Source organism: Chlamydotis macqueenii, chromosome 3 (assembly GCF_036417535.1).
Source record: "Chlamydotis macqueenii isolate bChlMac1 chromosome 3, bChlMac1.mat, whole genome shotgun sequence".
NCBI lineage: Eukaryota > Metazoa > Chordata > Aves > Otidiformes > Otididae > Chlamydotis > Chlamydotis macqueenii.
Genome location: NC_141558.1, coordinates 25,615,131 through 25,678,001, shown reverse-complemented (window position 1 = coordinate 25,678,001; position 62,871 = coordinate 25,615,131). Strand labels below are relative to the sequence as shown.

General features: G+C 48.0%; 2 protein-coding genes across 2 annotated transcripts; both read left to right on the top strand.

Moving 5' to 3' along the window:
* The first annotated feature begins 12,447 nt into the window (after window positions 1–12,447).
* On the top strand, window positions 12,448–22,368 carry LOC104474196 (glutathione S-transferase 3). The gene is made up of 7 exons (XM_086743565.1): window positions 12,448–12,495; window positions 14,173–14,279; window positions 17,390–17,441; window positions 18,193–18,325; window positions 19,609–19,750; window positions 20,895–21,026; window positions 21,586–22,368. The coding sequence occupies exons 2-7, from the start codon at window positions 14,193–14,195 to the stop codon at window positions 21,727–21,729; spliced, it is 690 nt and encodes a 229-aa protein (XP_086599691.1). The 5' UTR covers window positions 12,448–12,495; window positions 14,173–14,192; the 3' UTR covers window positions 21,730–22,368.
* A 7,797-nt stretch (window positions 22,369–30,165) lies between these two features.
* LOC104475587 (centrosomal protein of 164 kDa) lies at window positions 30,166–62,358 on the top strand. Its single transcript, XM_086743361.1, has 28 exons — window positions 30,166–30,257; window positions 30,643–30,754; window positions 30,941–31,154; window positions 36,500–36,655; window positions 39,220–39,642; window positions 41,239–41,316; window positions 42,645–42,734; window positions 45,425–45,504; window positions 47,143–47,292; window positions 48,703–48,915; window positions 50,165–50,296; window positions 51,012–51,228; window positions 51,817–51,894; window positions 52,158–52,289; window positions 52,574–52,696; window positions 53,267–53,410; window positions 53,665–53,748; window positions 54,638–54,706; window positions 55,060–55,238; window positions 55,786–55,912; window positions 56,345–56,412; window positions 56,593–56,800; window positions 57,575–57,682; window positions 58,079–58,190; window positions 59,505–59,852; window positions 60,325–60,391; window positions 60,959–61,081; window positions 62,013–62,358. The coding sequence occupies exons 1-28, from the start codon at window positions 30,188–30,190 to the stop codon at window positions 62,110–62,112; spliced, it is 4,005 nt and encodes a 1,334-aa protein (XP_086599487.1). The 5' UTR covers window positions 30,166–30,187; the 3' UTR covers window positions 62,113–62,358.
* Window positions 62,359–62,871: the final 513 nt, after the last annotated feature.

Below are 62,871 nucleotides of genomic sequence, written 5' to 3'. Positions count from 1 at the left end.
AAATTGCTGAGTAGAAGTATAACAGCAGCAGTCTTACAGCCTTTCCTGGAGCAAATTCCTACTGAAGTTAGAAAAAGTTATTTTTTATTAAGGACAGAGTTGACCGAGCGATGTATTTTACTGAGCTGTCTCATTGTGCAGTACAGTGATGGAAAAGACGTAGGTCTGTCTTAGAGTGAAATCTGGACAAGCAGCATATCTGAGAATTTATCACATGTAATCTATTACTTGGTGTTTCAATATTTAGCAGTAACTTTATGCCAAATGTTTTTAGTATTCTACAGTTTACATTTTCTCAGGCTTATGCATAACCTGTAATAATGACTGTTGGAAATAAAGGAGCCTGAGGGTGGACCCATTCACCTCTGTAATCCAGATTTTCCTAAAAGTCTTGTCTAAGTGCCATGATGTTACTCTGAAAAAAAAACCCAACCCAGAAACTCCCTTCCATGGTATTTCTGTTCTAATGAGGCTGTTGATGTAGACATTCCATAGTGAGGAGGAAAACATGGAAAGAACATTTTTGAACTTGTGTGGAAGGAGAGGGTGGAATTGTCAAAACCAGTAAGATGTTAAAGAAATAATGCTTCTTGTTTTTTTCAGTGCTTTTGTTCAAAAACGTTATCAATGTTTGCTTCCTTCCTTCCGTGTCAAATCTCCTGCGCAGAATAAAGTTACTCTTGGAGAAATATGGGCTCACTAGAGTCTTGATCTTTTATTTGGTTTTTAATAAAAACTCTTTAGTATCGCGTTTGTTTGTTTGTTTGTTTGTTTGTTTAGTTGTGTGGGTTTGGGTTAGTTTTCTTTTATTGTTGTTTCCTTTGAAATAAGCCATAGGTTTGGTGCCTTCTCGGAGTGGTGCCGTCTCCTGGCAGCTGTGTTCTTTGTGCACGTTCACTGGCCGCGTAATTTGAGTCTCAAGGAAAAGGGAAGATGCCCAACACCTCGGGAGAAGGGCAGGCGGTTGGAGCGGGCGGTTGGTCCGTTCTAAGGGAAATGTTCCGCAGGGATAGGCGCGGGAGGGGTTCTGCGGGGGGTGTTTGTGTAAAAGAATGGCAGACTGCCCCGTGCAGCGCCTCACTTGGATGTGTCTGCAGTGTTGGAAGCTTGCCTACCCTACGTCTCCTACCGGTGGCCCTTGCGCTGGGGTGGAGGTTGTGGCAGGGGAGCGCAGCTAGCGTATACCCTTGACCGCTGAACGGCACGGCACTATCGGGGAAGGTCGTCCTCTTCGACCGAGCGCGCAGCTTCGGGAGGGACGCACACGGAGCGGTGAGGGAGGAAGGGGACACCCGCCTAGCCAACCAGATCGGCCGAATCAACCCTGGCGATCGATGGGGTGACAGATGTCGCAGCCAGATCGCCCTCACATCCCGAGCCCCACGCGGGCCGCGCGGCCTTATAACGCTCCCGAACGCGGCCGCCTCGAGCTCGCGGCGACCCGGCGCGCACGCCGCCCCCGCCCGCGCCCGCCCGGCGAGCACGCGCCCCGCCGCCCCGTCTCCGGCCGGCCGCGGAGCGCGCCGGCACAAACCCTGCCCGACCTGCGCGCGCCTGGCCCGCCGCCTCTGCTGTCCCACAAGCCTCCGCGAAATATGCAAACTTACGCCTTTCTATTGGTGTCCGGCCCGCCTCGCACCGCCCACACCGCTCTTCGCTCCGCCCCCGACCGCCGCTCCTCCGCCTTCGCCTGCGGCTGCTGGCGGGACAGGTAGGCTCGGCTCGGCTCGGCTCGGCTCGGCTCGGCTCGGCTCGGCTCGCTCCGCTCTGTCTAGCTCGGCTCGGCTCGGCTCCTCATGGACTCGCCGATGGGCCCTGGCCTGCCGGGCTCTCTGCCCCGCTGCTAAAGCCGTCCTCGCCTCTTCTCTTGTCGTTCGCTGCGGGAATCACGTGCGTTGCTGTCACTTCTCACGGGCTGCTCGCCCCGCACTTCGTGACTCTTTCCACCACACACGTGCACTCCAGCACCTCTCACCTCTTGCTCCGTGCTCTTCTTTGCCCCCAAGCCCTCTCCTCACCTCCAGCTCTCAGCATCACGGCTCCCCATTTCATCACGGGAACCCCTCTCCATCTCGTGTCTCTGAAGAACTTGTCCCCACTGGAAGGGTTTGGTGTCCGTGGCCAGGGAGGCTGCTAGCTGTCACACGTGGAGCAGGGGACGTTCCCCTTGCGTTGGCGTTACACGATTGAGCGGCCGATGTTGGGCTGAGGGCCGCTGAATGCAGGCAGTGAAAACCGGGCCCTGGAGTCGTGGATCTGCAGGATGTGCCCGGCACAGCTGCTCTGCCGGCCCTCCTCACCAGTGTTCTTCTGGTCTGTGTGGCTAGCATGGGAGCGACGACTTTTTGCACAGATATCTACGTTCCCCCTTTTCCCCCGTTAGCCCAGGTGGCCTTCATAAATCACAAGAAGGGAGGAAATTCTGACCCTTTTTTCCCAAAGTCCCATTTGCTGTTGAGAAACCAGGCTGAGGGGAATGGCCAGCAACCTCCCTGCGAGTGCGGCTCCTGGCTGTAAGTTGCCACTTTCCTGCCTTTACTTCTGGTGAGAAATGCAGACTACTGAGGAGTGCCACTCTTCACCAGTCTCCACTTGAACATCAAGCCATTGACCACAGCTCTTTCAGTAAGACCATCCAGCCAATTCCTTATCCACTGACTGGTCCATCCACCAAATCCATGTCTCTCCAGTTCAGAGACAAGGATGTAATGCGGTACAGCGACAAATGCCTTGCACAAGTCCAGGTAGGTGCTGGATGTCTGTTGCTTTTGCAGTAGCCACCAGCACTGTAAGCCCATCATAGAAGGCCGATAAATTGGTCAGGCACCATGTGTCCTTAGTGAAGGTGAAGCCATATTGGCTGTCACCAATCACCGCCTTATTTTCCATATGCCTTAGCACAGTTTCCAGGAGAATCTGCTCAATGATCTTGACAGGCACAGAGGTGACACTGACTGGCCTGTAGTTCCCCATGTCTTCCTTGTTCCCCTTTTTAAAAATGGAGCTTATGTTTCCCCTTTTCCAATCAGTGGGAACCTCACCAGACTGCCACGACTTCTAAAATATGATGGACAGTGTCTTGGCAACTTCATCCGCCAGTTCCCTCAGGACCCACAGATGCATCTCATCAGGTCCCAAGGACTTGTGCATCTTCAAGTTCTTTAAAATGGTCTCGAACCTGCTCTTCTGCTACAGTGGGTGGTTGTTCTTTCTACCATTTCCTGCTTTTGCCTTCAGTGACTTGAATGGTGTGGTTGGGCTCATTTTTAACCCATTGTGGCATATACCTGTGCAAGCCATGAGCCGCCAGCTTCTCTAGGAGAAGGCTGTGGGACACAGTGTCAAAGGCTTTGCTAAAGTCCAGGTAGATAACATGCACAGCCTTCCTGTCATCCACTAGGTGGGTCACCTGGTCATAGAAGGAGATCGGGTTGGTCAAGCAGGACCTGCCCTTCCTGAACTCACGCTGGCTGGGCCTGATCCCCTGGCTGTCCTGCACATGGCTGGTGAGTGTACTCTAACATGAAACACTCCATAATCTTCCCCGGCACTGAGGTCAGGCTGACAGGCCTTTAGTTCCCCAGATCCTCCTTCCAGCCCTTCTTGTAGATGGGGATCACACTGTCAAGCTTCCAGTCATCTGGGACCTCCCCTGTTAACCAGGACTGCTGATAGATAATGGAGAGTGGCTTGGCAAACTCCTCCACCAGTTCCCTCAGTACCCTTGGGTGGTTCCCATCTGGCCCCATAGACTTGTGTGTGTCCAGGTGGCGTAGCAGGTTGTTAACTGCTTCCTCCTGGATTGTGGGGGGGTTCATTCTGCTCTCTGTCCCCATCTTCCAGCTCAGGGGCCTGAACATTCTGGAGAAAACTGGTCTTACTGTTAAAGACTGAGACAAGGAAGGCATTAAGTACCTCAGCCTTTTCCTCATCCCTGGTGATAACGTTCCCCCTGTGCGTCCAATAAAGGATGGAGATTCTCTTTGGCTCTCTTTTTGTTGTTAATGTATTTGTAAAAACATTTCTTATTATCCTTAATAACAATGACAAGATTGAGTTCTAGGTGGTAGGTCCCTTCCAATGGAAATATTCCATTCTAATCTCATCTCTTCTCATCTAATTGTCCTGTGCCTTCTGTCTCCTCTCCCCAGGCTTCCGCCCCTGCTTTCAACGCAGTGGAAGCTGAAGAGAGCTGCTGACTTAGAGACCCAGGCCCTTCCTCACTGTCCAAGCAACCCGCAGGAGAAGGAGTCGCAGAGGGGAGGAAGTGGGTGAACAAGAGATGGGGAAGGTGCAGGCTGTCAGCTTGTAAGCGTGGTGTGGGTGAGGTGAGGAGCTGCAGGGCTGGTGAGTGAGTGGGGTAGATGTCAGAGTGAGCAAGGGCTGGAGGGATGTAAACAAGGGTGCGTGAGCGTTGTGGGCAGCAGCAGGCATGGGGAAGGTGCATGAGGGGTTTTGTTGTGGGGTGGTGTTACAGAGGGGATGGAAAATCAGATATCCAGACAGCACTGCCATCTGCTTTACATGTACCAGACAGTGGTGGCTCCACTCGTTCCCTGAGTATCTTGACAGTTTCAAGGAATTTATAACAAGATAAGTAGCAATAGACACATCGTCTTAGGAAATGCTTAGTTGTGGAATAGTTGTGTCTTGTTAAGCTCTCAACCCAAGCGCACTAATCAGGAGTTGAAGCAAGTGAGAGGTCAGCTAATGAACACAGTGAGGAAGAATATTCACTTCGTCCCTCCAGAGGGCCCTCGGAGACCACCGGCTCTAAAGACTGAGCATGTGCAGTGGGGTGGAGAGTAGGGAAATAAGTTACAGGAAATTGTATGAATATGTGCAGTTACATCCTATAAACATCTAGTGACACCTTGACTAGTGAAGAAGAGATTTAGAAGAATAAAGGACTAATCAGAATAAAATTATTAAATAACAGAAATCAAGTAGCTTTATAATAGAGTAGTAATTTTTATGTAGCCTGGCAGAAACCCTGCATAACAATGTAGTTCTCATGTGAAAATATGAACTACTGACCTTGAGAGAAAGAACAGCAGAGTCACCAATTTAACATAACGAGGTGCTTTCAGAGTGCCCCAGCATGTGCTGAGAGAAGCCAGATGGGCACATCCTGAGGGAGTACAGCCACACCAGCTGAAACCAAGATAAGGGGTCTTAAGGAATTTGGAAGCAAAGCAATGAGCTAAGACAAAACTGATAAAGCAGAATAACCAAGGACATTAGGACCAAGACAAGTGAACAAGAAGCCACCTTGGCGTCAAGAATAAAGTAAGACAAAGGTTTGAGTTCACGCAGTGGACACAGGGATGAAGAGGTGGAAACGACTACTGGATGAAGTAAACGAGCACCAGAGGGACTGCAACTCCTGAGCACAGACACTGGATGGCAGCAAGGACCGGGGAATGACCTGCCACATGTGGGGGGGAAAGTTATTAGACTAATTTCTCAAAGAACTAATGAATATGTAACCAAGTCCTCAGGAATTCTATGATATATGTATGTCTGTGATGCATAAATATCGCACCTGTTTCTTAACTCAGGATGCACACCTGGAGGAGAAATCCCCCATGCATCCAGCGCTGCAATAAAGAATGCCTGCTTCTCAACACTACATTGGTGTTAGGGAGTTTTGATTCCCGATTTCGGTGACAGTTTCTGGAGACCCAGATGGGACTCGGCTTTTGAATCTCGATGGATCTGCAGGATCACAGGACCTCCAGCCGGCACTGAGGATTCTTGGGGAGAACCTATGATCTGCAGACCGAAGAATTCTAAGCAGAGTCCCCTGGAGAGGTGAGTAAAGGCATTCTTTATAAGGGATAATTGGTATAAGGATAACTGGTAACCGGGGAGAGGGGTTAAAGTCCCCTCCGGAGCATGGGTTCAGGTCCCATAGTCTGCCCATAAGACACGGTGAAAGCCACGCAGGGTTGGGCTAGGGAAAGGTACCTAAGGGAGCCAAATCTCTGCTTGCTGAAAGCCTGTGGAGCTTTGGCTAAGGGGTTAGCATGTAAACGTCCCCTGTAAGGTTGTGGGTTTCAGTACTTGACACAATTAATTGGTTTCACTGGGTTTTGAATCTGGTTTAAGTATTGAAACTATGAGTTTGCTGTATGTCCAAATATGGTATTTCAGGCTTTGTATTTGTGATTCTGTATTGCATTTTGTGTTTGCGGCTTTGCATTTGTAATTCTTGTATTACATTTGATAATGGGAAATCAGCAGTCGGCAGCAGGGGGGATACCGAAATCATCCTCTCTAGATTGTATATTAAGACATTAGAAAGAACTGGGAGGTGATCCATTAACTCAGAAACAATTGATTGAATATTGCAGTCATTGGTGGCCATTGTACAGTCTGGATGATGGAGAAAAATGGCCAAGGAATGGTGCATTGGGGTACAATACCATTTTGCAGTTAATGCGGTTTTGTCGGTGGGAAGGAAAATGGGATGAAGTGTCCTATGTTGATTTGTTCTTTACACTGCAAAATCATCTTGACTGGCAAAAGCAATGCAGCCTGATTCTGCAGGATCCTATGGTATTAGCTCTGGAAAAGAAAAAGGGGGAGAAAAAGTTAAACTGGTGCTGTTCAGCTTGCAGTATCGGGCAAAGGTGTTTGAAATGCGGAAACAAGAAGGATTTGAAATGCAGAAATGAAGAGGATTTGAAATGCGGAAACAAGGAGGATGGTGTAGAAATGATTGTAGCTCCTCGGCGGAGGCTTGGGGACCATCAAGGAATAGCCCAAGATACAGGGAGAAATAATGATGAGGAACAAGTTGCGGAGAGGGAACCAGAGGGAGGACAATTGGAGGGGAACAATTTAGCCATGCTGCGGGATGGACTAGGGTGTGTCAGGTGGGTGCCGGGGACATTCTCCAAGTGCCTCTCCAACAAGCAGTAGGAAATAACGGTCCAGTAACAGTAAAGGTTCCCTTTTCTATAAGTGATTTAAGATCTTGGAAAGAGACAGCTGGTATCTACCGGGAAGATGCAGACAGAGTTGCTAAAGTGTTTGAAATTATCATCGGAACTCAGGATTCTGACTGGAATGATTTGCAGGTCATAATGGTTATGTTACTGGACAGTACAGAGAAAAGGATGGTGCTTAGTGCTGCTTGGAGACAGGTAGAAGGGGCACATGCAAATGGGGATTTGCAGGGGACAGTAGATCAAAACTTCCCTGCTGTGGACCTGAAGTGGGATCCTAATCAGCCAGGATCCCGAGGGCTGTTGACAAGATATCAAAGATGGATTTTATTTGGCATTAGACACGCCATGCCAAAAGCAATTAATTGGCCTAAGTTATATGACATTGAGCCAGAACCTCATGAATCCCCATCTGCATTTGTGGAGAGATTAAAAATAACTGCTAGAAAATATACTAATTTGGACCCAGAGAGACCTGAGGAAGCGGTACAATTTGCAGGCGTCTTTATGGCACAATCAGCCCCAGACATTAGAAAGAAACTGCAAGAACTATAAAATTCTACTTCATCATTCCACAGCTTCAATGTAACCAGGGATTCTGCTGGGGCTGATTCCCCCAGCCCCCTTCAGTCATCATCATTTAAAGTCATCAATTTAATTGCCTGTAGTGAAGGATCCAATTCTCCCAGTTTGGGGCATTCCCTTTTCCAATGCCCCTTCTCTTTACAGATAGTGCGTTGATCTTCTGCTAATCGGGGACTTCTAAATGGACGTGCTACCCTTCCTGGCAGCACCCTTCCCCTTCCCCTTCTTCTGCCTGTTCTGACTCTCCCTACTCTTCCTCTCCCAGCAACTCCCGTTAAAGCTGCAATCAATGAAGAAACTCAGTTGTTAATACCTGAGTCAAAAGCAGTAGAGGTGAAGTTTTTTATGTTACAGGACATACCTGCGACAAAGGAAATTCCTACAGAAGTGGAAAATGCAATAATACCTTTGGTATGGGCCAGCGGAATCCCAGGCTGATCTAAATTAGCGGAACCGGTAAAAGTTGCCTTAAAGCCTGGAAGCAAGCTGGTAAGACAAAACCAATATCCTATTAAGTGGGAAGTGGAAGGGGTTGGAAGAATTAATAACAAAGTTTTTAAAGTATGGATTATTAATAGAATGTGAATCAGAATATAATACTCCAATATTACCAGTGAAAAAGCCAAACGGGGAAGATAGGTTAGTCCAAGATTTGAAAGCGGTGAATCAAATTGAACAAGACATTCACCCAGTAGTGGCTAACTCCTATACCTTGCTAACATCCTTAAAGGAAAAACATAAATGGTTTACTGTGCTAGACCTCAAGGACGCTTTCTTCTGCATACCTCTAGATAAAAATAGCCAGGCAATATTTGCCTTTGAATGGGAAGACCCCACCACCAGACGAAGGACTCAACTAACCTGGATGGTGTTAAGGATTTAAAAACAGCCCACCAATATTTGGCAACCAATTGGCAAAAGAATTAGAGCTGTAGAAGAGGAAAAATTTAGAAGGAATCATATTACAGTATGTATTTGATAGCCTAATTGTGACAGAATCTTGGGAGGATTGCCTGCAGGTAACAATCAACTTGCTGACCTTTTTGGGACAAGCAGGATACCAAGTATTGAGAGGTAAGGCCCAGACTGGAAAAAAGACTGTGATATATTTGGTCTTTGAAATTTCCCAAGGACAGAGAAAACTGGGGGCAGATAGGAAAGAGGCAATCTGTCAAATCCCAGAGGCAGGAATGACACGGGAGCTGCGAACATTTTTGGGCATGGTTGGGTGGTGTCGGTTGTGGATCCTCAATTATGGATTATTAGTAAAGCCTCTCTATGAAGTTTTAAAAGGATCTCAGGAGAATCACCTCTTATGGACACCTGGATGCCAGACAGCCTTTAAGGATTTAAAGAAAGCTTTAATGTCTGTACCTCCGTTGGGTCTCCCAGATTTATCAAAACCTTTTGAACTGTTTGTATGTGAGAGACAACACCTTGCCTTAGGTGTGCTCACCCAAAAGTTGGGAACTTGGAAATGGGCAGTTGGGTATTTCTCTAAACACTGGACATGTTAGTAAAAGATGGCCTGAATGTTTATGAGCTGTGGCTGCAGCTGTACTTTGCATTCAAGAAGCCAGAAAATTGACCATGGGGCAGAAGGTTTATATCTCATATATGGTAATTTCTGTCCTGGAACAAAAAGGAGGGCATTGGTTGTCCCCGAGCCACATGCTCAAATACCAAGTCATCCTCTTGGAACAAGATGGTGTGGAACTTGAAACTACTACAGCAGTAAATTCAGCAACGTTTTTGAGTTCTGAAATAAAAAGCTCTGAGCCTCTAAATAATGATTGTCTGCAAACTATTGAACAAGCATATTCTAGCCGACAGGACCTAAAGGATGAGCCACTGACCAAACCTGATTTGGAGCTGTTCACAGATGAAAGCAGTTTTGTCCACAATGGAAAATGAAAGGCAGGAGATGCTGTGGTCACCACCACCCAGGTAATAAAAGCTGAAGCCCTACCTGCACACTCATCAGTGCAGAAAGCAGAGTTAGTGGCTTTGGAACAGGCCTTGAAGGTTTCTAAAGATAAGCAGGCAAATATTTGGAGTGATTCAAAATATGCATTCGGTGTAATCCACGCACATGGAGCAATCTGGAAGGAAAGGGGATTATTATCAGCTCAAGGACTGCGCGTCAAATATAAGGAAGAAATCCTTCAACTCCTTGAGGATGTCCAGCAGCCTAAGGGAGAGGCAGTGATGCACTGCAAGGCACGTAAATTTGGACAAACAGTGGTAAATGCAGGCAATCAATTGGCTGATAAAACTGCAAAGGAGGTGGTGGAGAAAGGCATTCTTACCCTAGTACCAGTAAAACCGGTAAAACTTCCAACCTCATAACCAAATTATGGTAAGTTAGATAAATTATTGGCACAGCAGCTAAAGGCAACAGAAAATGAGAATGGATGGTGGGTAACCCCCACTCGACAGGCCATTGTTACTCCACAGATAATGATAAAAAATAGCTGAAGAAAAACACAGAGAGACACAGTGGGGAACTGAACCAATGATAGCAGATTTACAAAAACTGATGATTTGCGTGGGAATGACTGGAATAATAAAATCAGTAACAGCAAAATGCCAAACATGCTTGAAAAATAATCCTTTAAATCAAAGGAGGGCCCCTTCTGGTACTCTTAAACAAGGAAACTCCCCTGGGGACCACTGGGAAATCCATTTTTCTGAATTACCTAGACAAAGCGGTTACAGATATTTATTGGTACTAATTGATGCTTTTTCAGGCTGGCCAGAAGACTTCCCATGCTGCACAAACAAGGCCAGAGAAGTGGTCAAGATATTGTTGAAATAAATAATTCCAAGGTTTGGGGTGCGGATAGGGATGTCCTCAGATAGGGGACCACATTTTGTAGCAGATGATATACAACAGTTAAGTAAAATTTGGGGTATTAAATGGGACTTACACACTCCATGGAGACGGCAATCTAGCAGAAAAGTAGAAAGAATGAATCAGACACTGAAAAGGCAAATTAGTAAAATATCATAGAATCGTTAGAGTTGGAAGGGACTTTCAAAGGTCATCTAGTCCAACGCACCTGCAAGGAGCAGGGACATCCCCGACTAGATCAGGTTGCTCAGAGCCTCATCCAGCCTGGCCTTGAACGTTTCCAGGGGTGGGGCATCTACCACCTCTCTGGGCAACCTGTTCCAGTGTTCTACAACTCGCATTCTAAAAAATTTTTTCCTATTATCCAATCTAAATCTACCCCCCTCTATTCTGAAACCATTACCCCTCGTCCTATCACAACACGCCCTGCTGAACAGCCTCTCCCCATCTTTCTTGTAGGCCCCCTTGAGGTACTGAAAGATCACTATCAGGTCTCCCTGGAGCCTCCTCTTCTCCAGGCTGAACAGCCCCAACTCTCTCAGCCTGTCCTCATAGGAAAGGTGCTCCAGCCCTCTGATCATTTTTGTGGCCCTCCTCTGGACCTTCTCCAACTGGTCCATGTCCTTCTTGTGCTGGGGGCTCCAGAACTGGACACAGTACTCCAGGTGGGGTCTCACCAGGGCAGAGTAGAGGGCGAGAATCACCTCCCTCAACCTGCTGGCCATGCTCCATGCCAAGAAACCTCTTTAAAGTGGCCTCGAGCATTATGTTTCACCCTCTTGAGAATTAGAATACAGTCAAGGTCGGGGGATGGGGTAAGCCCTCATGAGGTACTATATGGAAAGCCATATCAATTGCCATTGATTCCAGGAGATACAAAAATCAAAGGGGAAACAGATTTGAAAACGTATTTGGTCTCTTTAGAAAAAACTTTGACAGCTCTTTGACAGCATATAGTACTGATGGGACCACTTGCCCTGGACACTCCTGTGCATCAGTATCAACCAGGAGACTTTCTGTATGTGAAAATCTGGAACTCTGAGCCACTACAGGAAAAGTGGAAAGGACCTCACCCAGTGCTGTTGACAACATACACTGCATTGAAGGTGGAAGGGATTGAGCCTTGGATTCGCTACGCTCAGTGAAGAAGGCACCAACACCAGACCAATGGACTGTACAGTCCACCTGCCTCATGTGGGTGGAAACTTGTTGTAATGATTTCTCGAAGAACTAATGACTATGTAACCAAGTCTCCGGGAATTCTATGAATATGTATATGTACAATGCATAAATCTGGTACCTGTTGCTTAAGTGGGGATGCGAGTTCGGAGGAGCAATCCCCCGTGCATCCAGCGCTGTAATAAAGAATGCCTGCTTCTTAACACTGCTATTAGGTGTTAGGGGGTTTGGATTCCCGATTTCTGGCGACCGTGGGTGTAAAAGAATGGCAGACTGCCCCGTGCAGCGCCTCACTTGGATGTGTCTGCAGTGTTGGAAGCTTGCCTACCCTACGTCTCCTACCGGTGGCCCTTGCGCTGGGGTGGAGGTTGTGGCAGGGGAGCGCAGCTAGCGTATACCCTTGACCGCTGAACGGCACGGCACTATCGGGGAAGGTCGTCCTCTTCGACCGAGCGCGCAGCTTCGGGAGGGACGCACACGGAGCGGTGAGGGAGGAAGGGGACACCCGCCTAGCCAACCAGATCGGCCGAATCAACCCTGGCGATCGATGGGGTGACAGATGTCGCAGCCAGATCGCCCTCACATCCCGAGCCCCACGCGGGCCGCGCGGCCTTATAACGCTCCCGAACGCGGCCGCCTCGAGCTCGCGGCGACCCGGCGCGCACGCCGCCCCCGCCCGCGCCCGCCCGGCGAGCACGCGCCCCGCCGCCCCGTCTCCGGCCGGCCGCGGAGCGCGCCGGCACAAACCCTGCCCGACCTGCGCGCGCCTGGCCCGCCGCCTCTGCTGTCCCACAAGCCTCCGCGAAATATGCAAACTTACGCCTTTCTATTGGTGTCCGGCCCGCCTCGCACCGCCCACACCGCTCTTCGCTCCGCCCCCGAACACCGCCCCTCCGCCTTCGCCTGCGGCTGCTGGCGGGACAGGTAGGCTCGGCTCGGCTCGCTCCGCTCTATCTAGCTCGGGTCGGCTCGGCTCGGCTCGCTCCGCTCTGCTCCGCTCCGCTCTGTCTAGCTCGGCTCCGCTCTGTCTAGCTCAGTTCCGCTCTGTATATCTCCGCTCTGTCTAGTTCGGCTCCACTCATCTCTGTTCGGGCCAGCTCGCTTCGGTCCCTCCCTGCCTGGCTCTGCTTGGCCCAGTTCGGCTCAGTGGAGCAGGGGACTGTGCTCCAGGGTTGGCGTTACACCATGCAGGGCAGTCAGGAGTGGCCGCTCTCCTGCCCTCTCCTGTTTCTTGGCCGTCCAGACACTCCTCAGCAGGGTTTGCGCTCCCAGCGACTCTCCGGAGGAGAAATGGAGGCCCCCCAGCAGGCGTGAAGGGCCAACGAGCCCTTTAGATGATTTTTTTTTTTTTAATTTGAATTCATTTGAGTTCCCGTGGCCAGAAACACTCCTGTGTCCGTGCTTCTTGCAGGGGGGGTTGGACTAGATGACCTTTGAAGGTCCCTTCCAACCCAAACCGTTCTATGATTCTCTGATTCTGTGATTCTGTGTTCTGTTTCCGTGCCTGCTGGCTGACAGGCGGATCACTGCCTCCTGTGCACTCGAGAACTTTCCATGGCTGCTTTTCTGCTCCATTTAGGAGGGAGGTTTTGCCACACTAGGAACTGGAGGTTATTGTTTGCGTGCCAACAGGCTCTTTTCCAGGATTCCTTGGGCTGTGGATTGGAGTGATGAGAAATCTCCCTGCAGAGGGAAAACGGCTCTCGGTTGCAGCAGGGAGTTGCTGTGACGGGGTTCTGCATGCGACATGCCAGTAGGATGACATTTGATGGTTCTTTGGCTTATGGCTCCAGAGTGGAATTCCAGTTCCTGCTGACACCTAAACGCTGGTCTATTTAAAAAAATAGAGATTAACAGCCTCGTTTATGAAGCCATTCTAGAAATAAGTGCTGCTTGCAAAGCATGGTGTATTTCATCAGCTGAAAAGTCTATAAAGTTTTACTTTCCAACAGGGTTTATTAATAGAGTGAAAGGCAACCAGTAGAAGATAAGTAGTGCAACAGTTTGACTCTTTGTATTTTAGCCTGGATTATTACGAGAAGGAACTGGCCATTCCTTCAAAGTTTCTGCTGATTCTGGATCACATACTTAGCCTGGATCACCACAGCTAGAAAGAAGAGTATCAGGCTTTGAAAATATGTTCCCGTTCTTCACCTGAGTATGCCCAGAGTTAATGTTTAGATACTTTTGGCAGTTTTTCATAATAGGACTGCCAGATGTTAAAAAACTGTCTGCTGCCTCTTCTCCCCTTTGATCAAAACTTTGTTTACAGTGGTGATTGATTAACTCTAGTGCTAAAACTTACTTTTTCTAAAAGTTTTAAGGATTTTCTTAGTGGTAACTTTATTTTTTCCTGTTATCTCCTACTTAGCAGCTTGCTGCTTACTTTTCCTGAATTTCAGGGGAATGAAAAGACTGTTAAATACTGTTGCTTGACTGTGCAGCTTTAAAACCAAATCAGTTTAGACTGAAACTTTCCTGAAATATTTTGTCAAAAAGTAACTTAAATTTTTGTCGTGTGAGTGACCTGTAAACCATTATTCCAGCTGCCATTAGATTTTTGTATCATTATTAACTTATTATCTTTTATAACTGTTTTAGGTAACGGGAAGTTTGAAGTCATGGCTGGAAAACCAAAACTTTACTACTTTGATGGAAGAGGCAAAATGGAGTCAATTCGCTGGTTGTTAGCTGCAGCTGGGGTCGAGGTTTGTTTTAGTGTTTTTAACTTTAAGCTGCACTTTGATAACCTTGTCTTTGAGGCAGATCAAGGGTTATTAACCAAAAAAAAAGAAAAGGCACCCAAAGACGCAATTGTAAGTGAGCATTGGCTATTTTGTATAATTAAACACTTACTTTAGGCACACAAAAGTATAGCTTCAAGTTGCATGTCTTCTCAACAGTGACACTGTAAACTGGTTTCTTGCTTAATGCAAGAATGTGCAATGCTTAATTAAGCATTCAATTACTGACCCAGAGCTGTTGAGCTGAATGATAGATGCATTCCTAGCATAACAAGTGTGATCTGTGCTAAGCAAAACAGCAACAAATTTGCTTTCTCTAGTTTTTCTGTTTTCAGCTGGATGCCCAAACACAGGTTTTTATTTTATTTTTCACTCCACTGTCTGCGTCGTCCACAATAGGCTATAGCACAAAATATATTTTGTCTTACTTCCTTCATTTAGATGAGGCTTAACGGGGTGAAGTGAGCAAACTGACCTACATGTATACGGAAGTTAGAAATCTCAGAGCAGGAAGAAAAATATTTGGGTAAACTACAGAAGCAAGACACCACTTAAAAAAAAATATTTTAATGGGATATAATTTACTTGTTGTCTATCTTGATGATAACCTGATAATTCAACTTGAAGACAGGAAGGACTAGTAGTTGCTCTGAGTGTCCTCTTTTGCGTAGTAGACTGTTGCACTTCATACGGTTACCCCTGTACTGAGACAAGGAACCCAAGTTTTTAAAAAGACCACCAGTCTTTATCTGAAAGCCCTGCAGAAGACAAAACTGGCTGCTTCCCTGCATCAGCTGTTCCTGTGTTTTAAATAACTCTGTCTTTAAAAAAAAAAAAATTAAAAAGAGTGAGTGAGTTAAATTTTTAAGTTAAAAAAAATAATTTAAAAAAAAACCTGTTTACACGTACCATTTATCACATTTTTCCCTGGGATATTCTTTTCCCAGCTTTTATTAACAGAAACTTGCATTCTGAATTTTAGACTCTGTGATCGCACTTACTATGGTTGAACATTGGCACTGTATTAGTCTGCCGAATCTTCTGGGGTTTCCATACTGTAGTAAGTCTTAATTGTTAACATAAATTGCACAGAAGTTGAGAGAGGTTGTCTGAGGATGGATCCTTGGGAGTTAAAAAAAGGAAGCCGACAGAGGGCGGAAGCAAGGACAGGTAGCCTGGGAGGAATATACAGAAATTGTTTGAGCAGCCAGGGATCAGGTAAGGAAGGCTAAAGCCCTGATAGAATTAAATCTGGTCAGGGACATCAAGGACAAAAATAAAAGCTTCTATAGGTACGTTGGGGATAAAAGGAAGACCAGAGAGAATGTGGGCCCTCTCCGTAAGGAAATGGGAGACCTGGTTACCCAGGACATGGAGAAGGCTGACGTACTCAACCACTTTTTTGCCTCAGTCTTCACCAGCGAGGGCTCTGCCCACATTGCCAAAATCGCAGAAGGCAAAGACAAGGACTGGGAGAATGAAGAAACTCTCACTGTAGGAGAAGATCAGGTTCGAGACCATCTAAGGAACCTGAAGGTGCACAAGTCCATAGGACCTGATGAGATGCATCTGTGTTTTGTGGGGCGGTCAACACGCTGGAAGGGAGGGATGCTGTTCAGAGGGACCTTGACAGGCTGGAGAGTTGGGCCCATGCAAACATCATGAAGTTCAACCAGGCCAAGTGCAAGGTCCTGCACATGGGTCGGGGCAATCCCAAGCACAGATACAGACTGGCAGAGAATGGATTGACAGCAGCCTTGAGGAGAAGGACTTGGGTGTGTTGATTGGTGAGAAGCTCAACATGAGCCGGCAATATTCACTTGCAGCCCAGAAAACCAACTGCATCCAGGGCTGCATCAAAAGAAGCGTGGCCAGCAGGTCAAGGGAGGTGATTCTGCCCCTCTACTCTGCCCTAGTGAGACCCCACCTGGAGTACTGTGTCCAGCTCTGGAGTCTCCAGCACAAAAAAGGCACGGACCTGTCAGAGCAGGGCCACAAAGATGATCAGAGGGCTGGAGCACCTCTCATATGAGGACAGGCTGAGAAAGTTGGGGCTGTTCAGCCTGGAGAAGAGAAGGCTCTGGGGAGACCTCATAGCAGCCTTCCAGCTTCCCCCCACCACCAACCCACTCTTTAAGCCCCCCCCCCGCCCCCTTAAGGGGGCTTGTAAGACAGATGGGGACAGTTTTTTTACCAAGGCCTGTTACGATAGGACAAGAGGTAATGCTTTTAAAGTAGAAGGAGGTAGATTTAGATTAGACATCAGGAATAAACTTTTTCCAATGAGGGTGGTGGAACACTGGAACAGGTTGCCCAGGGAGGTGGTGGATGCCCCGTCCCTGGAAACGTTCAAGGCCAGGCTGGATGAGGCTCTGAGCAACCTGATCTAGTCGGGTCGGGGATGTCCCTGCTCCTTGCAGGGGGATTGGACTAGATGACCTTTAAAGGTCCGTTTCAACCCAAACCATTCTATGATTCTATGATTGTAACTCTGGTATCTTGAACTGAATTCCTCCAAAAGTAGTACCAATTGGACCAGCCATCCTCAACCATATTGAATGGTCCATCATTCTGATCACAGGTAATTCTGTGTATTTTTGTTTCTCATCCAGTGAACAATTAATCTTTAAGTGTCCTAAACTTTCTTCTGTAGTAGACTTCCAGCAGGGCAAAATATTTTTACATTATTTTGTAAAAGCTTTGTTTTAATTTTCTAAGAATTTATTCCTGTCTAGCTCCCAAATTAAAATATCCCACATACCAGAAAACATTTTAAGGTCAACCTAATCTGTGTTATTGACTGTCTCACATTAAATTGCCTGTTCAATACCCAACAAACCATCCTCACTCCTGTTTTTCTGCTAGAGTTGCCTTTAGCAGCATTTGTCAAGTATGACAGTCCAAGAGGCTTTGTCAGTGCTTCTGCCCTTGGAATTTTCCCCCTTAGAGCCATATCTGGACTGGAAGAAACCATGATGTATATTTTCTTAGTTCTATGATGCTGAAAAAGTTTACCTGTTCCTGAAATGTCAGAAGATGCTAATTTCCTCTTCTTCCTCATTCTCTTTTGTCAGTTTGAAGAAGAGTTTTTGGAAACTCGAGAGCAGTATGAGAAGCTCCTGCAAGGTGAGTCCGTGTGAAACCTCAAGGAAAGTGTGACCAGACTTTACGTAGTCTAAAAGAAGACTTTGAAGACTGTGTGGGACTTTCTTTCTGCACAGCAGAGAGGAGAATAAAACGGGAAGCTGTGAACAGCTGCTGAGACTGATTTTTTTCCCATATGTGGACAGATGCAATTGGAAATTGAATATTTTTCCAACCTGGAGAGCTTCCCAGGCCTCTGGCTTGTTCTGTTCTCCATTTGTCTACATGTCCCATCTAGTCCCACAAACTTACCCTAGGCTTCAGTAACTTGCCAAAACTTATCCTAAAACTTCATTGAAGGTCCTGATTTAACTTAAGATACTGGTTATAAGGGAGAAATTTGTGAATCTGATGTTTGCTTCAACTAAGTTTTAAATAATAGAACAGAATTTTTAAAATGTATTTAGAATTAGACACTTTTAACTCAGTTTATATGTTTAGTGTGATTGTCTCCACTGTATTTCAGTTTCAACATAAAAGCTGCTGTACACAGTCCTCACTGGAACATCAGTGAATTTTTTTTTAAGGCAAGGATATCAATCCATAATAATTGTGTTCTGCAGTTTAATTTGTCTGTACCACTGTAATTTATTGTTTGCATGGAAGAACCTCAGTTTAATATAACGACTACCCACAGCAAGCTCACCATAAAAGTAATGATCTTCTCAAGACAGCAAGAAATCTGATGTGGAGTTACTAAATCCAGTAGAATAATGTGTGGCTTTCCCTTCAGGTGGATCCCTGCTGTTCCAGCAAGTGCCCCTGGTTGAGATCGATGGGATGAAGATGGTGCAGACCAGAGCCATCCTCAACTATATAGCAGGGAAATACAATCTCTATGGGAAAGACCTGAAGGAGAGAGCCCTGTACTGTAACAGTACTACTCTTCTTGAATTTATTAGAGTAGCTTAGATACATTTAGAACTAATTGCCTAGTTGCATACCCAGAGAATCAGCTGTGTTCCTCAGTGACACACAACTTGCAGTGATCCTGACAGGCCACAGTTAGATGCAAGACAAGTGATTTGTTTTAATTTACATAAAAATATTTGAGGCAGAGGTTTATTGTGCGTTAGTAAAAGATTAATACAGCTTGACATAGGTATTTGAGAGGTGAGTGGCATGTAAATGCTGAACTAATTTTGTAAACAGAAAACTTTTTGGAAAGCAATGGTTAGTTTTTAACTTTTGGCTGCAAAATAAGATCTGTCGTTGATGTTATCTTTGATTGCATGGTGTACCACAGCATTGTAAAAAGTGTATGGTTTAGATCTTTGTGAGTTAAGGAGAGAATAGCTAAAAGCTGTTGAAAAATTCCTAGTTTCAGTGTTTCGAGGAAGGCTTGCTGTGATTAGCTCCAGATTTAAGTACTTTAGATAGTTGGGTTTTGTACACTGTGAAAGTACAGTTTTGGAAGACTGGATCGATGCAGGTGAGAAGGTGGCATACACTAAGGCGTGCAGGAATATCTGATAGCTTCTTATTGCACATGTTTAATACTTAGAGGCTTTTTCGAGAAGCTGTTGCATGACAACAAAAACTGCAATTAGTTTTATTACACAGCAGGAACTCCAATCTCTTAAACATAGGATGGTTAGAAAATTTTGTTAGACTGTTTTACCAGGTATTTTATTAGTGTTCATGAGGATTTGTCTACAGTACAAAATGTGCTGTCAGAGCTCTGGAAAATGGATAAAAGGGATGATCTGAAGAACTGCTGTACTAATAATTTAGCTAGATGTGGAACGTGGTAGACTTCAGGTTTTCAACCCAATTATTAATCTATTTGGCACTACTTGGACTTTGAATGAAAGCCTGAAGATGGGATACAGTCAGGTGATTAAGCCAGCTGGGGGTTAATCTTGTGGTGCTGTGTATTTGTTGGGTGATTCAAAGGTGATCTGTGACACCAAAGTTAAACTTTTTTAACCTCTGTAGAATCTTGTTTAATCCTGCACAATGAGACAAGTGCCAAAACACTACAAATATGAGTGAGACTCAGACTGTGACGTATTTTTTTTTAACTGCAAAAATAATTTTCCTTAAGGGAGTAGGAAATTCAACTTTTATTATCACAACACAAATCTAAGAAAACTCTGCTTATGAAGATACCTTCTTATTTAAAGTCTTTGTTTGCTTTGGTTTTAAGGATTGATATGTATGTTGGAGGAACTGATGACCTTATGGGCTTAATTTTGATGTTCCCATTCTTATCTGCTGAGGATAAAGAGAAGCAACGTGCTGTTATAGTTCAAAAGGCAACAAGCAGGTATTTCCCAGCGTATGAAAAGGTATGTAGGAGGATCATTTCCTTCCATTATTCTGGAATAATAACAGTGGGAACACTGGGTATTTTACCAAAAGCAGAAGAAACAGAAAGGTGTCAGCACAGTACTTTAAACCAGGACATCATACTGTCTGCAGGCTGGAGAGATCAGAGGGAGGGCAGAGCAGTATGAGGCAGGTTGGGATGGGTTAAACACAGACATTCCTAACTGAGATTTCATGGTCTGAGCAGCATCAACATTCAGACTGAAGGGTCCAAGTATCCTCTTTGACTCAAAACCGTTACAATCCAATGAATGTGTAAACTATATATAGGTAAAATAGCAACTTCCTGTTTTTAGGAGAAATGAAACTATGTAACTTGCATTGCAAAGGCAGTGCAGTTTTGGAATAGCTAATTGTCAGCTTTGTTTAACATTTCAAATGCATCTTTGTGTTTTTTTAACCACAGTAGTACACAGGTATCACTGCTGTCTTCTAGTCTGAGTGGTCTGCTGCTTAAGTCATACCAGAATCTTGGTGTTTCTCTAACTAATCTTTTGAGAGATGAGACCCAACACGTGCTCTCAATGGAAATTAATATACACAGATGGGATGATCTGGCATAAATAGCTGCTTTTCTATTTTAAACACTAAAAGGAAGACAGTTTCCCACTTAAATAGCAGCTCTCCTATAGATGACTGCCAGAGTTCATCCTGCCTTGGATTTCACTTGTTGCATCCTAGCCCAAATGCTTTAGGCTTATCATATCTCTTTTATAGTCTCTATTTTCCCATTGAAGCTGTAACTATGTACAGAAAAACTCAAGATTTATTAGGCTGGAAGAGAGTGAATATCAAGGAGGTATCTAACCCTGTCCAGTACGTGGGGTTACCTAGGGCTGTAGGAAGGAAGGACGGGTAAGAGAAATCTTGGGATTCTAGATTGCTGCTGTGAGGAGTGCTCATAGATATCCTGTAAAATTATCAGTGACTGCAGGCGCTGAGCCCGCGTCCCCCACACTAGTAGTATCCCTAGTTGCACAGGAGAGAAAGGTGAAAAGAAGAAGAGGCAGTGAGTATTGTCAAAGAAGGTGTACCTGCACATTTTGAAAACATCACCCCAACTGGCTATCCACATCTGAACATTTTCATTTATGACACCTCTAGATTTTGAAAGACCATGGGCGAGACTTTCTTGTTGGCAACAATTTTAGCTGGGCAGATGTTCATCTTCTTGAAGCCATTTTAATGGTGGAAGAGAAGAAGTCAGACGTGCTCTCAGGCTTTCCTCAGTTACAGGTACCTTACACTAACAATATGCTCATACGGCTGAAAATGTGATAAATGATATTTTGAAGTCTTGCTTTGTGAAATTATCTACACACAACACAGCATTTGCCACTCCCCTTTCATTGTAGTTTTCCTCTGCTTGCTTTAGGAAGAACCTTGTAATATATTTCATCTAGAGAATCTGTTATTTTCTGGAGTAATCCCTGTACAGTTCTGAAGAAATACACCCTTCTTTTTTTTCCCCCTCTCTGTACCAGTTCTGTGATACCTGTAAGCAGAAGATATTTTCTGGATCACAAGAAGTGATTTGAGTAAAGTACACATCTGAAACCACAGATAACTGTTTCCAATTCATTCCATATCAATATAGGACAGAGGGTTGTTTTATTACTGTTTAAAATAACAAGGTTGAGATGAAGAAGAGTAAAATTAATCCCTGTCTAAAACTATATTTTGTCTTGCCTCCACATACAACTTGTTAAAGGATGTTACACAAATCAGTAAAACTGTTTTTTCTTGTGTTCCTTTCTGTTCTGTAAATACCATGTACTTACTGTTTACCTTTTAGGCATTTAAAGCGAGAGTAAGCAACATCCCCACAATCAAGAAATTTTTAGAGCCAGGAAGCCAGAGAAAACCTGTTCCTGATGATAAATACGTGGAAACCGTGAGGAGAGTTCTCCGCATGTATTATGACGTAAAAGCGAATTAGTGTGCCTGGCTAAAACAACAGCTGTGCCCAGAAAGAGAACCATCAGATTGCACGTGTGCAATTATACTGCAGAGAGAAGGTGAAGGGGTGTTTGGAAGGATTTTCAATGGGCAGTATCTCATGTTCTCTCATACAAAATACAGTAGGCAGGTATCTTTTAGAACACTATACTACTAGCCTATTTTTTTTCCTTCATTCTTCTGACATTTTTCTGGTAATTTTAAGCAAGTGAAATGGCAGGAAGCATACTGTCTTCCTGGAGACTTTTTGGAACAGCAAAATAGAAAGAAGTGTGAGTTGGTGACTGACAGCTTTAGCATGTTCTGCTACTTCTGAGGACTTTCTTCTGAGATCCAGATCAGATTTTTGTATGATGGTTGCTTCCAATTCAGGCCTTTATTGTTTTTAATATCACTGGGGGCAAATGAAACAAGTGGTTTTTAAAGAAAGTAGGAGGGAGGTGTGTCTCTTGCCAGTTGTACTGGACATCAGTGACTTGTCTGCTGAAGTGTCAGCATTGTGCCTTTACAATTAAGCTGTGCTTTACTGAATTAGGAAACAGATTGACTAACAAATGGCATTTTTGTGTAACTGCTGTGTTTATAGGATCTGTTTTAACAAAATAAACTTCGAATTTGCTCATGTTGTCGTGTTGGTTCATGAATGAAAGTTGAGGCTTACAAACTTCATTTTTACTTTTCTTTTACTTGATATGAAGAGGATCCTTGTTAACCCATATGCCTCATGGAAAGGTATTTCATTTGTATTTATAAACCAGAGGAGGGAGATGTGAAGAAGAGGTAGTAAACCATCACACAAACCTGGTATTGTTCCTGTCTAAGGTCTAATAGCTGCAAAACTCAAAATATTATTTCTTTCCCTTTCTCTCTCTCTTTTTTTTTTTTAATTTATGGTTTCAGCAGATGCCTTGACAAAGGAATTTCAAATGTTTTTAATCACTTTGGCAAGTGACACTTACGCTTTGAAAAGGATGCTATCTTGGGGATTCATATCTGTTATATCAGTAATATAGAACTATAAATAGCTTACAAGATGAGACTTGTGCTCAATCCCTAATGGCGTTGTTTAATTCCTGTGTTAGCTGTGGGTTGAGAAATAAGATGCTGCTTGACCTTGGAATGCAGTGAGTACACTCATCTGATATTTGATGAATGAGTTGCCCACTTGAGAGGTCATCAATCTCCCCAGCTTCAGCGCAACTGAAGTTCTCAGCACTATGAATACTTTTCCCTCATTGACAGGAACACAAGGTTTATATTGACCTACACTGGCTTATCTGCCACCTGCCTTCCTAATGTTAATTGCAGCTACAGTTAGCTCTTGATTTAATCTCAGATTGGCTTACTAAGAATGTTTGGAAAACCCTGTAGTTGTTGATCTTAATTCCTTTGCTAAGTGAACTTTTTCTCCAGAATATGAGGAAAGTTGTGGTGTAAGGCTGTTCAAACAAATGTTCCACAAGCAAAGATGCAGGCAACACAGGAGGTGACTCTCTGCCAGTACTTGTCGGTGACAAGTCTAATAGCTGATGGCCATGCCTTTTAGTAAACAGGGTGGCACAGTAGCAATGAAGGTGAACAGAGGAACCATTGGTACCGAAACCTTGTCATCAACACTGTATGTGTTTGGGAACAGGGTTACTTCAGCCCAGCTTAAGAGCAATTGTGCAGACTGAATGCTATTTAAACTGCATTTGGTGCACTTTTAGAGCACATCTTTCAGTTTAATTTAATCCAGAAAGAATCCAGTTTGCACACTCCAAGATGACACTGTGATGGGAGCTGAAGCACAGTTAAGAAATTCATTTTAAAAATGTACTCATATTTCGGACCACTAATGTGGACATCCCCTGTAATGCTCCAGGTCTGCCTGAACTGATAGATCATTTCCTGATATTTCATTAAAATGCTGATGAGAAAGTGTATTCTATTTGGTTATTTTTAATTTATCTTCTTGATTTGGTTTGAGATCAAGAGACCTAAATATGTCTATATATGAGATAGTGTGTACTTCTCCGTATAACACTTACAGACATTTTTGCTTATGCTGTCATCACAGGGCTACATGGTATGACACAATGTTGTGGGTTAACCCTGTCTAAGGATGCAGGATTTCTTATCTGGATATTCCCACACAGGTTTGTCAGTTTAGTTTCTAGCCTGTACGCCGTGATGGGTCTATAGACTATTATTGTGATCTTCCAAATTCAGGGCAAACTAGAGAGGAAATCAGCTTAGATTTAAGTCTTTTGTAAAAGATCCTCATATTGAGTATCCTTGAGTCCTGGTACAGATCTCTAGCAGTAACTATTTAGGTCTTTAGCTGACTTTGTTGGTTGTTGTGGTTTAACTCCTGTCAGCAATGGAGTACTATGCAGTTGCTTGCTCACCCTTCCCCTCCCCAGCGGGATGGGGGAGACAATCAGGAAGAAAGGAAAACTTGTGTATTGAGATTAAGGCAGTTTACTAGGGTAGCAAAGGAAGATTATCCTAATAATAACAAAATATAGGGATACTAAAATATAAAAAACAAATTATGCACAATTTCTCACCACCCAATGACTCAATCACTGATGCAGCCTGTCCCAGGCAATGATCATGGAAACGAAACTGAAAAGCGATCCTGAAATTATTCCGAGCAGCAAGAGAAAGGGTGAGAGCTTTGCCCCTCAGCCAGCCCTCACTTATGTACTGAGCATAATGTCTGTGATATGGTACTCTCTTTGGCCAGTTTGGGTCAACTGTACTGGCGATACCCCTCCCAGCTTCCTGCACCTGCACATTAGCGAAACGTAGAAAGCTGGAAAAAGTCCATGGTCTCTTTCGCAACAACTCATAATATCAGTGTATTATCAACATTCTTCACACACCAAATCCCATACTAAATGCAAAGCACAGCAGCTACTGGGAAGAAAATTAACTCTATCCCAGCCGAAACCAGGACAGTAGTGCTTTTAAGACATATCAGAGTACTTCAGCTCTATTACCAACCTTCAAGACAGTAGCAAGCAAAGAAGATATACAGATGTTTGTTGCCATTTCTCCCATGTCTCTCAACGTTGCTGACCCAATAATTTCTGGCTCAAAATTAGTTAAGAATGCATGATAACTCCAGAAATAGTTTCACTTTTAACTGTCCCAAAGCACTTAGGTGTTGGACAGGCAGTTTTGATGTATTTTCCAAGAAGAACTTGGGTTTGCCTTCAACACTTGCTCTGGTAAGACCTATTTATGTACAAATCAGCCTTGCTGAATTCTTGCTGCCAAGGCGGTTTCTTGTTGACTTGTCTTTGTTGGTTCCTAATGTCCTTGGTTATTCCACTTTATCAGTTTTGTCTCAGCCCATGGCTCTGCTTCTGAATTCCTTAACACCCCTTATCTTATTTTCAGCCAGTATGTCTGTACTCCCTCAGGATGTACCCATCTGACTTATCTCAGCACTTGCTGGGGCATTCTTGAAAATACTTTGTTATGTTCAATTTACGACTCTACTGTTTTTCTCCCAAGGTCAGTAGTTTATAGTTTCACACAAGAACTACATTGTTATGCAGGGTTCCTGCCAGGCTATATAAAAATTACTATTCTGTTATATTATTCCATTATATTATTATTCTATTATTATAAAGCTACTTGATTTCTATTATTTAATTAATTCTATTCTAATTAACCCCTTATCTTTCTAAATCTTATCTTCACTATTCAAGGATGTCACTAGATATTTGTAGGGTATAACTACACACATTCATGCAATTTCCTGTAACTTATTTCCCTACTCTCCACCCCACTGCACATGCTCAGTCTTTAGAGCCGGTGGTCTCCGAGGGTCCTCTGGAGGGACGAAGTGAATATTCTTCCTCATTATGTTCATTAGCTGACCTCTCACTTGCTTCAACTCCTGATTAGTGCACTTGGGTAGAGTGAGACAAGACACAACTGCTTAACAACTAAGCATTTCCTAAGACAACGTGTCTATTGCTACTTATCTTATTATAAACTTCGTGAAACTGTGAAGATATGCAGGGAACGAGTGGAGCCACCACTGTCTGGTACATGTAGAGCAGATGGCAGCGCTGTCTGGATGTTTGATATTCCATCCCCTCTGTAACAAGTCCAGGACATAGGCTTTAGTACAAGTTACGGTTTCTGGTGACCGTATGGGATCTTTATAGATTACTCCGCATTGTGTTTGCTTATATTTTGGTAGGTTGCAGTTAATTCCAATGGAACTTTAGTATTTGCACCTCTGAAGGTGCAAAAGAAGTGCCAGCTATTCATAGGGATTTTGCAGATCTCCTGCATGCTTCTTGTGGCACTTTTTCATACCTGAGTATAGCAACACTAACAAAAAAAAAGCAAGATGCCAAATTCAGGCAAAAGCAATCCAACTGACGGGAGGGCTCCTAACACTGCTTACAGCAGGCATTGGACAGATTTTTCTATGCTTAGCAGAGAGATACAAAATCCCCTGAAGGGCTGTATTTTATTTCTAATGTCTTTATTCTGTACCGTCTTCATATCTTCATATGAATGAATATGAGTGAATAGTTCAGCTGTGGTTTTACAGCCAGCTCTCTCACCAAAAAAGACAGGGCTCCCTTGCCTACACTATCTTCTTCCCTGCTTTTCTTGTCTATTTAGAAGAGAAGCTGAACCAGCTGAAAGCCCTAGACTTTTTATTTTAAGAACGCTCACCCACCCGTTCCCTTGCTGCCCCTTCCTCAACAGGACAGGAAGGGAAAATCAAATGAAAAAGCTTGTGGGTTGAGATAAAAACAGGGAGATCACGTACCATTTACCATCACAGGCAAAATAGGCTTGATTTGGGGAAAATTTATTTCAATTTATTGCCAATTAGTTGAGAGTTGGATGGTGAGAAACAGAGACAAAACCAGAAGCCGTCCTGCAGCCTCCACTGCCAGTACCTGGACACCTGCACCCCATACATCAGTATCTGTTCTTCTGTGGTACAAACAAGCTTGCCCCTTGGCCAGCTTCCCAACGGGCCGTGGGAATTACTGGGGCCTGCTGGTGGCCGTGGAGCAGGCGCTCATGTGTGTTGGCCACTGCTTTGAGGCTCAAGAGGAGGAAGCCCACATTTCAGTGGAGGTGCGGAGGAGCTGGACATCAGGTTTCTGCCTGGGCGCTGCTGGTGCAGAGGAGTCCTCAGCGGGCTGTCGGGAGGCTGCACTCGTCAACCAAAATACAGAGTTGCATTAAAACCCACTCTTCCTCCTAGGAAAGGCTCTTCTATATCCTGTTTGTTGCGGGGGACAGGAAATTTCATCTGTAGGCAGCTACTAGAAGTGCCTCTCAGCTCCATGCCAACAACGCAAGAGCTGTGGGCAGTGAATTGGACTGATGTTGCTTTTTTCTGTCCCCAGGTGGAGCTCTGCTCTTTCAGCAAGTGCCCATGGTGGGGACTGGTGGGATGGAGATGGTGCAGCCCTGAGACGTCCTCAGCCACGCAGACCGAAAAGTACAACCTCTATGGGAAGGACATGAAGGACAAAGCCTGGTAACTAAAGGGGGCTTATACGAAAGATGAGGAGAAACTCTTTGGCAAGGCCTATTGTGATAAGATGAGGGGTAAGGGTTTTAAAATAGAGGGAGGTAGATTCAGACTGGACATAAGGTAATTTTCTTTTACAATGAGGGTAGTAACACTGGAACAGGTTGTCCAGAGGGGTGGCTGATGCCCCATCCTTGGAAACATTCAAGGCCAGCTTGGATGGGGCTCCAAGTAACCTGACCTGGTTGAAGATGTCCCTACTCTTTGCAGGGGAGTTGGACTAGATGGGCTTTAAAGGTCCCCTCCAACCGAAATCTTTCTATGATTACATTGTACAGTGACTTTAAATCTCTAAGCACTAGATGCCAGCTTTTGAACTATGACTACTTTTGTTATCAGTGGAAAGAAATAAATATCACCAGATGGCAATTTATCTGGAAGGCATGGTTAACCTCTTAGCATATGACTGGAAGGATGTCTGCAAGCCACCTAGGAGCGCAGGGCAGAGATCGGGCATCCACGTCTCCAGCAGCCCCTTCCAGGCTTTGACCTTAAAACTGTCTTTGTTGGTGTCGGAATTTCTTATGCTGCACCCTGTGCCTGCTGCCTGCTACTCCTCCCCGCCCGGACTACAGCCCCCGGCAGGCACCGCCGCACGGCGGACGTCACACCAACCGCCAATCCGCGCGCCGGGCTGGGCCTCCCCGGCCGCCCAACGGTATTTAGCCGGGGGCGGGCCGTTGCTAAGGGAACCGGAATGCGGAACCAGAGTTTGGCGGTGGCCCCGGGTAACCCGCGCGGATCCGCGGACCGCCGGCGAGATGGCGGCTTCTCCTTTGCGCACGGCCCCGTGAGCGCATCCGGTGAGCGGGGCGAGAGCGGGGTGCAGGTGCGGGTCTGTGCGGGGCTGGCGGACGGCAGCTGGGGGGAGGCCGCTCCCGCTCGGGGCGAGGGAGCGGCCCCGTCGTCTCCCTCAGCTCGGGGCCGGCGGGAGCCTTCGCGGCGGGGTCGGGGTCTGCCGGCTCCTGGCCGTGCGTGTGTCGTGCTCCGGTCTTCACGACAGAGGTCGGAAGAGGTTCCACGTCGTTTCGCGCCCTGTTAACCGAGGCTCGTTCCTCCTCTTTGCAGGCTTCGCTCCTCGCGTGGGTTTGGTCACACGCGTGAGCCCGCTCTGGCGCGTGCCCCGGTGCGGAGCAGCAGCGTTTGGAGGAGCCGCGGTGCAGCGTAATCCCCCCCGCCCCCGCGGCACGGGGACGCGCTGCTGCGGCAGAGGAAGGCGAGAGCTGAAAGGCTCGGGTGCGTTGTCCGCGTCCGGACGCTGTAACGGGGCGCGCTGGGGAGCGGGGCCGGTTGTTCGGCGCGTCCCGAGGACGTTGCTGCCGGGATGAGCTGCTGCTTCCCAGACTGGCTTTATGCGAGCCTTGTAAATAGAGAGCGGGCTGAGGACAGCGGAAGGTGAGAAAGGGCAGCGAGGGCTCCGTGACAGGCAGGGGCATGGAGATCCCACTCCAGGCGCTCACCATCTGTGCGCCGATGCTGCTCGGCCCGTTCCCGCGGCTGCCCAGACACCCGGCAGGCAGCAACCCCCGCAGTCTCAGGAGGAAAGCACGGGCATACTTTATCCGCTGAATATCTGGGGTTTTTAGGGTGAAAGCAGTCTGCCCTTGTCAGTGCTCTGCGTTCGGGCAGCTGACCAGTGTGCAGGGAGCAGAAGGGACAGCCTTGTCCTTGCTCCTGCCGTGGGTTCCTGGGCTCCCTGGCATTGGCCTTTGTGCAGCCACAGGGAGCCCTCTTTGGTGCCTGGCCTGGCTCCCCACGTGGCTGTGGGAGGCTAATGCTGGCCAAATGTGGCTGTGCAGAGCCACAGCTGGGCGTATTTGGGGTGGGGAAAAGAACCTAAAGCTGCCTACACCTGTGGTGAATGGGTCATAAGGGCCCAGCTGTGGCAGGACTAAATGGTTGCTAAATGTGAAGCAATCCTCCACAGGTGGGACACACTAGATTAGGATCCTTTTAGAGCTTCCAAAATGTCCTGTGGGAAGGTGAGAGAGGCCAAGGCAAGCTGAGTGTGGTGAGAAGCTGTGCTGTCCCAGGGCAGTGCTCTTTCAGCCCAGGGACTGCTCTCCAAAAGCTGAACTGTGATGTGCTCTGGGGAAACATTTTTCTCTCTTTCACCTTTCTCCTTTCAGCTTGTTTTTTGCATGTTTAAGAAGTCCCTGAAGCAAATGCTCATCTGCTCTGCAGAAGCTTGAAAGCCTGTGGGGTCTGATTATAACTGATGAGCCACTTCAGCTCTGCTCCCTGTTCCCACAACTGCTGTGAAGTGTGTGTGGCAAGTCTTGGATTTGGTTTTGCCCTGTGCAGTGAAGGAGCACTGTAAGCAGAGCAGAGATCTCTGCCCTGTTGTGTGTTTTCCCTCCTTGGGGGTGACTTGGGCTGTGGGTGTTGTGACTGGGGTGGCTTCTTCCCCCTTGGCTTCAGGGCAGGTGTAAAGTGGAGAGCTCCTGGCTGTGCCCAGCACAGAGCTGGCAGGGGGCTCAATCTCCTTGTTACCACCTGACCAGCAGCCTCTACCTTTTGTAGGGGAGGTGGGGAAACATGCTTGTCAATAATGTACTATTTCTTCCTCTCCCTTTGTGCTGTTAATTCGCTCTGAGTTGCAGCTCACTACCCAGTGCTTTTAGCTGTGTCCTGCTGCCTGTACGAGAATCCGTCAGTTCTGGCTGCCTTTGCCTCTCCGATCTGCACCTGTGCTTGGCAGACACAGTGCACCTTGTTCCCCTCCACAGCCCCAGTGCTGAGTTTCCTGTGGGGCTTTGCTATGTGCTGTGCGATGAGGAAGCTTTATTTATTGGAGCGTGCTTGAGCGTGGTGATTTTTTGTGTTGCTTCCTTTATGCCAGCAGGTGCAGGGAACTGTGGCAGGATTGATGGCGTGTATTGGTGACCAGATCATCCTGGAAGAAGTTTACGACGACACATACCTTCCCACTGAGAAAGGTAACCGATGCCTGTCCCCTTGGGAGCTGCGATAAAGGACTCAAGTGTGCAAGTCACTTCTAGGTGTATTAAGAAAAGAGGGATTCAGGAGAGCATAGGTGGAATCCCAATAAATGGGATTTCACAGAAGGCAGAGCTGAAAAATTAGCCTTTTGGTTGTGAAGATAAATGCCATTTTTTTTTTTTTTTTCTTTCAGTCTGTCTCCTGGCTTTAACAGCCCGGTAGGATGTGCTCACTGATGTGGACTGTGTTAGCAGCTTTGAGCAGCTTCATTTCGGGATCAGGGTTTCCCAGTGTGCCCGTTGCTTTAGCTGAGGAGGTTGGCTTTGTTTGTGTGGTGCCTGCTGTAGACAGTCTCCACAGGTTCCTCTTCTGTTTTCCTAGAAATCCAAGATTTTGCACGGGAGATTGGGATTGACCCTGAGAAGGAGCCAGAGCTGATTTGGCTGGCCAAGGAAGCCATCCTGGCCCCGTTACCAGCTGAGTGGAAGCCCTGGTGAGAGCTCTGTCAGCACTGCCCTGCTGGATTCCTGGCCTCCCCTGCCCTTCCCCTGCTGTGCGCTGCCCACGTGGCTGGCAGAGCAGGGTACCGGCTCGTGAGGTGGAGTGATGCCCCCACGGATGTTCTTCCTGTGGGTGCAGAAGTACTCTTTTCACTTTTTGTGCTGTTTCTGCCCTGCAGCCAGGATACCAATGGGGACATCTACTACTTCAACTTTGCTAACGGCCAGTCGATGTGGGACCACCCCTGTGATGATCACTACAGACGGCTTGTTGTTCAGGAGCGAGAGAAGCTGCTGGCATGTGGCAGCTCAAAAAAGAAAGAGAAGAAAAAGAAGAAAGAAAAGAAAGAGAAGAAAGACAAGAAGGAGAAGCAGTCACTGAAGCAACCCCCTGTGAGTAGGCTCTGCTTCTTGCAGTGCTTCTAGGGAGGAGCAAGAGGGCTGGGTGGAGGATGAATGAGTGGCTGTGAATTAGAGGGTGAATTTGTGCTGCTGCTGCTTTGGGATTGTAACAGTGATCTCCCGACAAGGAGTGCTGTCTGGCAGGGTTGTGATTTTGATGAAAATCTGGCAGAAGTGGAGTCACAAACCCACAAAACTTGAGGAGCTTTACTTTGGAAGGATGCATCTGGAGCTTGGGTGCCTCAGCCCTGTGATCCTATTGTGGAGAAGGATATGGCAGCAGCCAAGGATGCTGGTGCTATTGTCAGCAGCAGATATTTGGAGTGCTGGGAAGACTTCCTTCCTTGGAGAGGACAACAAATGGTCTTCACACGGTGTCCACGCATGTATTGCTATGATATATGGGCAGCGAACACGGGTTTAGAGGCGTGAGGTTAGTCTGCTTTGCTGTTGGTATCCACAAGCATAACCAAATTCCCTTTATATCCCAAGTGACAGCAGATCATCCCTACCTTCCATTTGCCAGTAATGAGAAATCATCTCCAAGGGGAAGGAGGATTCCTTATGTTGCTGTGCAAGATGTGGACCTCTTCAACTCAGAAAGCCTCAGGCCCTCAGTTTGAGCCTTTTCTTCTATATGTGTATGTGTCCTTTCAACTGCTCAAATGTACATACTTATATATAAATAAGTTATGTATTAAGTAAGTATATATATCTCTCCTTTAAACAGATAAGGTGATACGTAGTGGCATGTGGTAGTTATTTGCTGATATTTATCTGCTTAGGAGGTGCAGCCAGGGATTCCTCTTTCAACATCCTTTTGTCAAATGCCCTCTGCCATTCTATCCCCTGGGCAGGAGAGTCCTGAGCCCGATCCAGATAGCCAGATTAGCAATGAAGGCTGCCTTGACGAAGATAAAGGGAGACTACTGGGTGTAAGTGACTCAAGGAGACAATCTACAGCCATGTGGGCAAGCAAAGTGCATCCCTTCCTTGCTTCAAACTTCAGGAGACCATGCCAAACCTTACCTGCCATGGAGCAAGCTTTAGAAGACCCTTCTCTTAGCAGCCGTGTTACAGACATCCTCCAGGATACACTTTTAGAAATGCAAGAAGAGCTTTGTCTGGAGTCCTTTGTCTCAGAGTCTGACAGTGATTTAGAGGTTAGCCCACCAGGGCAACCTTTCCATGTATGAAAGAAACCATGTTCCCAAGACTGCAAGAACATCAGCTCTCTACTTGAGGCTCTTGAAGACAAAAGACTACTCTCTGAGGATGAAGAGCTGAAAGAAAAGTGGAAGACGAAAGATGTGATGACTGAGTTTGTCCATAAGCCTGATCATGGCCTCTCAGTCAGACAGAAGTCTACAGGACTGGATGAGGATGTGGAAAGAAGCCCAGGCATATTGCAGGCCAGAGGAAAAAGCAGGACTTCACCGCAGGAACAATGAATCAGCTCATTTGGACGCTGGTCCCACAGATGACTGCAGTTTGCAGGAGATGGCTGATGTTCCAAATGCTCAAGGAGAGCAGAGATCCTACAGCAAGGTATCTGAGAGCAGCGTTGGAGAAAGGTGCCCAGTGAGGCTTTGGGTCAACCCATGGGTCTATACAAGAGCAACAAGACCATCAGCAGATGTGAGAGAAAAAGTTTAAAGGAGAGGGAGCTGACAGAAGGAGGAGCAGATACAGAAGCAGACAGTAGCCATGATGAGCTAGAGGGCCACTCTGCAGTCCCTCAAAAGAACACAGATACGCTACCCTGCTTCCAAGTGTTAGGTATGAAGAGAGGAATCGATGTGGATGTTCATTCTGCAGTGGATGCTATATCAGAATGTGTTTTTCATCTGCTGAAGATGGCTGGATAAATGACAAAGGAAGCAATTTGATATCAGAGCGCGATACCAGTGACTCGGACAGTTCTTGTAACGATGATGCACCCCAGGTGCTGAAATGTGAGAGAGCCTCAAGCCCAGAACACTGAACACGTTGGTCTTGGGGGTGGATTTTTGTGGGCGCTGCACTGGCCAGAAGTCTAATGGCACTGGAGTACAACACGAAGTGAAGAGCAAAAAATGGAAGAACCAATGAAGCTCCTGGAGTGTGGGGATAGAAAGTCAGGGCAGACTGGCAGGTTGAGTGCCAGGGGAGCAACAGTCCCTGTCAGCACCTGGAAGTGGAGGTCACCCAAACAAGAGAAACTGTGGGGAGTTACAGCACAACAGAGGCTGGTGGAAGAGCAGGCAGGAATGAGGTAGGACTCGGACCTTTGCTTCTTCCATTGTAAATGTTTCTGGAGAGTGTGAAATTTCTGGTTCTAAGCTGATTTTCAGAAGAAAACAGGTAAAGATTTCCTGTTGGAGGTCACACCAGCAGATGTGGCATTAGCTTTAGCTGTTTTCCTAAAGCTCAGGAGGTAGCCTGAAAAAAGCCTTTGTGGCCTTCCTTGCATGGCAAACGCTGCACAACTCACACCTTGCTTTAGTTTTGCAAGGGCACGGAGTTCCTTCTGAACTCGAAAACAGACGACAGGCAGAAAAATCAAGTGGGATGGCAACATCAAGTACAAAATCATCTTTAATTTTGGCTCTTAAGACCCTTTGTAGTAAGCAGACTACAAAGTCAGTCTCTTCCCTAGAGATCCTACAATCTGAACTGAGGGGGAACAGCTTATTTGGCTATTCTTAGCTTAGTTTCACTTGCTGAATCTCGGGTCCCAGAGTGATTGAGCTGCTTTGTGGAACTGCTCCGGCGTGGGTCATCTCTTCCATGGAGTTCAGTCCCTTCAGAACAGCTGTCCCAGCGGGCCCTCCATGGGCCACAGCCGCCTTCAGGCATCCACCTCCCCCTGTGTGGGGTCCTTCACAGGCTCCAAGTGGAACTCTGCTCCTCCATGGACCTCCATGGGCTGCAGGGGGACAACCTGCTCCACCATGGTCGTCACCACAGGCTGCAGGGGAATCTTGGCCAGGAGCCGCATTACTCCTCCCCCTCCTTCTGAACTGACCTTGGCGTCTGCAGCCGTTCCTCACAACAGGCTGGTAGATGTCTCTCAGGATCTTTTTTTTTTTTTTTTTTTTTTTACATCATCTTATTCACTTCTCCTCTCCTCTCCACTTCTTGCAGCCAGGTTGGACCGAGTCGGGCCCAGTTGGCTGTGTGGCGAGAGGCCCGAGGGTGAGGCCTGCGCCTCCCCCTCTGCACCTCTGCCCCAACTCAGCTTCTTCACATCTTCTCTTTTTTTGTTTGTTTGTTTGGTTGTGTGTGGTTGTTTGGTTGTGTGTGGTTGTTTGGTTGTGTGTGGTTGTTTGGTTGTGTGTGGTTGTTTGGTTGTGTGTGGTTGTTTGGTTGTGTGTGGTTGTTTGGTTGTGTGTGGTTGTTTGGTTTGTTTGTTTGTTTTCCCCTTCTTAAATACGTTATCGCAGAGGCGTTATCACGGGACATTCTGCTACCAATTGGCTCGGCCTTGGCCAGCAGCAGGTCCGCCCTAGGCCCGGCCGAGTCCACTGAACAAAGGGGAGCGACTTCTAGCAGTTTCCTACAGAAGCTGTCACCTTAGGCCCCCCTCACTAACAAAACCAGAACATTGATGTAAGAAACCATGGGTGGCAGCCAGCTCTCCTGTGTCCATGGCCAGTACTGTGAGAAATGGACTCTGTTCTGTCTGAAGTGAAAGAAAAATGGGAAGAAGTTTGAGTTGGCCTCCTCAAGCAAGAGAAGGAGTATTCTCAGTGGTTGCAGGCCATTGTTTTGCTCAGACAAGTCTATAGTGCACCCACCTACACAGTTTTTGGTCCTTGGGTTGCTGCTATGGTCTTAGGACACTAAGATAGCTTACAGTGAGATGGGGCCCATCTACAAATGTAACTCTTTCCTCCTATGTGAATAGCTGGACCGTTTGGCTCTGTTTGGCCTAAACATTTTCCCTCTCTTGCCTGTAGCGAGATCCTGCCCTTCACTGAGAAGAAAGTTCCAGCTTGTTTTGTCTCTGCCCACAAGTAATTGCCAACTTACCAAATCTCCTGTTCTGAAGCACAAAAAAAAAAAAGGACTGAAAAGTCACTGTGTGTACTGTTAATGAATTGCTCTGCTCTTCTGTTGCTGGTTCCTAGCTGTGGCTCCACCAAATCACCAGCTCAGCTTTCTAATTACCAGCATGTGGTAGTGCTCAGTATCAGAGAAACTGCAGATGATCTTGAAAGTTGGAATGAGCCTGATGGAAGTGAGTTTATCTTTGCTGAAGGACAGCTGACATCCTCTGCTCCATATGTGTAGCTAATGTAGAAGATAATTCTGTAGAAGATAATTCGTTAGGCCCAGCATGTGGGATTTATTCTGTTACCTTTGCTGTGGCGATTACTTGGTGGAAGAAAGCTCAGTGTATGTTCATCTCCTTCTCCCCATCCCTTGGTGTGCGAGCGAGTTAACTCTGTTTCCAGTCCGGAGTCTTGTATAGACGCAGAGTGCAGGAACTGTAATTTCTGAATACACAGATGCTCTGTGGAAGCAAGGGCGCTTGCCTGTACTGACATGCTACAGAGGAAACCCTGGCATACGTGTGCCCCTAGGTTAACCCGTGCAGTGTGTCGCAGGGTGAGACTGCTTGGGTGGGGAGTTCCACAAAGTCAGAGTGATTGCATTTCTGGGTGAAGATACATTCAGATGTCAAGCGTGCGTTGCTGGGAGGGGAGGATGTTGGATGGCTCCCAGGGCCCTTGCTGCCCTTTGAAAGGGAGAGGTGTATTTGGGAGCTGCTGCAGGATGTGGCGCAACAGAGCTGCTTTCTGCTGCCTGTGACTTTTCCGCTGGTGTAAGGTGAAGGAGCAGCCTGGATTTCCCTCTAAGCAGAGATGGCCATTGCAGCTGGTGGAGAGCAGGAGGCTTCTGGCGATCAAAGTGGTTTCACACTGTGCACAGGAGCAGGGCAAACAGCAGGAAAGGTGCCCAGTTTGCCTGTGGTGTCAGAGCCTCTCCCAGAGGGGGCTGTGTGTGGGTATGTGCAGATGTGTGAGCTAGGGGAGCTGTTGCTGTTCCCACGTTGGTTTGGGAGTAATGCCCGTTGATTTTCTGAATCGCCTCACTGCTGTGAAGTAAATCGCTGTATTCAAATGGGCCTTTCGAAGACAGGATGTGTGAGTAGACCAAACGGCTGTTTTTTGTGTGTCCTGTGCTGGTGATTGCTGGGTGTGGGGTCTCACAAGTGGTTTTTCAGTGGTGGTGGGTTCAGTCTTGGCAGCCATGTTCATGCAGGGGAGCGCTTGCTCCCTGTCTGAAAAAAGGAGCGTAAGCTGTGCACATGTGCTCTTCTGCCAGTGAGTCCCTTCTGTCTGCTCCAGTCCTCAGGCACCCTGCTAGCACCCAGCCAGGCGCCCCTGTGGAACCTGGCTCCGCTGCGAGGCCTCGCGTCTCCTCGGGCCGGCATCCTTCGCAAGCTGCCGGACTGGGAGGTGGGAAGCTTGGACTCCAGCCTTGCGGCCAAAGGAGGACTGCAGGTAAGGCTCTGTCTTCTCTGGGAACGTGCCCTGGAAAGCACGCTCTACAAAATGTCATGGGCCTGGTGATACTTAGGAGCTTAAATAACAGCATCTGTGATCTCTGGTCAGTTTTGAAATACTTCTGTCTGTTAAAAAAAACCCCACTTCCTACTCTCTCTCACTAGATTTCTTTTCTTTTGCTGTTTCCGGGGATCCTAGTGCTAAGTTTGTGCTGGGCTTTCATCTGTTGTGTTTAGTAGCTCTAAAGAAATAATTGTTTCAATTACTGTTGGAGGGGAAAGAAGTCTGTCAAGTTCATTTCAGTAGAAGTTTGATTTGTGTCCAGACGAAGCATGGCATATGGTACAGATAATGTAATCTGGTGAATAGTACTTTCACTCAACTGTTACCTGCTGAGATTAAAAAATTAAAAGAACAGTTTTCTGGGTGAATGTAAAACTTGCAGTCACAGCAAATGATTACTTACAGGATGTGGGTGTTTTTGTTTACAGGCTGTCGTAGTTCAGCCCCAACAGGGACCAGACTACACAGTCTCTCTCTCACTCCCCCCACTCTCCGAGAGAATAGGAGGAGATTTGACAAACAAAAGAAAACCAGGAAAAAAAAACAAACACGTGGATTGAGATTGAACAAAAAGTAAATTTAACAGTAATGACAGAAGAAAACAAGAGAGTGATGGAACACAAATACAGTACAATAGCTCACAACAGATCTCCACATCCAGTCTCTTCCAAGTAGCAGGGGGCCTCCCTTCAGCACCCTCCTCACTTATATACTGAGCATGATGTCAGATGGGATGGAATAGCCCTTTGGCTAATTTGGGTAAATTAACCCCAGCTGTTAGCTAATTAGTTAACTATCCCAGCCATAGGGGCTACCAGCTTCAGTTCTCCACCCAGCTCAGGTAAATATTAACTCTATCCTGGCCAGAACCAGGACACAGGCCCTTTGGGTTAACAAAACAAATAAGTTTTAAGTGGTAACAAGTTGATCATTTAAAGGAAAATGAAATAGTAGATGTGCAAAACACTGTGCAAAGCCACGTTCACTGAAGGTGTTCTTCTTGCTGACTTAAGCCTTGTCACTGGTGATTTCAAGCATTTTGTTTTGTTATGATCCTGACTGAATATTGAATATATTCTGTTGTGGGGTGTGTGTGTGTGCTCCTCAAAGGGAAATATTAGTGTGTAGTTTTCAAGTGTAAGAATCCCAATTGGTCTCATTTGGCGTATCTTTTCTTGGGCACTGTCAGATGTCCTGGAGAGAGAGATCTTTGGAAAAACTCTAAAGCAAGCCTGTCCAAAAAAGAGCCCAACTTCCCAGATGCCTTCATCGCCAGGCAAAAGGAAGCACAATGAGAACTCCTCACTGGAGTGACACTAAAGAAGTGCCGCTTGCCGGTGTTTCCATGGGCTCTGGAATAAAGGCGTTCTCGAGGCCTTTGCAGAGCCTCGTGTGGCTGGCTAGTGAGTGAGCGGCGTGTTTGTGAGCCTCTGTTAACCAGGCACCGAACTGGAAAGGGGCCATAAACTTTCATTTATTACTTGGCAGGTGAGGCTCTGAATGGCAGGCTTTTTGGAAAGTACCCAGTGATTAGACTTGTCTCCTCCTCTCTACTCTGAGGGATGGTGCTCTCAGCCCTGAGAAGGTGTCTCAGCCAAATGATGAGCTAGGAGCTGTTCTTTCGAGTCTGCTTCAGCTCTGGGTTTAAAGCTGACAGCATTTTCGTTGCACTTGGATAAAAATACATCGTTAAAATATGTTGTCTGTGTATGGTACGCGCTGTACGCAGGATGCAGCTAATGTTTGACAAGACACCACAGCATTAGTAAAACTGTGGGAAAGTAGGACGTGCTAGCAGTTTTGTTGCATACTGATGAGGGAACCTTCTCCTGCTTCCTCCTGGCTATCGTGTTGTTTGTTGTGAGTTTTGTGGGCCTTCCCACTTCTGGGAGAGGCAGACAAACCTTTGGGTGACTAAGCTTTAATTTGGGGTTGTTTTTTCCCGGAGGCCAGTGGGTTCTGCCCTTCCTCAGTCTAGTGTGTTAGCTAGTCACGGTCTTGGTCTGAGCTCAGGGTGGTGGCTTAAATCAGTGCCTGCCTTCAAGTTTGTCCCATGGGAAGGTGGAATGATTGCATCCTGCCTACTCTTCTCTGCTTGTTTCAGGCAGAAGTTAAATGTCTAGTAATGGTCTCCTGCAAATGTCCCTCTCTTGCTGAGCAGATCCACTGTGGAAGCATAAATGGGTCTACTGCAGACATAGTAGGGTGCTCCCAATGGGCCTTGCAACAGCTGCTGCTAACTGTGAGACCCTGTGAAGAAAAAACAGATTTAAAAAAAAAAAGCCCAAGCCCAAGAAATGAGTGTGCTTATCGTAACAAAGTTCCTTGTCTTTGAAAGGGACTGTATGAAGAGAAATCAGACTGACCTTGAAGTCACCCAAAGCTTTGTGATTTTGCTGCTTGCTGTAGGAGAAGCCATGTTGTTCCTGACCCCTGCATTCTCCCAGAGAGGAGGTAACGAATGTTGTAGCTATAATTGTGTTTGACTTGCTGCCTAGAAGGAGTCTTTAAAATCAGGACATGCTGACGAAGGGCAAGAGTCTTCCTTGGATTCTGATGCTGCGTGCCCTCCGACTCCAGTTCAAGCCCTTCCCGGAGATGCTGACAGTAGCCTGTCTGGCCAGAACAAGGAGGAGCCCTCTGGGAATGACCTACTGGGCAAGCAAGATGCCGAGGTGGAAGATGCCGTCTCTGCAGCAGAGGAGCTGCCGCAGTCTCGGGGGGAAAGGAGTGCAGCAGAGACAGATGTGCTCAGCGGTCCTGAGCTACCTGGAGTTGCATCTCCAGCTGCTGAGGCAGATCAGCTGGCAAGCCTGGCTGCCACCGTTGACACCGCGTCTGTTGGTGAAAAGGCAGTGAGTGAAATGAGGGAAGAAGCAGCAGCTGATCTGAAAACAGACAGCAGGCTGGATGCTGGCAAAGTAAGAGACCTGCCTGCATGGCTTGGTTTTGGTGTGGAAGTTGCTGTGGCTGTTCCTGCTGCTTTGTACATCCCTGATTCAGGAAAGCTCTTTGAGCACTTGTTTTTCTCTTAAGTCAGCGTAAGGGCTTTCCCATCAGCAGGGTGTTCCTGGGGGGACACAAGCACTCCAGATTCCCAGATCGACACCATCAGTACCGAGCTAGGAAATTGTTCTTTTAAGCATACGCAAAGTGCTGTCCGAAGCAACCGGCACGAAAAAACCCTGAGCTGTGATGTGTCTTGATTCTTGGAGGAGAAATAAGTCTCAGCTTTCAGTGCTGGCATCTGCACAAAGCAAGCAGGCTTTAGAATGAAGTTCACACCAGGGCCAGCTGTCCATGCTGCTTGGTTTCTCTGCTGTTGTTTCTCTCAGCTTATGCAGAGATGGGGCAAGTGTAGAGCGAGCTGCCAGCTGTGATATTGGCAGCTCTGTGGAAGGATGCGCCAGGGAGGTGAGCAATCTGATCTAGTCGGGGATGTCCCTTCTCCTTGCGGAGGGGTTGGACTAGATGACCTTTGAAGGTCCCTTCCAACCCAAACCGTTCTATGATTCTTTGAGGTGCGAGGTCAGAGTCAGGAAAGACTGTGCCTCGGGGCTGGCTCCAGAGCTGTAGCGCTAGGAGTACCTTCCAGTCTGCCCACAGCTTTTCTAGCGCTGCCTGGGAGGAGAGCTGGCCAACAGCTGACTGCAGTCAGCCAAACTGGGCTACCTGAGTGTGTGGTCCCTGGTAGGAGAAGAACTGAAGTGTCCGAGGTGCAGATGGGTTCACGGCCTTGCCCCTGCAACTGGGGTGCCAGAGAGATGCACGCTATCCGCTCTTCAGTGTCTTCCAGAAATGTTAGACTATGAGATCTGACAAACTGTAACTTTCCAATTGAGCTTTCTTCCTGCTGATTTTGACAATTTTTCTAGTTCCATTGATGTCTTTAAAAAATGATAAGCTATGAAAGTGAGCCAGGAGGATATGCGCTGTCCTGAAGAGCTTCGAGTTGAAAGCTTAGGTTTTACCAGCAGATCCCTGCATGCTTGCTTTGTGTGTCTGGGTAGTTCCGCTGACATCAGCGGGGCTTTGTGGGTGTTCATATTGAGCAGTTACAGGCTGTTTTGCAATGACTGGGAACGCAGCAGTCCTGGCTGCAGCTAGGCATGGCAGGGTGTACTTCTGAAGTCCTTTTAAGACCATGGTACTGTTGTGTGTGGCTTCACCCATTTGTGTGGTGGGCTGGGGAGTTCTCGGAGCTGTAGAGATCCTTGGAGAAGGAACAGAGGACAGCAAGCAGTTGCCTTTTTTCAGGGGTATTTGAAGAGCGCTTCTTTGCCCTCCCTGGTCCCGTCTCCTGCCCCTGCCCTCCTGTGAAGTGGTGTTTTGGTGCTTGTCCTGTGCGTCACACTCTGTGTCTTTCCCATGGTGTTCAGTCACCTTTTCTTCCCTGTGTTATAGAGAGGCCAGATTTGTCTTCCTGGTATCAGTTGTCATCTTGCTGGAAATGCCTTGGTGAAGCTGATGGAGTAAGACATGTACAGACAGTAATGTGTATCTTCTCTCTGCTTTAGAAGGCCTTTGAGATGAGTGACTGTGAGGAGGGCTTGCAAGGCTCTGACTGCTCAGACCGCGAGCTGCTTCGGCCTCTGGTGAGTCACAAAAAGCTCCCTGTCCCTTGGGTGTGGGCTTTGCATTCCTCTGGGAACCTGTGCCCACCTCTTGTAGTCAAACTGCCCGACTCCTGAACTGCTAAGCAGTGACCTTGCAGCTGTGGCACAGGCCAGCGATGTCATCTTGCGCTTAGCAGGTTCTGTCTGTGGGTGAGGTAATATCCCTGGAAAAGCAGACCACTTAGGGCTGCGACTGCGCTCAGGTAATTGCAAAAAGGAAAATAAGAAGCAGTGTAAAAATTGTGCTTTAAGGGACTTGGCAGCTTTTTCTAAGGGGAGTATGTATGGCTGGGTGACCTGGTTCCTGAAGGTCCTGGAGGGAGAACGTGTAGGAGGGTAGCCCTGAGGTGGGGGAGATGCCCATCAGCATCTCTTCATCTCCACAGGAAACTGCCATTGCCATCTGCCAGTGGGAGCAGAGGCAGCACAGCCAGCAAATGGCTGAGGATATCATGATTTATCTGCATTAGTACAAGCCTGTGTGTTGGCACGTGGCTGCTGCCTCAAACAATCCCTTTTTGTAGTGCTCGCTTGTGGGCACGTGTTCGCACACGTGCTCTCCCTGTGTGTAGTCAAGTGTAAGGACCCCCAGAGCCTCTGCCGGGAGGGAGAATTGTTGTGGAGAGTGCATAGCTTGTGGGCAACTTGCAGGAGCTGACTCTGAGGAACCATCTCAGGAAATCTGCAGCAGTATCGAAAATGAGAACAGCAGAGGATGCGGGAAGATCTGCTGGCTTTGGAGGTAGCCAGTGTCACCCCTGCCTGCTGGGATCGGTGGCCTGGAAGTGTGCACTGGTAGTGTGAGAGAGCTCACAGCCCTGCAATGCTGTGGTGTCCTCCCTGTGTGGCATTGCAGTCCCCTGGCCTCGCAGGGAGGGTTTCCACAGGGACCATCAGTGAAGGGAACCACAGTGCTGCACAGTCCTGGTGGCCAAGCCCATAGGGAATCTGTCTGCCACCGTCCCAGCAGGTAGCTCTGCTTAAACCAGATGGCCTGCCTGTGCCTCTGCACCTTGGGGAAGAGAAAACCCAACTCGCTGCTGGTCGAGCCACTAACAGAACCATCTGTCTGCAGTACAGACATGATCTATGCTTGGATGCAGGCCTGAGTCTTGGTGTAGCCGTCTCCTGTGTCTCGTAAACCTGGTGGTACAAAAGACTTGCTGTGAGTGGGATGGTGAGTGTAGATTCCAAGCTGCGTTAGGATTTTGGTCTTGTCTCAGCATCTCTGGCAAAAACTGTGCATGCTCATCAGACACTGATATTTTTTTTTTTTCTTTCCTCTTTCCTTCTGCTTTCTTCTTTAGGACTTGGGCTTCCGGAGCCAGTTTTCTGAGCAAATCCTGGATGTGGACTTTCTATCTCCTGCTTTGGATGGCCCCACAGTCAAGGTAAGTGCAATAGAGGTGATCAGGGACCAATCTGAGGTAAAAGACTGTATTGTGATGCACTAATAACAGGATAATGCTGTCAGCATAGAGGCAAACAGAAGTAATGTGTTAAGTGTCAGGGATTAGAGCAGCACTCCTAGTGCATTTGTTCTTTTTCTGTAGAGAGGAGATGCAGGCAGCTACACAAAGAACATCAACTTTGAGTAGAGGTGGCTTGTGAGGGGTGCGTGTGTGTGCAGGCTTGCACGTGTGCTTTCCCTGCCCCAACAGAAGTGTAGATAAATGGCTTTCCTGGGGAATGGTGGGAAGCAGAGTCTATTTCACCTTTTTTGTGAGTGCATTTCTCTTTTTTTTTTTTTTTTTTTTTTCTTAAGCAGGTGGAAAGGATGTGCATAAAAGAACACGATAGCAGAAATGGGAAGAAAAGGAGGTTAACTACCTCTGACAGATTTTTGGTATAGGGAAACTTATTTTTAAGCATTTGGTTCCCTTGTCTGCTTTCATGAGGGGGGGAAATAGGCTCTTTTCAGTGAGTCTGTGGCAGATGAAGGAGTCTATATGTGGGTGCGCATGCCTGTGCTTCCTATAGCATGTTAGCCCGGGATCTAACTATGATCGGGCAGCTCTGACTGAAGAGGATTGCTGTGCATCTCAAGGTGTGACCCTTGTCTTCTTACTGAGTTGGCTTCCTCAGCCTCGTGTTCCTGTTGAGCCCTCTCAGCTACCCCTCTGCTGCACCATCTCAGCTCATCAGTGTGTAGGCTGGAAGAGTGTGCTGCGCAGCGTGGTGGAGGGCTGGGCTCCAGCTGGGGCTTACTCAGCCTTGCTCTGATTGTAAGCAAGTTGATCAGCCGCGCTGGAGGAGACCCTGAGGGGCAAACCCACCACCTGTCCAGCAGAGAGGAGCAATCCAGTTTGTAAGGTTGTGCCTGGAGAATACACCTGTCCTCTTGTGCCTAATAATGAGCATAATAAGCTATGAAGGGACAACAAAACATATGCTTGCTGTGTTCTCCCTTTTGCTGCAGCACAGTTGCTGTGCATACAGATGTCTTGTTGGAGCAGCCACATTTGAAGTTGATTACAGCCCTGTTAAGGACAGAGGTGGTTTTGAGATGGTGCTCCCTGCAGAACTGCAGCTGCTCTCTTGTGTCTGTAGCCAGAGGCTAGTCTGAAATGACTCTGGGTGTAGGAATGTGCTTACTCCCATGTAATGAGTTTGCCTTGCTTTGAATAGATTGGCAAAACAGTCAAAGGCGAGCACGTCGGTCAGCTATGTGAGCACAGTATTGGAGGTTCTTGGGTAGCGTGTTTTGGGCAGGAGCCATGGTAGTGTGCGGAGGCCATGTGGGCTGCTTCCTGCTACACCTGGCTTCTCTGCTGGCACTGGAGAGGCTGCTCCTTTCACCCTTTGCTCCTCAGGCATGTAAAGTGCTGGCAGCCTGCGTTGCTGGCCCTGCTGCTGTGCTGAGGGTGACATGGTGAGGAGCTGGCAGCAGGCATGCCATCTAAGCTGATGTGTGCTGGCGGTCATGGAGATTCTCCTGCTGAGGTCCCTTGGGAAATGTGTTGTGCAGAGAGAGGAGATGGCCTGTTATCCATCGTGCTGCTTTCCTGTGGCCCCAAGACTGGTTTTGTATTGTGAGTGAGATGTCTTCTGTGGGATGCAGTGTGGCACTGAAACAGGGCAGAAAACTAAGGTGCTTTTGCAGTACTGGAACTGTTGGGGATCCTGAGGCAACAGGAGGGGCAAGGCTCACAAGGCTCTCTGGTAATTTCACAGGCAAGGCTTAAAATCAGCCCTTTTTCCCTGCAGGTGGGTGCTGTCTTCACCTTCTCAAAAGTGTCCAGAGATTCCTGCGGCCCCTCACTTCTGGGGAGGGACCACTGTCCTGGGAGGGCATGTTGGGCAGGGGCTCTGCAGCGTTACCCTGTGGCTGGTTATCCCTATTCCCAGGAAGATCTCATTCACCATTTGTCTGTCTGCTTTCCTTTCACAGGCAGCAGTGACAGAGCCCATTTTGGGGCAGGAAACGTTAGCTGAGCTCCTTGGTTCTCGGGAATTGGAGTCATTGTTTACAGCAGGGCAGGAGGGAGGCTGGGAGGGGGAGTTGCCTGGGAGAGCTCTGACCAGGCTGCTGTGATGGAAGGTGATGGCACTTGCACGGAATCCTTCTGCTGTCTGCTCTGATATGCACTTGCATAAATTACTGCTGTTTTAATTCTGTATTGCTTCAGCCCTGCTCCACGGTACCCTTCTGCATGGTAGGGGCTGAGTGTGTTCTGTCCATCACCATCTGCCTGAGAACCAGGATGCGAGGCAGGACTGAGTCCTGTTGTGATTTTTGGTCACAGCCAACACATCAGCTTGCTTTATGGCCACAGCATGTTATTTTAGTCTGTCTGGGGGACATTCCTTCTAGGACTCTCTTGTCCTACACTTTTAATGGAGTTCAGTGTTCCTTGGCTATGTAGGAGGACCTTAGGAAAAAACCAAATCTGTGTCCAAAGTGCTTAGTGCTGGCAGGGAGTTCATCCTCTGTACTGGAAAAGCAAGCCCCAGTCCATAACCAAACAACCTGGAGAGCTGAGCTGGGCTCGCAGGCCTGTCAGCTGTGCTGCTGGAACTGTTGCTGCAAGGCTTTCCTGGTGAAGGAGCAGCCAGCAAACTCCACACTGTTTGCTTTTACCTGCAGGAGCTGGGCGAAGAAGAAAAAGAGCAAAGCAAAGCCAGTGTAGAGGAAGAGCAAAGCAAAAGAGCAAAAGCTGCTGAGAGGTATGGTACAAACAGCAACAGAGGAGGTGTGGACAGCCCTAGCCCTGGATGACTTTCCTGTCTTGTCTGCCCCTGCTCTGCTCTGGTCACTGTAACCAATACAGGTGTCCCCTGTAGAACAGCCCAAGATGCTGCAGCTTCTCACAGGGTCTTTCCCACTCAATCTTTCTCTTCTGACACCTCCTTAGTACTGTCTCACAGACTTCAGCTTCTGGCTGGGTAGGCAGCACAACTGCCTGCCTCTCATTTCCTCGTGACTGCCCCAGAAGTGGAGCTGGTGTCTGTTTCTCTTACAGCTATCTGACTTTTCTCTAAGGCAGCGAAAGTCACGCTCTTGCCAAGATTTTAACACTGTGTGGTGTTAACATAGCAGTTAACACTGTGTGGTGTGCCCTGTGGTGTGTAACTGAGGCAGACGTAGCCGTTGGCTGTTGCCCAGTGCCAGGCCTGTCTGTTCAGACAGCCCCCGGTCTGGGTCAGCGCTGGTCCTGCGGGGCTGCCAGCTCTTCCTGGGGCAGAGGCAGTAGCTGAAGGCTCCCAGCACCATCCTGGTGCCTGTTACTGGTGGCAGGAGAGTCCAGCTGCAGTGTGACCAGTTCCCTTCCACTTCCTTCCACAGAGGTGGCCTAGAGCAAGTGGCTGGTTGCCCAGGTGTAAGCATGAAGCTATTTTATAGCCTGGTATGTGGACAACTTGCTCTAGAGCGCACCAGCTGTTACCCTGAGAGCAGTGCTGGCTTCCAGACCCTTGGTTACTGGGGGGCCTGGAGTGTCTAGGGGAGCTATTTTCAGCTTATGTGTGGCGACTTGTTTAAAGCAGTTGAAATACTGTGCTGAGCAGTGAGCTCCATGCTCTCTCGAGCCCTTCCCCTGCCCCTTTGAGAGCTACAGCGTGTGGCGCTTACAGGTGAATTGTGTCAAAGCTCTTAGCCTCTGCACACAGGTACATGTAGTCTGGGGCACTGGGAACCAAGAAGCTGTTGCCTGTGCCAGGAAAAGTTGTGAACAGAAGCAGCTGCAGTCCATCTTAATGACTGGCTGTGTGCATTTGGGATTTGCAGCCTTTTCCTAGAGGAGCTGTTTGTGTGAAGGTCCCTGAAAATGTGTTCTGCCCACAGGAATTCTTTCCTTGTCGCTTGGTACCTGCTTCCCAGTTGTGCATCCTCTCTTTCTCTCTGCCTGTAAAGTTAGCTCGTGCTTGCCTTTTCTCTCTTCCCTGTACTTCCAAGACGCAGCAGGACCGTAGATGTAAACATACCTGCCAATATTTGCGTTTGTAAGTTGGACAAGAGTGTGAGCGTTGCTAACAGGGCTGACTTACCATGGAGAAATGCTCTAAGGAACTGGAAAGAGAGGGGAATAATAATCTAGGGAAGGGATTCAGCCTTCTGAGTCTGACCCATTAAATCCTCAGCTGTCTGTTAGTCCGGCAGGGGGTGAGGTGGTGGGAATGGTTTGGAGCTTTGCTGTGCCTCTGGCAGCCCCGTGTTGGACAAAGAGGTCCCGTTGGCAGGCATGGCTTGGTGCCCATCTGAGTCAGCTGCACACCCCATCATCCCCTGTCTTGTCTCCCTGCAGCAGCTGCTAGACTCTGACCTGTGCTAATCTGATCTTCTCTTACCTCTGTTGTGCTGTGAAGTGAGGAGGATCAAGGTGCTTGTGAAACGCCAGAAGAGAAGATTATTTCTTTAGAAAATGCCAATGGGGAGGAGGCCGTGGCCCAGGAGCTGGAGGAGGGATCGCTGGAAAGCCTCATCAATCTGGAGGAGCTTGCTGCCCCGCAGCAAGAGTAAGGGCTTTGTTTAAGTCCCTGGTGTTATACGCATAACAGCTTTTGTCCTTGTGTTCCCCTTTGTGGTGTTGGAAGCTAGTGTGTGAAGTCAGCACACTAGGAGACGTGATTTGGTGGGCACAGCAGAGCTCGAACCCCTCTGTGTGCAAATCCAAGCAGCTGTTTTGCTGGCGAGAGTGCCAAGTGAGCAGTCTGTACTGGGGAGGATGAGAGCCGCAGCTCAGCCCTTGGGGTGTGTGGCACAGGACTCCGTGGGATGGAGAAAGAGCAGTTTGCTTTGTACTTGGGAAAGCTGCCACCTTACCAGTGTCCCTACGAGGCTGTACGCATTCACGCTCCGTTGGTAAACACTTTCCCACAGGCTCCTGAGTTCACTTGCTGAGTGGTGTTGAGATTGAGGGGGAACAATAAAAACCCAACAAATCTCCTCATTTTTACAGTCGATGGGAGCACTGGTTGCTCTGAGAGAGTCCTGTCAGAGCACAGGATGGCAGCACATGTAGAGACCAGCACAGTATCTCACTGCAGTCCCAGAGCACGATGAGACCTTGCTGCTCCAGCTTGCACTAGCAAAGAGTAAAATTTATTTTTCCAAGGCTAATGTTTATTTTCCCCTTCAGCCTTGTTCTCTCAGACCTGATAATTTTGCTGTTCTCTGTCTGAAAAAAAAAAATGAATTAGAAACAGATCGGTTTTGAATTTTTTTGAGCGCTTAGGGCTTTCTGTTGCCTAGAGCTGGCAAACTCCCAGCCCAGTTTAGATTGCAATTGCAGAAAAACACCTGGTCCATTGGAAGCACACTGCTGATCCCTGGCTGAAAGCAGGTACTCATTGCATCTGCTTTTGTGCCTGGCAGCCCTGGCCAGGGTGTGGTAGCTGCTGGATCCTTTGGGAAGTGAGATGGTGTTGCCCTTGCAAGGTGAGCTCTAGTGGGCCAAAATGTGAGTTGTTCAGGACCTGAGTGCTGCTAGGGCTGGCTTGAATGGCTTCGCAGTCAGTTTTGCTCTGGGAGTCAGCAAGAGGGCCCACCAGCAGTGCGTGGAGCGTCCCCAAGCTGTTACCTGAGAGACTGTGCTGCTCCAAACCTTGAGCATGTGCTGCGTGTTCCCCACCAACGTTGTAAAGAGTGCTTTCCTGTAGCAAGCTTGTTTTCTGCCTCTGTGCCCTCCACCCAGCTACACAGCTGTTCCTCACCTCCCAGCAAGGGCTCCAGAGCAGCCTGTGAGCGGCTGAGGTCTAGTGGGGATTCTGCATGTCCTTTCCCTTTGCCGACAGTGAAGCTTCTAGAGTAGGTGGCTCTGAGATTTTTGGTTTGGAGTTGATACTGTTTGGGGAGGTGTTACTCTTCCTTTCACATTACTCTGTTTTCTGTCACCCTTTTGCCAAAGGACTTTTTCTTTTTGGTAGGCAACCTGAGGATATCGAACACGAGGAGTCCTTGAACAAGCCTAGTGACGAACTCCTGGAGGCAGTAGCCAAGGAGCTAGAGCTGGAGCTCGAGCAAGAGCAAATGCATTTATTGCAAGCCAAGGAGAGCATTCAGCAACTCCAGAAGGACACAAGGCAGGAAGAGGAGGAGGAAGCTGAGAAGCTTCATCAGCAAAAAGAAAAAACCCTCAGGTACTTTCCTTTTTCACTCCATCTGCCCTGTTTCTCCAGTGAGCCTTTACTAGCTGCGATTTCATTGCTGGTGGCTGTGAACTTGTGCTGTTGTAGGTCACCACCTTGGAAATGGTGCTGCTTTGCAGAGTTTTGTGGGCAAAGGAGGCAAGAACAGGGCTTTTTGGGAGGAGGAGTGTGGGACTCTGCCTGGCACAGACAGTCCCGTGCCTGAGGATCTGCACATCCTGAAAGGAATAGTGGTCTGCTGTCAGTGCTGTGTGTAGAGAGCACAGTCTGCCTCAGGAAAGCGCTCTCCAATACAGAGAGGAAAGCATCTTCCCATCTCCTGCAAGACAAGCTCCGATTTGGTACACATGCAGCTTTTGGAGCTCTGAACCTGTCTCTTATGGTTAACCTGGGAAAAGCTTCCAGTTCAGTGCTTGGAGCTTTACTGCCTGGCAGACGTTCAAATCCTGGGCTAAATGGTAGTAACAGGACTGGGAATTGGAGCATTAGAGGAGATGAGGTTACCCGAGAGGAACCATCTGGAACTCTGGTACTGTACATTTTACAGAGGGACTTCCAAACAAGGCTTTAAGGAATAGGAGATGAATGGCTGTGTATAACCCAGCCAGTGCCTGAGGATCTAATAGCAATCCAGGGAGTGGAACAGCACTGAGACCAGTGCCCTTGTCCTTGTGCTTCACTCAAGGCTTATTTTTTATTTCAGGTGGCTTTGATACTTCTGTTCTTAGCACAGTGGGCCAGCCGGAAACAGTATCTTGAGGTGAAATGTCATGGGAATGCTGTCTTGGGTGCGAAGGAAGACACAGAAATCATAGCTGAAGGGAAAAATACCTGTGCAATAATAAAGCAGTAGTAAAAAGGGTGTCCTATGACAATAGAAAGCTTACACATGTACTAAGGCCTCCAGGTACCTAGACTGCGACCCTGCTTTCATTTTATAGGAGTTGATTTTATTTAGCAGAGGAAAAATTATCCAAGTGCTAGCATATTAAAAACACGCTACAGCAGCTTGATCGTGAGGGGCTGCTTGTCCTGTGCTAGCAGCCAGGTTCTGAAGGTGTGGAGAAGAATGAATGGTCTGGAGCCCTGAGAATGTGTCGCTCGGGCAGGCATAGCTAGTGGGAGCAGCAGTTGATCTGTAGGCCTTGCACAGGCGATTTGAAGATATTAAAGCCTCCTGAACTTTTCTCTTTCCACACTCCCTGCCTCCCCTCCCCCCCTTCGGCTGCTTGTGTTTCAGGACTCTAGAAGAAGATTTGGCAAAGGCTTCTAAGGAGGAAGAGTTGCGTGTCAGAAGGGAAGAAACTGAGAGACTCTCAGAGCTGCGGGCCAAAATTGCCTTGGAGACTGAAGCAGAGAAGGAGAAGATAAGGTGAAAAGTTTTGCTGCTGTCCCTGGGGACATAAACTCTGCTAGTTTAGGAGGGAAGCATCTTGTGTGCCTCCAGCAGCCACTTGAGGTGGAGGTACTAGCCCTCCTGAGCCTCCCATAGCTGGTACCCTGCCTTGGTAGCAAGTAGGAGGCCCTGTGGCACTGTACAGGCAGTGCAGCTGTGTGTCGGTAGAAGGCAGAACTGGTGGGCCTTAATGGTAACAGCTCTGCTCTCTTGGAGCTGATGAATAGACACTTAGTGTGTAAGTGTCCTGAGCAGAGCTGTTGCTGTCGTGTTGGACCAGGCACAGCTCTGGGGCAGGGCAATGAAAGAAATGGCATCTAGGTGGAAAGCCACACTCAGCAGTGTAGCTTGGTTTGAGTGGATGTGTCTGTCTCATGGCTCTTAAGGCCTGTAAAAACGATTGAAGGAGGCAGAGAAGGCAGTCACTGGAAAAGTAACCTTTTGTTATTTCTATTTTATTTAGTTGACAGAGAGATTTCCACCTGACTGCTTTGCTGTTGATTTCCAAGGCCTTAACTGATACACTTGTGAATCTGTGTGCTATGGTTCTCTGTTCTCATCTCAAGATCTGGCTTGCGTGTCCTGTCCTACAGCAGTGTCTTCTCTCAGCTCTGGTTACTAGGTGGAGTCCAGGGCTGAAGTACCAGATCCTGACTTTCTTCTGTCTGTGTTCTTGTTGCAAACCTACCAGGGCAGAGCAAGAGGTTGCCCTGCAGAAACTGAGAGCAGAGTGGGAAGCCCAGCAGGTAGTGGAGAAGGAGAGCTTGGAGAGGAAACAGCGGCTTGTTCTGGAGAAAATGAAGCTAGAAATGGAGCAAGATCAGCAGAGGGAGAAGACTGAGCTGGAACAAGAGAAGGAACAATTCCTGAGTGAGCTGAAGGAGAGATTAGAGAAGGAAAAGAAACAGGTGAGACCTTTGTTGCCAGCTAGGATCAGACCCATGCTGTTGGTGTTCATTGTGTTGCAATGCCACAGTGGTGAGGTTAAACAGCACTTGCATGTGCTTTAATGATGACTCCTTGAAAACATCAAGGAAGGATGCTAGGCATGTTGTTAGAAGCATGATTGAGGTGCGGAGCAGTGCTGCCCACATTTTTATTACAATGGTGATTAAATAACAATGATTGAAATGGCTGCACTGGATCTGAAGAGAAGGCAAAGATCACCGTGTCTCTGCCAAGCTAAGCCAAGCCACTTTATCAGATCGGAATATCTCTCTGGCTGCTGCTTTAGTCCTCCAGAGAGCCTGGGGACTTCTTGAATGGAGGCAGTTTGTAGTCCTTCCAGCAGAGCATGATCAAGATGCATTGAGATCTCCTGGGAAGGGAAGGACAGAGAGTAAAGGTGTGTTGTATGTCACCTGGTTTGAAAAGGGATTTGGCCATTGTGCTTTCTTGATGCTTCTGGACAGATGTTAATTGCAAATGCATCTTGTAGAGCATGTCCCCACACATAGAGGTTTTCCAGCAGAGTGCCTTTGCTTGTCTTCCTGTAGGCAGTGGAAGAACTAGAGAAGCAGTTTGCAGCTGAACTCCAGCAGCTGAAATCTGCAGCAGAAGAGGAGCATCAAAAGGTAAAAGATGGTGTCTTTTGAATGTGAACTGTTGGTTTTTTTTTTCCCCACTGTCACAAAATGTGGCCAGGGAGGGTGGCATTAATTTTTTTCCACTTCCTAAATGTGGCTCTGGTCTGGCTCAGCATTTGGACATGCTCCAGGTAGGGGGGTGGTGAGACTGCACACACTGCTCTTTGCCATGCTGTTTGCTCTCTGTAGGAGGGCACTAAATGGATCTTGTCAGAAGAATGACAAGTCTCTGTGGGTGGTTTTCATGGCAGGTCACTTCCAGCCTGCAAGCCCAGATAGCAGAGGCACAGAGGAGCGAGGAGGCTCAGCTGCGTGAAGACTTGCAGAGGGCAGAGCAGAAAGTGCAGCAAAGGGCGTATCGAGTAACAGAATATGAACGCGAGGCAAGTATTTATGCTGAATTGCTGAAGGTTCTTCAGCTTCTCTCGTTGGATGTGTGGTGAGGTCTGAAAGGCCCCGTCCCCTGTCCATGGGTGACAGCGGTGCTTCAGGGGAACAGACACCCCTCACCACGGTGCTTGCCTTGTACTGCCCAGGCCACAGCCTGGTTCCGCTTGCAATGTACTCTGAACTTCAGTCCTGCTTGTGCGAGAGGTTGCTGTCCTGGTGGGCTGCTGTAGTGCAGTGCTGTAGTTCAGAGAAATATCTTTCTGTGTTGTCCCTGCAGCTCAGCGAGCTCATGAGAGAGAAACGTGAGGAAGTGGAAAAAGACCATGAGAGGAAGATGGAGAGGATGAAAGAGGAGCACCAGGAGGTCCTATCGCGGATTCGGACTCAGTATGAGGAGAAGGTACTGCTGTGCGCAGCGAGCAGTGAATTTGAGAGCTGACTGTAGGGGCTCGCTCAGCTGGGCTGTACCTGGGCTGGCACTGCTGCTTGCCAGACCTGCCTGTCTCAGCCACCCCTAGACCTGGAGATTGCCTTCCTTCCAGGAGAACTGGGCATTGTTGCTGTGACGTAAAGTGAATTCAGGGTGGGGTTATAAGGATGAGCTGTCAAATACTCTCTGTGCAGGCAACTTCCCTGTGCACTTGTGGACTTCTGTATGAGAGAAGATTGTTCCCAGTTTTGCAGGTGCCCATTCTGGAAAGCCTTCTGCCTCCCATTTCTGACTGTACAGTCAGCAGTGTGTGACAAAGCCTTAGTTTCATGGGTTGTCTCTTCTTTCTTGAGCCATTCCCTTAACAATGTTGTCCCTGTAATCAAGAGCTTTTAATGTGCTGACTTTGATGTTTGCTCAGGAGCTGTTGTATGATGGGCTGGCTTTCCAGAGAGTGTGTCCTGTGTGTTCATGTCATCTTGCTGGAAAACCCTGTGCTTCATTCAGATGCTTTTCTTGTTTGTGTTTTGTAACAAGCAGGAGAGAAAGCAAAGAGCAGAGCTTTTTGAAGGCCTGCAAAGTGAGATGGTGCGCCTCCGACACCTTAATGAAGTGGAGGTGAAAGCTCTGCAGGTGGAGCTGGATGAGGGGCTTGCCACACTGCAGCAGAGGCACAGGGAGAAGGTGAGGAGAACGCTTGGCCTAGCATGTCTTTTTGACTGGACTGCTTGGGGATGGCCTGGGTGTACTGTGGCACTTCAGTGTGCCTGCCACCCTCTACAGCCCAGGGTGACACAAGTGGTAGGTCACACTTTCTCAGGTTTTTTTGGTTTTGTTTTTGGTTTTTTTTTTTGTTGTTGTTTTTGGTTCCTCCTGGTGGCAGAGATCTGCCTGGTGAGTGAGGAACTTGCTCTCTTGAACTCAACATCTCTGTGCAGGAAAGAAAACTCCAGGATTCAGAAAACAACCTTGAAATGCGCATGAAGAACATCAAAGCCAGATCAGTGCAGCTCCTTAACCAGGTGAGTCAGGCCTGTTGGGCTCGCAGAGGGTTCCTAGCCTGTGCCGCTCCTCTGGCTGCCTCCTTGTGGAGAACTCTTCAGAAGTGCTCAGCCAGGGCTTTTGCTGCTGTTCAAGTTAGATGTAAAACTTCCATCACAAGTCAGGGCAGAGCTGAGCATTCCTAGTGGTGCAGCCTCATGGCTGAAGCTTGCAGTGAAACTCGGTGCTGTGGATTCGCTCAGTGCTTTGGGAAACAGTAAGTGGCTGTAAGAGGGACAAAGGGATCAAAAAGCCTTTCAAGGTGGCACGTCCTGCTCGGCCTCACTTTGGATTTTGGTCAGTTCCTTCCTGGTTTACCTCCTCTCCTCCCTGCTGCTGTGAAAAGGGAGTGAGTATTTCTGGATCTTGGGCAGCAGAGTGGGACAGGGAAGCACTCCAAATGCTCCTGTGGAGCCGGTGAAAATCACTGTCTGATGCTCTTGCCTGCCAGATCTCTTCAGTCCTTGTCTGTGCTAAGGGCTGTAGATAACCTTGCTTCTGTGAGCCCTTCCTTTCCAAGCAGCACTGGAGTAAGGAATTCAAAAAAAGTGGAGAAATGATGGAGGCAAGCAGAGGGTTCACAAAAGCAAGATCCTGCAGGAGTGGCCATGTGCCTTGAGTACTCTCGCAGCTGAGCAGGAAGGGGTATTCCCACAGCAATGCAAATATTCTCGGCTTCTCACTTGAAGTCAAATAGAGGGAGGGGACCTTGAGTGTATGTGAGGGGGGGAAACAAAGCCAAACTGCCAGCAATCCTGAGGTGTTTTGAAATAGTCTTGAGACTTGGGCCTGACCTCTGGATTACAGGTGCTGCTCAGCATCAGCAATCTCCTTGCTCTGATACTCCCCTGCTTTCTCATCTGTACATAGGAGGAGTCTCTGAGAAAGAAAAGGCAGCAGCTGCTGGATGAAGAGAGGCAGACTGAGCTAGAAAGAGAGGTATGTATGTCCTAGCTCTGGAGAGGTGCTGTGTTGTTTTTCTTCTGGGAATGAGGGCAGTGTGCTAGAACTATGACTTTTCTAATGTGAACTGTTGCTTCTAAAGTGTCAGTCTGAAAAATCCCTCCCTGACTCAGGCTGTCGTGCCATCCTTCTGGGAGTTTGATTAGCTCTGAGCTGTTTCCCAAAAAGAAGACAGTCCTGTTCTGCCAGGATTGGCATGTGGTGTGTGTGTTTGTAGCTCAGGGACCTCCTGTGAGCTGTACAGGTAGCAAGCTCTTGCATGTTGTGTGCCTTTTATTTTGGTGTTGGGGAGATGACTGTGAGGGATTTTTTTTTTTTGTTTCTTCTAGGAAGCTGCTTTAGCTTCTCAGCGTCGCCTAGAGGAGAACAGGAAGGAGCATGCCAGCCTCCTTGAGTCCATCCAGCAACTGCGTAGGTCTCTCCAAGAGCTCCAGGACCAGAAAGCTGAGCTGGAGGGCCAGGTGGATTTGTTGCAGACCCGAAGCCAGAGGTTACAGAAACGCATCAGGTCTGTGCATGAGAAATTCCCTCTCATACAAAAATAATCTTGCCTATGCCCCTAACAGAAGCCTTTCTCCCCTAGCCTGGACCTCTCCCTCACCTCTGAGCTTCTTGTATGTTGGGCCATATCCCTTAGGCGCCCTCATGGGGGTTTTACTGTGTGTTGAGGGCATGGAGGTCCTGGGATCTGCTTCCAGATCTGTTAACTACTCGCTGTGTAAACTTGTCCCTTCACCTCTGCATGTCAGGTTAATTTGTTGCTCTTCTCCACATCTGTCTTGTCAGGTTAATAAGATGCTTTGAGGGGGGCGCTGAAGTACAATTAAATGAGTTTTCCTAAGATAGCTGAGCTTCTGGGGAAGTGTGTAAGCAATGTTCCCCCCCGCAATGTTTTCCTGGGTCGTGTTTGACATCCCACCGCAGACCCAATACTGGTGGTGTCTTGCACGTCTGTGGCCCTTTCTCTCTTGGAAGCTGGAGGTCAGTTTGAACACCATTGCAGATTGACTACTGGTCTAATCAGGTGCTGCCACGGTTGCCTTTTCTTGTGGCAGTGAGCTGGAGGCAGCTGTCAGGAGCAAACAGGAGGCTTTGAAAGAACTGGAGGCAGGAGGAAGTGTGGAGTCTCCCAGAAGGAAAGCTGAGCTCCATGCTGAAGACCTGAGAGAAACTATTCAAGCTGTGAGTAAAGCAGACTGTCAAGGTGTTTGCCGTGTGAGAGCTGAGGCTGTAACTCCCTTGAAAAATGGGAGCTTTTGTTCCTTCTGTGTGAACTTGTTTGAGATGCAGGGATGTGTTTTGCTTTGCCGGGGACATCAATATGTTTAGCAGTATTTGTTGATTTCTCTCTGTTATTACTGAGGGGGAAAGGAGTGTTGGATACTTGAGTGCCCTTGGAGTCCAAAGCAGGGTATGAGTCTGGGATAGGAGCCTTTGTTACTTTTTAAAGGCACATAAAGAACATCCCTGGCAGTGGTCTTGGGTCTGGGCTATACTGTGGTGATGTCATTCTTAATTTTTGCTCCTACTTGGATTCTGAAGGGATGCTGGGGCTCTGTTGCCCATACATCTTTCTTAGTTGGTTTTTTTTTTTTTAATGTTTCAACTCCTTAGCACTCGTCCAGAGAGCCTGCCTCCCCACCCTCTCAAAGCCATGAGGACGACAGCTTCCAGTTTGATCAGTGAGTATCTGTATGCCGACCTCTTCTGGAAAATGTTTTTGCTTTGGTTTTACAAGTGAATGTTTTTGCTTGGGTTTGTGGACTGCACTGCCAATCCATTTTGGGGGAGTCTGCTGCATGAGGCTTGCAGGGTGGCACAGCCAGCACAAAGCCAAGAGCTTGCCTGTCTCTTTTGTGTAGTGTCAGGAGCTACATCTCTGCAGAAGGGATCTCCATCATGCATGCCAAGGAGTTCCTGGCACGCCAGACCCACTCCATGAAGAAGAGGCATGTGGCACTGAGAGCTGCAAAGCAGCAGTGGCGCCAGGATATGCAGAAAGCACAGGAGGTGGTGCAGGATCCAGACACCTCCCAGCTCCTGGAGGGCGTGCGCAAGAACCTGGAAGAGGTAAGCCACTGAGCCTGGATTCTTGCTCGCCACATGTCAGGCATTGCGGCTGCACAAAAGAATCCACAGTCCTGGGACAGATTCCTGGCTTTGCAGGGGCAGTGACAGGCAGCTGTGGGTGTCCAGTCCTCGTGGACATTGGATCTTGTGTGTTGTTTTAGGACAGATATGCTGTGTTGGTCCCTGCTTGTGTCTTCCTCATCATAACACAAGGGTTAGTCCTTCCCCTCTCAGGCGAGCTGTAGATTACTTCAGGAAAGCCAAGAGAGCCATTCAGGAACACGGTGCAAATGCCATGTAAGAGGAATGGACTTAATGGGAACTTAACATGCTCATAGTGAAGGAAGGGACAGGTACCCATTCATCAGTAGGTACGCATCTATGGTTGTACCTCTACAGTGCTTTCACCCTTGCTTGGGAAAGGGTTCTTGAGTACTTGCCAGCTGTGCTGATGCCAACCAAAGACAGAGAAGAGCAGGGTTTCCTTTGCTGATGACGGAGAGCACTTATGTTTGCAGAACTAAAGCTGGATGCGGGGTTTGGAAGTGAAACTTCCTTTTCCTTGGGTTGAACTGGCTTTGAGGCTGTGCTGTGCCCTCTGTACACTCCACTTCCCATGCTCTTGAAGACTTGGGAGCAGGTTTACTCCAGCAGCGTGACTTCCTGTGCTGAGCAGAAATGAGATAATGAAAGTCACTGTGACCACTAGAGGAGATTATTTTCTGTCATTCTTGTTTAATTTTCCTCCTTGACTTGGCTGTCGATCCACTGCAGGAAGCAAAGCAGTTGGACAAGATGAAGTTGGCTATGCGGAAAGGACAGGTGCTGCTGAAGAAGAAAGAAGAGAAACTAAGCCAGCTGGAGTCCTCGCTGCTGGAGGAGGTAACTGCCAGCATCACCGCTTGTGCCTGCCCAGCTGCCCTCCCACCCTGCCCACAGCTCTTGGCTGCCTCCTCTAGGCTGGAGTGTCTGCAGGGCTTTTGGTCGCTGGGAGGGCTGTTTAGCTGGCGGCCAAAGACTAGCGTTTGCCAGCAGAGCAGAATTGCAGGAACGCATGATCTAAGAGCAGAACAGTGTGTGTGTGTCTGAGAGTGGTGGGAGAGAGGAGGCTCGTGGCAAAGCTGGAGAGGATGACAAACACTGTTGCCTTTACTTGGCCTGTGCCTGACTGTGCAGTCCAGCCTATGCAGACGAGCTGTGGGCAGTGTTCCAGTGGTTTCTGTGTTTCAGGGACAGAACAGCAGGTTTTATTTGCCTTGTTTTCCTCCCTTTGACCAGCTTTCAGATGAAGATACGCTGAAGAATGCTGCATGCAAGAAGGTGACTTTTGATCTCGACAACTCTGAGGACACCACCAGCACATCCAGTGTAAATCTACATCAGCCTAAATGTAAGGGCCTGACTGGCTTGCTGAGCTGTGCCCAATGTATGATGCCTTAGACCCAGTCCTGGCTCTCCTTCTTGCCTCTCTGACATACCTTCTTCTTCTGGTTTTATTTAGTGAGGGGGGGCTACAGTGCCAGCTTCTGGAAGAAGCTGCTAGAATTGTTTTCCCCTTTGTTCAGCAAACTTGGCTGGGCCTAGGGCAGAGCCGCTGCTTGCCAAGGCCAAGCCAATTGGTAGCAGAATGTTCCCTGATAATGACTGTGTGATAAAGTATTTAAGAAGGGGAAAAACAGGGAGGCGGGGGAAGAGTAATGCTGCTCTTGGCAGAGATTCCCCTGGCCTCAGCTCCTCTCTCTGCTGTTGCAGAGCTGTATTGCTCTTCTGCAGGTGTCTGGGCTTCCTCTTCCTCACATATCTGGCAGGAGAGGCTGCTGCAACTTCCCCCACCTGCTGCTTGTGCTTTTTTCTTTGCCTCCAGTTACTGCTAACTGGAGTTGTGCAGATGGGAAGAAGGGCTCCTGTAAACAGCCAGGAGGGTAGGAGTGTTGTGTCACTTGCAGAAAGGCTGGCAAGGCTGAAGCTTAATGAAAATTTGAAAACTTCCCTATGGCAACAGGCTGACCAGCTGTCCAGTCTGAGATGGTCTCTGTGACCCTAATCAGTAAAATATCTTCACGCACATGTGAAACTCCAGGGTTTTCTCTCTCTGTAAGATGAGAGCTTGTGTCAGCACAGTCCTATTGGTCCAACCCCCAGCCTGGCTGTGGCCTAGAGAGCTTTGCTGGTCATGAGCTTTGAGGTCCAACCAATCCTTTCTGCTTCCTGCTCCATTTGTTTGCGGTGAGACTGTTGGAGTAAATTGCTATTGCCTGTGCCAGGATCCTGTCTGAGAGAGGCATGGTGCAGTACTGAGGTTTTCAGCTTGAGGGGTGCAGCTCTTGAAAGGGCTTGCTGTTTGCAAGGGTATCGCCGTTACGTTAATGGCTACGGAGTACGGGAGAACTTGGAGGGATGGAGCAGGGAGGTGAAACACATGCACTTAGTGCACCTCCAGGCTTGTCCTGCAGGCATGTTCTTGCAGCACTGGAGGATCTTGCCTCCACTTTGTGTCCAAGCAGCCTCCAAGGCACAAATCCTCGTTGTCAGTCTCTCTCCTCTGTTGGCTGCAAAGGCAGGGGTTTGCCTCTGTATCCCCTTTAGCATGCACTGATTAAACTCAGCTCGGAGTGTCACAGGCAGTGGAAGGGTGCCTCCTGCTGGGGAGGCAGTGTCTCCTTTGCCTTCCCAAGGATCCCTTTTTTCCTCTCTGTTCTGCCAGTTGATTTAAGAACCGATTTACGGCCCGCCCCACAACTGGACAAGATCGGGTACTTGAGAGACTCGCTGCAGCGTATCACTGCTGAACTGAACGGGGTCCTTGGCATCTTGGGCTCTCTGAACACTTGCCAGTCTCCGCTCTGCACCTCAACGCCCTGTGACGGCGTCCATCTTTCTACGTATGCTTCCTTGGCGGGACTTCAGGCAGGCAGCTCCCTGATGGCCCCCACCGGGTTGTCGCTGGGGGATTTGTGCGCTGGGAGCACTGGGCTGAGCTCTAGTCGCTCTCTCACAACCGGACAGTCGGTGGACAGCATCCTGGCAGAGAAATGGCACAAATATTTCCCAGGTAAGTCTCCTACCTGTAATCCAGCTGCTTGCTTGCCTACGACTTTTGATTTCAAAGCCCTGCACGTTCTAACCAGCTCACCCTTCTGATGCTGGTAAGGCCAGACTCACCAGTGCTGCTGATAGGAAAGCTGTTAATGAGGTAAAGAATGAGAGAGAGATTTTTCTCACTCCAGGAAGTGCAGCATATGGCTGATGTTGTCATCCTGCTTCTGGAGCAGTTCAGGCTGTAATACACACCCAAGAAGGCAGTTGTTAAACAAGGGAGCAAAACAGGAGCCTGCCTTCCTTCACTGGAAACCTCCTATGAATTGCAGATAGGGTTCACCATCTCAATTTTTTTAACACTACTGTGCCCTCGGCAGGTGGCTCAGCTTGTAGGGGCACTGTATCTGTAGTACAGGAAAGCAAATGCACCCAGATGGAAAGACTGTTGATTCTGGGGGGGCCTGTATTTCATGTCTTTTTTCCAGGTGGGGTCTCATTGCTCAGTGAAAGTTCCAAGCCTGTGGACAACAAGCTGGGATACGTACCTGCACAGTAAGGGCACTTTTTCCTTGTGGTGTGGTTTCATTCAGCTTTTATTGCTCCTTCATTGCTTTTATTTCTCTGGCATGATTTATAGAGCACATTTCGTATACCAAGGAAGCAACAAAATTGGAAGCTAAATATTATTAAGCAGACAAGTTAGCTACTGTTAGTTATTCACTGCCACACGCTCAGCACTGCCTTTTAGCTTCTACAGTGGAGCTGCCATCATAGTTGTGCTGATAACCCGCATTCCCGGACCAGGGTCCAAGGGTGCTTCTGGCACCGGGCCACGCTGGCTCTGCTGTGATGGGTGATACTGCATGGGGGGCTGGAGTGAAGGCTGCCACCCGAGCCTTTCTGATGCTGTACAGATGAAAGGGGCAGCAACCTGATAGTGGGTGGCTGCTGCAGCTTTTCTGTAAGATGTGGTTGGGCAGAGGACTTTGAGCCAAGAGGAGGTTGCTTTTTGTTAACTGTGGCTCTTTCTGTAGCAGCCCATCATTTTCTTTGGAATCTCTGGGATTGCTTCTGCCTAGACCTCTTTCCCACTTGCGCTGTCTTTCTTTTACGCAACAGTGAGCAGATACGGCTGTTCCAGCACTCCCGGTTCCAGAGCCATGAGTCAGTCAAGATGAGCATTCAAGGAATGATTGAGACCAACAAGAAATGGCTAGAAGACTTCAAGAGGAATTCACAAGTGTATCCTTTGCTTGGCTCTGGTCTTTAGTTGTGCTCCAGCTTCCTGCAGCAGGTAGGAGGAGACAGCAGGAGGTGAGTGAGTCAGGAGCACTGAAGCAGGGAAGAGCAATTTGGAAGCCTCAGCCTCTATTTTAGTGTCTGGTTCTGCAAAGGAATACTGTGTTTAGCAGTTAGAGCATGAGCAACCTGTTTGCTCTTTTTTGAGCTGTACTTGACCAAGAGAGCCTCTTCCCTTTCCCCACTTGTGCTGTGATGCTCTTTAATGCTGCTGCTCTGCCATGATAAGCAGCAGTTGGAACTGGTACTGTGAGAAATTTAAAAAAAAAAAACTAAAACAAACCCAAACAAAAAACAAAACAAAAACAAACAAAAAAAGAAATCTAAGAGTGCAGAACAGAAGAGGCAGCAGGGAAGCAGGAGACCTGGTCTTGTAGGCCTGCTTTTGTGCTTTTGCTACGGCCCCAGCCGCACTGGGGAGCAGTGCCCCTGATGTGAGGGTGCCTGGAGACGTGTGGGGCTGCTGTGTGGCTGGGCAGGGAGGGCTGGGTCTCCCTGGCAGAGCTCTGCCTCCAGCTCAGTTCTGAGTCATGTCATGGCAAGCAGTTGGATCAAACAAGTGGGACCTCTCAGCACTATTAGCGGGGACATTTCCAGGTTTGTGTGGTAACAGTGTTGTGCTGGGGCTGTCGGTATCTCCTCTGCAGTGTATGCTGATATTAGCAGCAAATCCCTCAGGCCTCCAATAGCACACGGTGTCCTGAGCACGGTGCTCCTTTGAGTTCCCTAATCCCCCTCTAATCCCATTTGATTTGGATGCGGCAGGCTAAATTCAGCACGTGTGCACAAGGCTGGCCTCTGCCCTGTCTGGTGGCTGTGCTCATGAGTGCTAATCCCTCCTGTAAGCCAGGCTTTTCCTTCACCCAGCTGCCAGACCTCTCTTCTCAGGTGCACAGAAGCCCCTGACCAGCAGCTCCAGCCTACTTCAGCTAGGACTGGATGAAAACAGACAAATTCAAGTGTACCGTTACTGAAAGGTGGGACTGGCCTGGGGCTCGTGCCATCTCCCGAACATTGAGCTTTGGTGATGCTCAGCCATCTCCCCTGTGTCTTTTGTGCTGCGTCCTTGAGATGAAGTCTTTTGACAAGAGAGTGGAGGAAGGAGGAAGTGAACTTCCCAGGTGGATTTTTCTAATCCTGTCATGTGTCCAAATATACTTGATAGACTGTTTAATCCAGTGGTGAAATATCAGGGCTTCAATAAATCAACAGTGTTCTCATTAGTGTTCTAGTGATTGTAAGCCAGAGCTGTGAATCTTGGGGGATTTTGAGTAACTGGTCAACGGGGAGGAATGTGAATCCAGCCGAGACTGCTAGAGGAAATGTGTTGGGGAAGGAGCCCATGCTGATGCCCAGCAAATGCTTAATTGCAGGTGGGCGAAGTCATCTAGCCTCTGGCACATGCGTGAGCAGGGGAGAACAAACAGCAAAAGTGCTGTACAGTCTGGGGACAGAATTGGGAAATGTCAGATTCTGACTCTCAGGGAACGTTCCCATCTTCTGGGATGAGGGCAATAGGAACTAAACGAAGGGTGGCTTTTCAAGACAGGTACTCTGGAAAAGCGCTCCCTGCTGCCTCCTTTCTGCCACGCTGGCTAACAGGAGCTTTTCTCCTGTGTTATAAAGGTGCTGATGGCAAGAGAGCGTGGGGTGGTGCCTGCTGGTGCAGGCGCTGTGAAGGAACTCAGCCTGGTGTGAATATCAAGACAAAGCCCCAGTTGTGTCCCTCTGTG

Coding starts and splice junctions, on each gene's coding strand:
- LOC104474196 (XM_086743565.1), top strand. CDS start 14,193: ATGGCTGGAAAACCAAAACTTTACTACTTTGATGGAAGAGGCAAAATG. Junction 18,326..19,608: donor GACCTGAAGGAGAGAGCCCT/GTACTGTAACAG, acceptor TTTGGTTTTAAG/GATTGATATGTATGTTGGAG. Junction 19,751..20,894: donor ATTTCCCAGCGTATGAAAAG/GTATGTAGGAGG, acceptor TGACACCTCTAG/ATTTTGAAAGACCATGGGCG.
- LOC104475587 (XM_086743361.1), top strand. CDS start 30,188: ATGGCGTGTATTGGTGACCAGATCATCCTGGAAGAAGTTTACGACGAC. Junction 45,505..47,142: donor AGAGCAAAAGCTGCTGAGAG/GTATGGTACAAA, acceptor TGTGCTGTGAAG/TGAGGAGGATCAAGGTGCTT. Junction 48,916..50,164: donor CAAAAAGAAAAAACCCTCAG/GTACTTTCCTTT, acceptor CTTGTGTTTCAG/GACTCTAGAAGAAGATTTGG.